We start from the raw sequence: 72,089 nt of genomic DNA on the forward strand, positions 1-72,089 counted from the left end.
AAAATCAAAACAAATCCTGCTTTACAGCTAAAATGTGAGGGTTTATCCGGTTTTTAAAACAACATGTTGTTTGCTGGTCGGCATTTTACTGCCCTGCTTCGTCAAGTGCAAAAGTCGAGCTCTTTTAGGATACTCGTGAACTGTTTGTTAAGTTGCAGCTGCAAACACAACAAAGCCTGTTGATGGTGCATTATCAACAGTTCGTAAAATCCTACACTTTGGGTTTATGTTTAATATTTCGCTGTCTCCTTATTGTGTTAAAATTTAATTTTGTCTTTTAAAAATTATACTAGAATATCGGTTTATTTTGCAGGAAAATATAAAGAAAATTTACAATTTCATATGATTTTAATGTGATTACTTATCTTGAAATGGTTGAATTTACGAAAGATCGTGAATGCAGCATAGCTGACGAGCCACAGATCCGGAGAAAAGCGGAATGAACCAGTTTGTCAAGCAGCTACCGGAAACTTGTACACGACGTGCGACGTATGAATTAAGCTTCCAAAATAAAGCAAATTCATTCATTAAAATATACTGTACACTGAACAGCTCGCCAGTCAATCGCAGAGGCAACATAAAGAGACCATCATTCATGCTAACACTCACTTATGGGGAGAATTTAAACTTTTCAGTTAATGTAACACATGCATGTCTTTGAATGGTGCTTATTTGTTCAGTTTTGTTTTTTTGTTTGTTAACTATTTGGGCATTGTTATCTTTTTTTTTTAATTTGTTTGCTTGTTTCTTAGACTATCTGCTATAACCATGCAACTGATCCACATCAGTCAAAAGCTGTCTTTCTTAATAGCATTGCCTGTATCCTGGTGTGTTTTACTTTTATTTTTGGTTTTCTGTTTCCTTACAGGTATAGCAGCTGGTTGGCCGGTTTTCTCTATTTAGATTGAACATCTTACACTGTTGATTTCTATCTGCTGTATCATTGTCCTTTTCTCTCTCTCTCCCTCTCTCTCTTACAGTTTCTTATTCTTTCACATTTACTTTTTTCCCCCAACCCTTTTGGGAAGCATCCTGTCCTGTTGGTCATGAGAAAACGATGGCAGACATCCAAGTCCGCCCAATATCCAGAACCTCCCCATTGTCCAGGCTGCATCCGGGGTTTATTGAAATATTTGGGTCACATAATCACAGATGACATGACTGATGACGCTGATATGAATAGACAGCGTAGTATTTTATACATGCAGGCCAATTTGCTGACCAGATAACATTCCTAGTGTTCAATCAAGGTTAAATGGGGTCTTTTTAGGGCCTTTTGTACTCATTTTCACACTGCACCTTTATGAAGTAATTTTAAAAAGGCGACTATCCATAAACTTTAGGTTGCATATAATGATTGTCTGCATATTCTTCTGGGGAAACCAATATGGCATGGTGCTCGTGAACTTTTCTTTAGTGCACAGCTCATCACATTTCATGCTCTGTTGAGATGATGTTTAAATTGATATGTTGTCTTGATGGATTTTGTAATGGGATTATACGGATGTTCACCCAGCCTGCATTCAGTACCGTGAGATACAGAGGTGGATAAAGTAGAAGTCCTGTCCGGTGGTTCTTTACAACCAGTCACTAAACCGGGTGAATTTAATCAGCTTAGCTCCACTGGTAGATGAGGCTGTTAGTGAAAACTCCTATACTAAATGCATCAGTAGGTCCAAAAACATGGCAGGACTTCTACTTTATTTTTTCTTCTACTTTTACTTTGTACACCTCTGGCGAGATATCAGTGGAACGTGGAAACACTGGTACAAATGCCTTTAAAAAAAATAAAAAAATGTTTGTATGTATGTACTTTTTTTTAAATGGACCTAGTGTCTGAATAAAGATGTGTAATTTTGGATCATTATATGTTTATTAGCATACCTTTAAGTTCCTAAGTCTTGACAAATAACACATTGGTTGAAAATTATTTTATTTTTAAAGAACTTACCGGAAGTGGCGCGATTGTTTTTGAAGGCATGTGTTGTACTTGATATGCGAGCAGGATGACGCTAAATCTGCAGTGTACAGGGCGGTGGATGTTAGTTGGAGTGTTTGCACCGCGTTTTGGCACTTTAAACATTTTGACAAAACTTAATCATTAAGATTTTTTCTTCAAATTATTGATGTGATTTATATCTTTAGTGATAATTTGTTGTTTCGGCGAAGGCAAATCTTAATATAGTTCGATGAACTAAGCAACAATGGCTGTTTTTGAACCGGCAGCTCAGTTTTGTTTTCGTTCAGACAGATGCTCCTCGACGGGATAAGCAAACCGGGTTCGCTTTGAATTCACTTCCCCGGGAGTCCCAAGAACCAGCATAGGACTGCCATATTGAAAAAGAAAATAACAGGTCTGTTGTTTGTTCTTTTCTCTTTCAGTTTTAAATGTTTCCATTTCCTATTTAGGTATTTATTTCCAAACAAAGTAGGCTCGGAAATGGCTCTCCGGTGGGTAATAAAAGTATCTGTAACTCAGTTTCTTCTCATGTTATTTTGGTCCAGCTTCACTGTAGAAGCCACGTGGCTTATATTACCACAGATTTGTCTGCCTCTTCAGGGCTTAAACCATGCTATTAGTGAACATTTGAGGACCATTTTAACACCGATGCTGACTTCCAACTTGTCTCTACCGCCAGGCTTTTTCTATGCTCGTGTCAACAATGGAGACCACTCAAGTGACTTTGGCTGTCAGGGGAGAAACATCTCCAGGTAAGTCTCCAGAAACTCAGAATCCTCAACATATAAAAACATCATTGTATTTAGTTGATTAGTATTTGTCCTGTAATACCTGATAAATAAACTGGTTTTTGCAAGTGATCAGGTTAGTAATAGTTCCCATGCTCCTCAGTACTAGCCAATCTAACTTTTTATTTTCATATATTGTTAAAGCTTCCAGTAAAGTGCTACTTTGACTATTTTTAGGTGAAGTTATTGCAGTTGTGGGAAGCTGTGAATCCCTCGGATGCTGGAAATATCAAAAAGCTGTGACTTTACATCCTCCCAGCGATGATGAGTATGTACAATTTTATACATGTATATGAAGTTTCAATTAATTATATCAAGATTCTTGTTAAATAATGAATCACCGCCTCTTGAATAAAATGTCCAGAATAATCTGTTTGTGCTTTGTTAATAACAGACACACCTGGACCACAACCATCTCCGTACCTAGAGGCGTTCCTACCAAGTATCGCTATTTCAAAGGCTTCTTTTTGGAGTCAAAGGTGAGTCTTTTCTGCAAAGTTGTTCAGGGACTAATTTGAGTTCCATTGTCAAAGATATGCTAATGATGCTGTAACATAGTTATTTATTGTCAACAATGAAATGTTGAATTTGTTTGAATAATGCTTTGAATATGCCTTTGATTGACCTTTTAAGCGCTGCTACATGTTTTGTGAGTTCATGAACTAATTTGTGTCCTTTTGCAGCTCAACAGAATGGGAACGAACTATCGGATTTTTGTTTTGTTTTTGTTTATTTTTCAGAGCTCTAAGTCACCACAAACTCTGTAGCAAATCCATAAGTTTAGAAGATCAAAATTAATCAGATCTTTTAGTCAAAGCTGCAGCTGGCATCATCCTCTAGGCCTGTGCATTGCTCTGTTGGTGACGTCCTGTTCACACTTGGTAATCATGAGCATACTGGACAGTCACAGGTGGAAAGCTCCAAATGCAGCGGTGAATTCACCCAAGACTGATGAGCTAGTTTGACAGGCACTGGAGGCCTGAAATGTGTGAGAGATGTAGCTGTGGCATGTGAGAAGAAATATCCACAGCAGATTTTCCCCCCAGCTTCCTGGTAAATTGCCTCGAACATCAGCAGGCTGGACAGACCTCCAGTCTGAAATCCATGAAAGCAGCTGTTGAGATTAGAATATTTGGACTACATTTGGTCCTCTTTGCTTTTGTTTTGGTTTTCTCCGTCTGGTGTCTGGCAAGAAGTTTCTCTTATCCAGATGCACAAGATGTATCATTAACAGGAAACGTCTCGTTCATGTTTGTGTTACTTTCTGCAGCACAGCAGCTGTGAGCCGTGTTTGGGTTGCTCTGGAGGTCCTGCCGGCCTCCGTCTAAATTTTTATGACCTGAATACTTAAAGCTGCCTCTCACATATTTGTGTTTAAATGTAAAGCTGGAAGTTTGCTTGGAGCATTCGAGTCTTTTTGCTCAATAATGAATTAATGTAGCTTTTGTCACCAGACATTCCTTATCCACAATGAAAGGCTGTCATTTATAGATTGATTTGATTTGATTTTGTTCTGTTTTCTCTATAAATATCCAGCTATTGGTGTAGCTTAGACAGACATGAAACATATTTAAGCACTGGATTCTTACAATACGTGTTGCATGCAGGGGACATTTGATTGAAACACACTCTGATTTCCCAACCTGAGTGTGTCAGACTCTCATATGTGGTGTACTGTACGTGTTTATTTGCGTCCAGTCACTTGAGATGCATGCATTGGTGACCTTGCATGTTTAGAGCTGTCTTGTGATCATGGCAGATGCTGGGTGGGAACAGAAACAGCTTGAGGTCAGTCCTGTGGAATATCCCTTCCCAAACAAACTGTCCACCTGGTGTCCTTTAATCTACCGGGTCTGGACTGAGCCTCTGCTAAGCTTTCCACATGTTATACATTTAAGGTAACAAACCTAGCTGGGGTCAGTGCTGCTGGGTACGGTTTGACTAAATTCTATCTTAATGCCATTTTAGAATAAATATAGCAAAAAACACTCTGCTTTCTTCAAGCAGCAATTTTGCTAAAGGTATAAAATCACTATGACACACGTTGAAAGATCACTTTAATATCCCACTAAAGAAATGTTACCAGCGTTTTTTTTTTTGTTGTTGTTTTTTTTTTTTTTTTTTTTTCCTTCACTAACAAATCTACTTTTCAGATCCAGCTCACGGTGGCTGACTGGCCTAACTGGGGGCTTGGTGACTATACCAACTCTTAATTCCTTTCTCACCCTCTGGTCCAGAGATGCCTCTGAGGACCAAGCTGAACAGTAGTTCTGCATATCTGATTTGATAAACCTAACATTGTACCCAACATTGGAATTGCAGAGTGCAGGTGGTCCCTGTCAAGTGATAGTCAATATGTGGGAGACCCATCATCACCCGCGCGCGATGAGCCCCACAGGTATAAACCAACAAAAAAAAACGGTGCACAGTTTGGTTGGGTTTGGTAAAGTGTGTCATACGCCAACCTCCCATTCCCTGTTCTATCAGTAGACTGCGTTCTAGTTTAACCAGTTTGAGGAAGGCTTTACTGTTTTTGAGCAGCTAATGTTTTTAAAAGACTGCAGTGTTTCCTCATCAAACACCATAATTTACCGGTAATCTTCTAAGCTTCTTGCCTTTTCTGCTATTGTGTGTTTATATAGTTTTGGGAAGAAAGGGAAAAGCGCTTGCTGAGCTTACCTGTAGCCACAGAGAAAACACTGCAGCGAAATATCTGTTATGACCTTTTAGCATCGATCATTCTAATTAATACAATGTTTTGTTGGCTAATACAAGCCAAATAGGCGGCTTAGTTGCAGCCATGTCCACACCCCACCTAAAGTCCTTTCTTACCACAGCCTGTCACCTTATCTTTGTTTTGTTTTTTGCTAACTGTTGTTAATGCTACTGTCATAAGATCCTGCTAAAGTAACCACTCTGTTATGCTGATATTAAATACTTCTATTTATTGAATAATTGTTGAAGCTGTAGTAGTCTGGTTTTTTTTTGTTTTTTTTTTTAAAGTCGAGGCAAGTCGGTGCAAACCAGTGCAGGCTTCAATTGGCAGAACATTTTAAGCATTTAAAGATAAATTCATGGTTTCATTTGACCGATGGGAGTGCTCTGGTTTGATCTGACTTGAGCTTCTGTGTTGTTGAGATCTTATTTTCCCACTTCTAATGCCACTTTCTTTTACTGCAGCTGCACGACAGGATATTAACGACGGAGAGTTTGGAATTCACAGTAAGTTGGAGTGAAACAAAAAGAATATCGACATCCTATATAGACACTGATTCAGACACTTGCTCGGCTTTGTACTGCTCAGTTTATGGGGTCATTCATTGTAGCTGAACAAAGAAAAGTCTCCTCCCTGCTTTTGTAGCTCCGGCTAACTCTCTACTCAGCATTCACGATGGACAAAAGTCAATCCTCTGCCTAATCTAATGCTGTTTTGTTTTTCTCTAGATGGGGTGAATTGTGTTGACTCAGGGTGGCTGACATGCCAGACGGAAATTCGCCTGCGTTTGCACTATTCTAAGATGCCTCCGGTGTCCATCACCAAGAAGAAATTTAAGAAGTCTCGCTTCAGGTGTGAATTACGCAGCGTTTAAGTGTAACATCAGAGAAAGTCCAGTGTGAAAGCAAAGTGAGATGAATGCAGGGTCGCATCTACCCTACAGACCTCTTCCATAAGAGGAACAGTAGTGAAATGAGCAGCTGAGAGACACGCCGAACTGGACTGAATTTTAACAATGCATCGGCGTGAGAATGAAAAATGACTTCTTGTTTTTCCTACATATACAGGATTAAGCTCACATTAGAGGGCATTGAGGAGGAGGATGAGGAGGAGGAGGAAAAGGAGCTCAGTCCTTCATCCTGGCACAAGATAACCACCACCCTGGAGATCAGTATGATCAGTGCTAACGGCTATAAGTCGCGCCACTCGCAGCCAGAGTGCGGTTACGCTCTGGATCAGTCCCAGTGGACAGAGTACAGCATCCACACCATGGACCCTGATAACCTGGAGCTCACATTTGAGTTCTTTGAGGTGAGGCTGCATTTAGTAAACACAGCAGATGTTGATGGTTTTTATCTCAATATGTTTAATTAGGGCTGTAGTAATTCTGCCTTTGGTTACAGGAGGATCTGAGTGAGCGTGTGGTCCAGGGGGACATGCATCCAGGACATGTGGGAACAGCCTGTCTCCTCTCTTCCATGTTTTTAGAGAGCGGCAAGGACTTGGGTGTAGTTACACTTCCCATAATGGGCCGAAACTCCAGGCAGACCATCGGGAAAGTAAGAGGTAACTTTTTTTCTGGTATATTTACATTTCTTGAATGATTTTTGTCCTTTTCCAAAACGGTTAATAAAAAGAGATTTTGCATGTGGAAAACATATAAGATACTACCTGCACTTCCCAGTGAGCGAACAGAGTTCTCGTTCGCATCCCTGTCTTCCATTTTTATCTTTTGTTTTCTGTGTTTCAGTGGATTACTTGGTGATCCGACCGATCCAGGAGTTCCAGTGTGACATGAGCTCATCGTACACAAAGCACTGGAAGAAAAGGAGCACTCTGGATGTGGGTCATAGAGGAGCAGGGAGCACACATGCTGCCAAGTGAGTTAGAGACAATCTGTACCTGCTGAATGAAAGGAAACAGAAGTCTATATAGATTAAAGAGGATTACTTTATTCTTGTTGTGAATTATAAACATTATCATGTAATTTATTTTAGATGATTATGACTCTGCTCCTATCAGTTTGTTTTGCAACCTATGTGTAATATCACATAACTTCTTATCTGGATAAACAACAATTCTATTTTGGTACATGTGGTTTAAATGATACAACAGGCAGGCAAAAGATGTAATTATGAGCTGTTTGCTGTGATTAATTAAATGATTTTAAGCTCATGTTCTATTTGTTTCTCCATACAAGCATCAGCAGCTGTAAGAAAACGTTCGTGCAAACGACGTTGCCATTAAACGAGGTCAATTGGGTTTTTTGTTTTTTTTTTCAATTTGGTATTTTGCAGACACCACAGAGTTCGTGAAAACACAATAGCTTCATTCAAAAGTGCTGCAAAGCATGTAAGTCGCTAAGGTGATCAATGTTTGCATGAATGCTACCATTTAAATCGCAGCCGTTTCAATGGGTTCATGTTTGTGTTCATTCAGGGTGCAGCTTTTGTAGAGTTTGACGTTCACCTCTCCAAGGATGCTGTGCCCATTGTGTACCATGATCTGACTTGCTGCATATCCACCAAGAAGGTAAATTAAAGGCCTGTTGTCTTTCACCTCTTTCACATGCTGCAGCTTTTGTTGGACTAATAAGTTTGTCTCTGACTCGACAGAAAAATGACACGAATCTGGAGCTTATTGAGGTGCCAGTGAAAGACCTGACTTTTGACCAGCTGCAGCTTTTGAAGGTAAACCTTCTAGTTAAACTTGTCTGTCTAGTTTATGTTGGTCTGCAAGTTCCAGCCTGACTGTGATGAATCTTACAGCCAATTAGCTGGCTTAAAAAAGTTCAATAACTGCTTTAGTTTTTTTTACAGCAGAGAAGTTACGCAAGTTGAAATGAACTCTTGAGTTTTTTTTATCGCAAAAACAATTGCTCAGCTTGTTTAAAGGGAAAACAATATATCTGGGGAGATATGTGTGGAGAGCTGTTGCTAAAAATACATGCAAACATATAATACACATACAATTCTGTAAAATAAAGGACTCAAAGTAATATTAAAGTACCACATTTATTTTTTTTCATCCTTCGTTATTTCACAGTAACATTATTATAACGACTGAAATTGAAACCAGCAGCCAATCCCTACTGTAGCGAGGGCAAGACTGAACTTGTTGGTCACATTAACAACTGAACAAGTAGCTTGTTAATGTAACATATTACTGAAGTACATAATTTGTCTCCTGTTTTGTTGCATAGCTGGCCCATGTCACTGCCATGAAAGGAAGTGATCACAAAGGTACGCACCATTCCTCACTCACTACATTTATTTCCTGATTAGCTTGTTGAAGACAGGAAAGAAGAAATTCAAATGGAGAAATCTTTCTGTTTACAGAGCTGTGCATGTAAAAATGTTAACAACAAGAAGAGTTCTGCTCTGTTTGAAAAGATTCCTTTGTATAAAATAGAGCTTGTGAAGTCTTTAGATAAACCAGCAGGCACAGATTTCTATAGTTGCAACATCTGAAAAAAAGACATTTTCAACGAAGTTTAGTTTTTGTGTCAGCTGGTTTTAAAATGACTGAGGATATTTATACATGTGCAGCTTTCAGAGAGCTGCAGCCATGTTGGACAGAGAGAGAAGGGATGCATGAAAAGCATGTTATCTCTGGGATGTTCTGGCAAAACCTTTCCATGGAAATTAGCCATGGTTTGTCCAACATGCAAGGCTGGTTGGTTTTATAAAATAGTATGTTTAAAATTGCTAATTGATAATAAGGCAAAGTTGTAAATAAAACCAACTCAGCTGGATGCTAATAGGTACAATAAAGTAAGAAGGGATCCACTGTGAGTTGTCTTTATAGCACATATTATGTTATATAAGCAGAAAAAAAGTACTTTTTTGATCATATATCTCATTTGTTAAATGAAATACTACTATATTTTTGGTAAAAACTGGAAATCTGCGCAATTCTACTTATCAGGCTTATATTTCATGAGCTGATATAATCTCAGCTGTGTTACACAAATTACTTGATGTTCTCTGTTCTGGGTTATTGACTAAAACCCTGGCATGAGTTCAATTTGGATCAAAGATTTTTTTGTCATCTTGCCTCACAGCCATGTGGAACTGAATGTATTGTATCACTAAATCTGCAGATAATTTAAATTATACGCTTGAATAATCCCTCCGCTTTGTTGTGCAGATCTTCTGGAGGACGAGGATGAAATTGATGAACATCAGCCATTCCCCTCACTGTCACAGGTAAACGACTTAATGATGATAACCTGTAGTTACACGTCTACTTGTCATGTCACAGTAAAATAACACGCTTTCGCTGCATCTCTAAAGATTTTCCAGGCTGTTCCTGAACATGTTGGCTTCAACATTGAGCTCAAATGGATCAGCCAGATGAAAGTAAGTGTCCTTAAAGCAGAATTAAAATGATCACTGCCAACATGGGCTAATGGTTTTGGTACTTAATTACAGGATGGGTCATGGGATGGAAACTTATCCTCCTACTTCAACATGAACAAGTTCTTGGACATTATCCTGTCCTGTGTCCTGCAGAAAGGTGGAAAACGACGCATCATCTTCTCCTGTTTTGACCCAGATATTTGCACAATGTAAGAGAAGCTAATTTCAGAATGAGATTCATTCAACAGAAACTCTTTGAATGTTTTAGTAGGATAAAGTAGCAAAGTTTATAATTTTTTGGTTGCTTTTCCTGAAAGGGTTCTGATCGACAAAGGAAAATACAAAATCCATGTAAAGTTTGAAAAGCTTCTGTCAATTTCACTTTGCAGCATCACAGACTGTGGGACAGCCTGATGACTTCTTCGTATCTTATCAGAAATTACGAGTCAACAGATGCTGTCTCCACAGATTGTTAAAAATGGTTGCTCCCCAGCAGCTGAAGAAATGTGTTTGTATGTGTCCATCAGGGTGCGTCATAAGCAGAACAAGTACCCCATCCTCTTCCTGACTCAGGGTATCTCAGACAAGTATCCCGAGCTGATGGACATTCGCTGCCAGACCACTCAAATCGCCATCAGCTTTGCTCAGAGTGAAAATATTCTGGTGAGTGATTTATTGTAGACTGTATGCTATAATTGTAATCACAGGAAAAAAAAATTAGCTCAATCTCACAAAGTTCCACTCCTCACTTTGAGCTCTTGACCTAAAATTTGGGGAAAAAAATGTGAAAGGATTACATGTGGCTATGCTCCTAGCGTCCTTTAAGTTGTTGGATTTGTCTGTTGCTTTCCCAGGGAATCAGTGCCCACACTGAAGAACTCTTGAAGCACCTTAACTACATTGGGGAAGCTAAGTCTAAAGGCCTGGTGGTCTTCAGCTGGGGGGATGACAACAATGACCATGAAACCAGAAGGAAGCTGAGAGAGCAGGGAATCAACGGCCTCATCTATGACAGGTAGGCTTAATTCCTTTAGCTACCACATCTATCCACTTACTGCAAACTGCAAGCACAATGTGCTGTGTATTGTGTGTGAAAGGTCAATGGAGGAGAAGTAGGGACTTCACATTTCTTGTCTCATTGTACTTTGTACCCACAACTGTCATGATTATCACACTATCAGTAAGCTCAGATATACTGTAAATGATCTGAGCTTGCTGCTTTCATTTTAAATGATCTTTGCACTTGTTGATTTTCACTGTATATAAATGGCTTTACCAGCCCAACAGGAGTCTCATGTATGTTACTTAGCCATTGCCGCTGACACTTATGTGGTGTAGCTTGGACTTCTTAGCTTATGTTCTCTTCATTTTGTCTCTATACTGCTTTTAATGTTACTTGAAAATGATCACATATCAGGCAAATATTATATTAAACCCTTTCAGTTTTGCACATGTAAGTCATTGACAGAGATCTGCTGACTGTCTAGGATTTTACTATGTTATGACTCCAGTTTGTGACTCACTTGTTTACACAGAACACTATGCTGGTCTGCTTCCAGAGCACAACTCTTGAGATGATCTCAAAATGCTTTTTGAGGCAAAATTCTTGCTTACCCTGCAAATATCTGGATAAATTGCTTCCGTTTATTTTATTGCGCAATCTGATATGTACTGGGAAATGTGCAGTTTCCATCCCTTGTGGTCATTACAGCAGCTGTCAATGGCGTTATACTTCAACATGGACAGACTGCTGTTTTACCAAACTTGTTTCGTTCACCAATACCGATACCAGTATCTGTATCGGCTCAATACCAAGCGTGTGTACTTGTACTTGGTATTAATAAAAGTGTACTGATACCACAACCGATACCACACTAGTCAAGCTTGCGCAGATGTGTTTGATGACATGCTTCGGACGTGTTTTAAAAGAAATAAATGCCTTGAATGTTAAAATGTAAAACATTTTTCATTACACTAAAACAGTGATCCTCACTGTTAATTCAACAAGAGCCGCACTCAATATACTGAGACAAGAGGAGAGCCGCCATCCCCCCCCCCAAAAAAATATTCCCAAACTAAGTATCCTTCTACATTGCCAAATCACTAACATTCAGTTTTTTAGCAAGAAATCGTTTTATCCTAAATATTGCACGGAGTAATGGCATTCTTATGCAACAGTATATGGTAAAAAATACAATAATGCCTCCGGAATGTGGGTGTTTCCTTTTCAATATATATATATATATACGGAGCTACCGACGGAGCAGCTCTTTGGCAGAGTTTGGTGCAGCTGAAATTAGCCACAACTGGCAACTCTGACAGGGTCAGTCAGGGCCGTTACGACATCAAAGTTTCTGCAAGCAGCCTGCAGCTCTTGTTTGTGGAGAGATCTGCACCGTTGAGGATCATTATGACTTGTTTAGATAGCATTTTCAGAAAGCCAGTGGCTGCTTCACGAGCTTTAAGTCAAGAGTCAGTGAGCTTCACAACTAGAAACACTACACTAAAAGCTGGATCTTTGTTTCAAAATCGCACATGTATAGTTGTATTTGGGTAAAATGTGCCAAATCAAAATAAAACTTGTTGAAATTGTTAAATCTGTAGTGTTGTTATATTTGTATTGGTGAGGTAACTTCAGAAAGGATGAGTAATTTATTACAACCTAATGTAATCTTACACAGCTATAACAGCAATAATAACCATAGTCACAATAATGTTCACATAAACAGATTTGGTATATGCAAATATCGGTATTGGCAGATAGTCAAATTTCAGATATCGGTATCGGATCGGAACTCCCAAAAAGTGGATCAGTGCTTCCCTAGTTCCAGTACAGAAAGCACACCTTCTTTTTTTCAACATATCTGAGAAAAATATTTGCTTGTTCTTGTTTTCCTCGGAAAGGACCCTGCTTTCTAAATAACATTCTGTGCTTCCTGTAGAAGAGTCCTGGCTTGGGCTTCATCACCATTTTACCTGATCCTAAAATCTGCTGTCTCCAGGTTGTTGTTATAACTGTGCCTCTTTCTTCCAGAATTTGTGAAAGCTTGGTGCCATATTTTGACTCAAGTTCTCCAGATTCGTGTAATGTCCCTTTGGTTCCTGTAGTGTGTTGATCTACTCACTGTACACCCCTCAGCTTGTTTTTGCGCCCCCCCCTCCTTCAGATACTACCTGAATGAATCTTACTCATCAAATGCTGCAGGAACACAATAATGTTCCTTGACGATGATACACGAGTTGGTTGACTTCTCTTTTATCTTACACCTGTTATATTGGCTGTGGATTTAAGCTATATTTTTTTCAGTAAGATTTTATTTTAAATACTGGTTTGGTCAACTGCCTTGTTTATCATTTTGAGGCTAATTTGTTTAGCTGACAAATGGGGCACTTGCGGTTTTATTTTCAATAATGCCTGTGCATTGTTTATATATTTTAAAAACTCTTTTTATGCTTGATTTTGTACTTAAATTTGATGCAGTAGCAACAACAGTGAATGGCTTGTTAAATGCATGAAACTCAAGTGGCACATTAGCTTTAGTTTAAATTTCTTTTAATTGTTGGCTTTAACTGAATTAGCTTAAAAAAAAAGATGTATGCATTTGTCAAAGCACAAAACCACATTGACAACAATGCATACTGACCTTGATTTAAAGGTTACCTGCACTTAGGCCTCATATGAATGAATATTCACCTCAGCTAATGTATTTTTCATCTTGAAAATACATGATTAGCATCTATCAAGCCTGTGGATGTACTTGTTGTGTTGACAGTTGAACTTGTTTTTATTTACTTATGTTATATGAAGGGTGATCGCACTGGTCTATCTTTGACCCAATTCCCTTACTTGGTTTAAACCCTTTAAGCTCAGCAAAGTCTGAATCTGTTTTTTGTGTTTTTGATTCCCAAAACTGGAGGCAGATTTCTTCGAGACACTGACAGAGTGGACTCTGTCACAGTGGGTTTCTAATACTATCCCAGACATCTGATTTAAGTGCTTTTTTTTTTTTTTTTTTTTTTTCCTTTTTTCTTTTCTTGTTTTTTAAACACAACTTAATCTGCTTGGCTGAAGACATTGAAAGCAAACTATCCAAAAGTACTGTAAGTTATAAGTGAGTCCTTAGTGCCAAGAGAACTTGCTAACCGACTAATAATCTTATCTTGTGGCTTTTCCAAACTTGTAGAAAGCTGGCAGAAACAGCTCCTTCCTGCAGTCCCAGTGACAACCAGTGCAATCATTCCCAAAGCTGCAAAACAAATGCAGTGGATATTGTTTTAAGCAACATGGGTGCATGAACAAAAGAACAAATGTGTTGATTTTATGTGTTTTACTGCTTTGCTTTATATTTTGAGGCAAACTTGATTTTTTTGAAAATGTATATTTGTTCATTATGTCTGGAAATGTGTATAAAAGTTGGATGAAGTTTTAACAACTAAATCTGCATCAGAACCAGAATGCATTCAGAAATGATATGTTACATAAACTATTGCTTCTAACCTGATTATTTACTGAAGTGGATTAGCTTCTGGAGATTTTGTAAGAATGAGGAATCTGGTTTGATGTAAAATATCTCACGAGTTTGAACTAACAGCTGTCACTGATGCTAACCTCAAGGATGTTTCTTTCCTCTCTTCAGTATCTGCGACGCTCAAGGAGAGCAGCCAAACATCTTCCAGGTAGAGGAGAAACACTCCCTGCAAGAGGTTATTACAGAAGAGACCCTTAAAAGCTCCACATGCACCTGCTATTCCATTCCCTGCTCCATGGCACCCTGCATTGCCTCCAAGGCTTGCAGTGGTAGCGCAGAGTCCGATTCTGGGCTCAGCTCTTCATGAACACACCTCAGCATCCATCTTTCAGGACAGCTTAGTGTATTTGCACAGAGGGTGAACAAGGTGAACACAAATTTGCTCTCAAAAAAAAGAAAAATGAAAATAATTTTTCTTTGTTTCTCACAAGTTTTCATATTTATGCTTTTTGTTTGAAAGCCCAAAAACATTAAAGGAGTCCCTAAGCTGATAACATCATTTAGTTTAAATTTCTCTGAAAGACGTATCTGAACAATCTCACAAGTCCTGGTCACAATAGATGATTGGTAAATCGGAAAGTTATACTCATATATATATATATATATATATATATATATATATATATATATATATATATATATATATATATATATATATATATTTGGTATGATACAAGATTATGCTAGTTTTTTTTTTTTGTTTGTTTTTTTGCTGTTCTTGCATGTAGCCATTACTTTAAGTTACTTTATTCTCATATAATGATGAATATTTGATACAGTTTCTAACCAGTCCATCAATTACAAGGTTTGTTACACATACAAGGAGATGTGCAGCTGGATTATAGAGCGACTTGCCATAAAAATCAGCTTCAGGTGGACCAACTTAGTGCTCTTATAAAACCAGTGAATGATTAGTATACTCTAAAATGAAAAGCTTTAGGTAAAAGCAATTTTCCACCTTTTTAATGCCTTTAAACTTTTGTTTATTGACTTAGTTATTAATGGCTATTATTATACATGGCACAGTGTAAACTGTATGTACTGTATCCTTCAGCTTTGCATCTACTTGATTTGATGGAAAAGCAGAGAATGTTTTTGTTCTTTATTTTGCAATGGTGCACCTAGAAACCACAGCCTTAACGGGTAAAAATTATAGGTCTTTTTTTGAGCCTTTTCTGTGAAAATCAACATCTGACTTCTCATCTGTTAGAATGGACTACCTGTAACTTCATTGATGTAAATGCTGTTTAACTTCACATGTCCAAAGGGACATAAGTTAATCTGTAATATATTGTTTTGTACAGTATCCATCTCATTGCACAGTTTCTGAACTCATGATTGTTGCATGCAAGCTTTGTGCATTTGTGTGGTGGAACATTAAGGAAGAAAGAATGTGTAATAACTTCCACATGTAATGTAAATAAAATAAAAACTTATATTTGACTATTTTGTCTTTAGTTCTTTTTTTCTTTTTTAAATAAATTTTTCTTGCAGCTGCTTCTGTTTGGATGAATAATTCATGATAATTCTAAAGCAGAGCAGATCAATCTCTGCATGTCCTTGAATCACAATGATTTGCAATTAATTTTCAAGAACCCCAAGATGGATCAAAATTGAAAAATAAACAATTTGAGAACCAATTCAAAAAATAGATAGTGGCTAAACTTAACCTACAATTTTTTATTCACTTCTATACACACAAAGATTATTTATTTTCATTTTGTAATGGCTGAATCTAAAATAATGTCATTAGTATTGTTATACATACAAGCTCATGTTTTTAACTCCTAATTACAGTTTCCAATGGTCTGTAAACATGTTATTTGCATTTGGACAGTCGACAGCATCAGAAGCTAATGTAAAATTCAAAAGAATTACATTGAAATTAAATGACCTAGTCTGTTAAGAAGTGTAGTGTTATAAATAACTTTTGCTTATACAGACTTAACAATACTGGGAGCACCACAATACATATAGAATATTGATTAAAGTGACATTAAAGGTTGTGTAAGAACATGACAACATCGTCACAGACATAATGTAATGACAATATCACAATGGTGGTCTCTCTGGCTTCAGGACATTTATTTTTATTTGCCAACATGTTTAGAGCTCACTCGAACCCTGTGTATATGACTTTTGAAGCAAAATAAATTGATGTATTTTTAGTGCTTTATAACAAATGATTCATGGTTGTAAGAATTCTGGTTTCCAAGTCCCCAAGTCTGTTTAGAACACTGTACTTCATGGAGGAGACCACTCTAATGGTGTGTAGTGTGCAGCTTTGACATTATACATCATCTGGCATTGCAGTTTAGTATCTAAGCAATGACTGCAACACAGGCTCAGTCAATAACAGTTATGATGAAATCAGGTTGCTTATCAGCCGATGTCTGGGCAGTATCACTGAACTTTGAAACAGGTTTGTTGTTATTGATCAGTCTTTTCATTTACAGTATCAACAGTAAGCTTTACCTTTGGCAAGGTTAAGATTTGGATTTAAAGAAAAGGATTTTCAGCACATTGGTTTTTACATACGGTTAAAACTGATACCACACATAAACAATGTCAGAACAAGTGGTGTATTATTATATACAGGGTACAATACAGCTTGTAGAATCAGATATTTGTCATTTTCTACTTATTGTAAATGGACTAAGCCATCTGTAATCTAAACAACAACAACAACAATAATAATAATAATAACATACCCTACTTTAAGCACGTGATTTTTAAAAAAAATCTATACTGCTATTATACTGTATGAATTAAAATAGAACTTTTTTTCTTCATTAACACCTCAAGTTAAAAGCGGTGTGTGGTAAATTGGCTATGGCAGTCAAAATTATTTTTGATAGGTAACTTTTTGCACTTTGGTTTAATATGTCTGAATACATTAATAAATAAACGTTTAATATTTTCTCGACTAAAATTATATTTTAGCGCCATCTGCTGCATTTAAAAACAAACTGCACTTCATTTTGCCGCGTCTTTGGAATCACTAGAATCACACACTAGAATTTTTCTATGAAAAAGATTTTTTTTTTTTTTTTTAAATTATGATATAACACTAAGTTGAATAGTTGACACTGAAAGAAAATCCAAAATATCAAAACTATTTTTACAAATATCTACCTGCTTTTACGTAACACAAGCAATTACAAAAAGCTTAATTTTTTGCTGGGAATTGTAGTTTATGTTGCCAGCTCCGTTAGCTTTAGTTCCGAAGTAACGCACTCAAACTCCCATGATGCCACTGTGTCCCTAAGCCACAAACTGGTTCACGCCTACGCTAAATCGACTGTAATCCTTACTGTACACAACAACTGAATCCTCTGCGGGTATTTTCTCTCTTACAATAAGTTTGTCATAAACAAACAACAAAAAATGGACAATTCTGGGAAAGAAAAGGAAGCGATTCAGCTAATGGCCGACGCTGACAAAAAAATCAAGTCCTCAGGCTCTCTTTTGGGAGGGATGTTTGGAGGGTAAGACGGCACTGCACCAAAGAACAGCTAGCAAGCGTCAAGTGTCAGCAGCAAAGTTGGCACACAGCCTATTTCTTCACACAACACTCACTTAGCAAGGTTAGCCCTGCCTTTATAAAAGAAAAACTTAACATTGTTGGACTTTATTCAAACAATAAAACAGAGAAAACTGACACGTGTGCAAATTCTTTAAACTTATCTGTTACCTGTTTTTCCATCACAGTGTGCAAAGCAGCAGATGACTTTCTGCTGGACCTTATGTTGGCCTTGAGGCTACGACAGTACACTGTTTATACAGCGTTGAAAGGTTAAAATATTTTACTTGGCTTTACAAGGAGCCTTCTTAATTATTCTTTCCAGTTTGCGCATTATGTCAACTTGCAAATTCAGCACAAGTCAAGCTGCACACTGTGTTGTCTGTGCTGTTAACTGCATGAAATATGTTTAAAAAGACAAAACATAAACAATGGTTTATGTTGAAAGTATCCTGTTTAGAGTGAAAAAAAAATCTTACACACCTATGATCTAATCCTGCCATAATCCCCCAAACCAGTGACTAATTAATTGCTTCAGCAACAGCTCCTTTAATCCTCAAACATTTAGACAAAAAGATATTTAGAAAGAATAAATTGTTACTAAATCAGAGCCATGACTGCAGAAAATACAGTAAAGACAAACAATTTGACTGAAACAAAGACATGTTTTTCTCTAAAGCACCAAATTGGCAGGCTTTGCTGCATGTCAGTGGCTGGCCTTAAATGAGACAATGATTTAAACTGTTATTTAAATCTTCAAAGTAGTCATATGTTTGTATTTTTATCACGTGCAAAAAAAAAAAAAAAAGAAATTTACATCCATCCAAAACACACTGAAGCCAGCAGTAATAGTTGTGTGACTCAGTCTTTTACCTAAAGTTTGCCTCAGGTTACCTACAGATGTTACTATAATGCAGTTGTCATCATCATAATGCTGGCAGGCTTATTATTGCTTGTTCTGTGGTTGTCCAAGTAGCGATGTAAACCTCTGCCTTGACTGAATGGCCAGTATTTGTACAGCTACAGGGGATTCTCAGGGGTCCACTGCTTGTCAATGAGAGATGGAGGTGTGCAGTACTTAAAGAGAGAGGTTTACATCTCCCAATCTGGCAAATGCTGGATTGCGTCTCCTTGCAAATTGCAACAGCCTGTTGCATGATAAATTATGAAGCATTTGCTTAATATGTATGGCTATCTGATCAACTTATAGGAATATTTAATTTGTTGTTTTTATCCCAATTGTGTTAATTGTTTTCATTTTTTTACTGTTCTGTATTGTAGAGGACATCACAAGGTGGAGGAGGCGTGTGAAATGTACTGCAGAGCTGCCAACATGTTCAAGATGGCCAAGAACTGGAGTGGTGTGATAAACTTTCTTTTTTAAATAATGAAAAATGAATCCATAATCTTGTTAGAAAATCCAGAGTATTCAGCAGGTTTCTGTCTATTCCTTTTTTAGGTGCTGGAAATGCATTTTGCAAGGCTGCACGTCTCCATATGCAGCTGCAGAACAAACATGACTGTGCCACCAGCTTCATCGATGCAGGAAATGCCTACAAGAAGTCAGACCCTAATGGTAAGACTGTAGCCCCTAAGAAAGGTTGCAACTAAACTGAAATTACCTTTCATTTTAATTTTTTTTACCTTTTATTTTACAACTAACATGGTTATCATTTCTGGTCATAATGTCCAAATAAGTGAAATGTTACGACAGTACTAATGCCTCTCCCTAAAAGGCTTTATATGACTAAAACACACAACGTCCTTAGATTTGACTAATATTATTACCGTCACTCAGCAAGAATAAGTCCACGCCCAACATGTATCAAATGCGATAACACCAATACAGCAAATAATATTAGTAATGTTGTGTTTTTAGATAAAAGTGAGAAAACTTTCACTTTTTTTGTAATAAGCTGCCGTTGCTTTAATGTTTTTAGTTAGAGTAATTAATATGTATTCTGATGTCAGAAGTTTATAGTTGCACTGTTCTCTCTTTTGCTTCAGTTATACTTGTGAACACAGACATCGTCATGAGGAGGTTAGCTGGCAGAGATGTGATCCCTTTTTAGAATGGTTGGCATCTGCTTTGCTTAGTTTAGTCATATTTTATCTTTTATATATTTGATTGTACCACATACAGTTGTATGTGAAGGTACATAATGTAACATATCAGATATTCACACCTGTTCTCAAAGTATTTGTAAACAATCCAATTTGATAAGAATTTATATTGTATTATATACATTTTTTCATCTATTTGTTAAGGAAAATGACCCAATTTGGCAAACGTTGTGGCATATTTGTGACTGGAAAAAGTCAACAAGCTCTCATAATGTTTCTCATGGATTAAAGTGAGAATTTTCCAGTCCAAAATATTAACTTTATTCTTCTTTAACTATGTGTTTTTGGTGGTTTTGACCCACTTTTTATCCATATTAACCCTGACGGATCAAAATTGGCACTTACCAAAATGCTATCACCATGTTTCTTTTTAATGTGATGCTTGAATGTTTCACTTTTTCCAAACAAAAATCTGGAGGACAGAAGTTGCCCATCCCCAGTCTATGTAATTTAAATAAATTAAGGCGTTCACTCGCACTGAAATGCCATTTAATTGATTTAAAACTTCTTGGCCTCTTAATTCACTTTTACACCCATTTATCTCTGTTATGCAGATGTTTTATATTTGATTGAAGTCCTTAATTAAACAAGAATGATGAAGTTACCTTCTTGATTGATCTTGCTCTCTCTAATTAGGACGATTTGTGTGAAAATAAAGTTTAAAAGTTGTGTTTAATCAGAAATGTTTCAAACATTTAATGTTTAATGAGCAGTTCAGTAAAAAAATCCTCATTTGTAAAATAAATAAATGAAATAAAATGTTTTTTGCTACTCTTACTGGCTCCCACCCTGCGTAAATAATATTATACAAAGAAAGCTGTAAGCATGATGTCTAACTGTTCCCTCCTCTCCTCTTTGTGCTGCTAAAAGAGGCAATCAAGTGTTTAAATGCTGCCATCGATATATACACAGACATGGTAAGATGCACATAGAATGTGTTCATTGGTGTTCTGACATACAGCTGTAAATCCGGTCATTTGTTTATATTTAGCAGATTGTTTGTGACTTGTACTTCATATCACATGATCCAAGTGACTTAAAATCTTCCCACATCTTCATAGAGCACAGTAGATTTTGTCAGTGCTAATTACCCTCATTGAATTGCTTCTGTCCATGAGAGGGGATTCATTTTTTTATGCAGCAACTTCATAGACCTGACCTTGCCTCGCTACACTGAGCATGGAACGCAACACTTTCATTGACTTATGAGGCGTCTGTGAATGGATCCAGTCAGTAACGATTTATTCCCTCCTCTTCCTCCAGGGAAGATTTACTATCGCTGCCAAACACCACATCAGTATCGCAGAGATCTATGAGTCTGATCTGGTTGATATTGAAAAGGTATTACTATCAGAGACTGCATAGTCATATAACCTTTCTTAATGCAGTAATTGAAATTATTTTATTCCTTTTTTTTTTCCTCTGGAAAGGCTATTGCTCATTATGAACAAGCTGCAGACTACTACAAGGGAGAAGAGTCAAACAGGTATATTTCCTTTTTGTTATCTTCAGACACAGCTCTGTTTATTAGTGAAAAACCAAACCAAAAGTTTGTTTTTCTGTTTCTTTTTTTAACTGAGAAAACACATTAAAGCTGCGGTAGATCGACACCAAGATGTTTAAAACAATTACAGCTTTCTTTCTGCACATCTCTTTCTGCACAAAGCAGCACCCACCTAATGAGCAAAACTAAACACATGTGCTACGTTGTTAGAGATGTAACTACAGTACTTTAATGACAAGTAGCAGAAGGCTAAACAGTTTAGCATCGCTGCTCATCACCTGCTCAAAGATACATGCACAATCCATCAGCTAACTATCCAGTTATTGCTTCTACCTGAATCTCAACTTTTCATGAATGAAACAGGATTTACATGAAGTATATTAAAGTACATCTGTATTCGTAGAGCAGCTCTGACGTTACACTTTCCCTCAAAGGGCCTTTGTTCCTCCAAACATTCCCATCCTGTACTTGATGAATTCCACATTATTCTTCTACAGACATGGCAACAATAAAACAAATTATTAAAAAAAACAGCCAATTTCAACTTTAAAACTTAAAACTACAATGTGTGGCTTTGTATTTTATGTTATAACATATATATGATGTTTCACACTGTAGAGGATGGTAATTTGTAGTTTGCTCCGAGAAATTGTTGCTGCTAGAGAACATTGTTTTTGTTCAAAGTAAACATTTACAGAAGCGTGACCCTGTGAATGAAATTCCTAAGTCAGTTTTTAAAGACGTTTTTAACATTCTTGTTTTGCATATTTGTTTTATCTAAATGTTGGTGTAGATTCTCCATCATCCAGTTCATGATAATCTTAAGAGCTTTAATCTGGACTTGTTTTTGTCTCTTGAAAACCTTTTACCGTTTATTCTAGTTTTCTTTGTGTTTTCTGTCCAGCTTCATTTCCAGTTCTTTAGTTCACCTGGTTTCTTTCGTTTTAATTCCACCTGTGTCTTGTTGTGTTTTCTGTGTATTTATACCATTTGGTATCAGTTTGCCCATGCCAGTTTATTATTCTGCTAGTTTTTTTTTTCCTATATTAAATCTAGTCTAGTCAAGTGAAGTTGAGTTGTAATTAAACACCTTGGTCTCTGCATCCTGCCTGTTTTGTGAGCCTGATACCATCACCTTGTGACAGAATGAACTGACAAGGGGAAACTGAGACCAAGTGGTACAAATACACAGAAATCACAACAAGAATGGAATGGACAAACTAAATAAAATCAGGTGAACTAACAAACAGAAATATAGGAAAACACAAGAAAAACTACGAAATAAAATAGGAAACCACAGCTAAAGACTACACAAAAACTCCTAACCATGAAAAACACTTGGATTAGCTAATACTAATGATGATTATGTTGTATTAAATTACAAATGCTGTTTCTACATGTTGTTTTTATTGTTTGTATTTTGTATGATTTTTACATTCATTAATGTTTTCTGAACATTTTTCTTTCAGTTCTGCCAACAAGTGTTTGCTGAAAGTTGGAGCTTACTGCGCTCAGCTGGAACAGTACCAGAAGGCAATTGAGATCTACGAACAGGTGTGAATCTGGCGTTTTTCTTGTATCTGTGAGTTCACTTTTCACAATTTACATATTATTATTTCTGACACGTTAAAATGTTTTTTAGGTTGGAACTAACACAATGGACAACCCACTGCTGAAGTACAGCGCCAAAGAGTATTTCTTCAAAGCCTCCCTCTGTCACTTCATTGTTGACGAGCTCAACGCTAAGGTGATTTTCCGCCTCTCTGTGTCACCCACTAAGGATTTGGGATCATGGAGATGTGGTAAAAGTTTTAACAAACTGTCTCCACAGATCGCTGTCGAAAAGTATGAAGAGATGTTCCCAGCTTTTTCAGACTCCAGAGAATGCAAGTTGTTGAAGGTAGCTCAGAGCTGAAAACAGAGAAATCTGACATTTCTCTTCCCTTGATCTGTGTAGTTCAGAGAATAACTTGCATGTTTTTCTTTCTTTTTTTAACAGAAACTTCTTGAAGCTCATGAGGAACAGAACAGTGAGGCATTCACAGAGGCAGTAAGTTGTGCATTCACAATGAAAGCTCTCAGGTTTTAAAACCGGGTTTTTGGAGGAGTTTGATTGTTGAATCACTTGTTTTAAAAGAAAGTTTAAGTCTGAATCTCAGGTGGCCAGATAGGCCATTATCGTAACATGGAGATTTAAAGGCAGAGTATGTAAGATTTCAAAGTGATGCTTTCCACCACCAGGTGGCAAACACCAGGTCGTGAACAAAACCACAAAACGGCTACCTCCACAAACGACCACAGGTTGGCAGTAATGAGCAAAACTCACCCCTAACCCTCCTCCTTGCCAGCTCCAATAAGGGCAGGAATCGCTTGTGAGCTGTAGCTCAAAGCCACTCTGCAATAAATGGGCTTATACTCCCCCTACTGGTGGAAAAAAAGTACTTTTTTTTTTTTTTACTGGTCAGAAAACATTCAAGAAGGGTCTTTGTCATTAATTAAACTTGTAATTTAATAACGCATCAAATATGGACTGACTGGAACCTACATGTTTAAAAAACTATCTAATTATGATTGTAGTTATTTGTTTAGTTAATTTATTTTGAAAATATTGAAAATCTTACATACTCTACTTTTAAAGGTGTATGTTGCCTGTTTGCATCACAATAAAAAATGTCTTTTATTTATCATATGCAGGTTGTAGTTAGCCTTAGTGTTTGTCGGCTTTATCTGTTGTTGGGTGGCAATAAAGTTGACTTTGTTTCGCCTCTTGCAGGTGAAGGAGTTTGATTCAATCTCACGTCTGGATCAGTGGCACACAACCCTCCTGCTGCGCATCAAAAAGACCATCCAGGGTGACGAAGGAGATCTGAAATGAGAGAAACCCCGGGGTAGGAACGCAGCATGGAGGGACAGTTGAATCATGCATGCTTTCACACACACACAAACCAGTTCACTCTTTTTACGCTCACGTCACTGTGCATAGCATCTGGAGAGGAGCGTCTGCTGAAGATCTCACCACTCACTGCTGTCCTGTAAGAGCACTGTCACATGTTTTCATTACAAGCATACCTGAATCCAGGCAGAATGTACATCCTCTTGCCCTCACCTCTGTCTAGAGGATTGCTGCATTCCTTTTCTTCTGCTGAAATCTATCCTTTTGAGAGTTCAGCAATGTTGTTTTGAATTAGACACTAGTATTGAAAAGAGGCACCGCATGTTTTGTACAATTGTCTCCTAGTCAGATGCAGCTCTTTTTTTAAAAAAAAAATCTAGCTCTTTTACATTTAAACAAGTCATTTAAATGTTTGAGTTTGTTATTTAGAACAGTGATGTGTGTGGCTCTCAAGAATACTCTGACATTTTTATTTGCTTTTGTTGGGATTGAAAAGGATCAAATGAATGTTCTGAAAATGTAATTATCAGAGCCACTAAAAGTGATTCTGCTACCTTTCGATCTCCACATGGGGCGACTCTTCTTAAAAAGGACCATGTAATGCACAAGCGTAGACTGTTAAATACTTGCATTTCAACACAATCACATTATGATTTTATTGTTTTTATCTTTAATTTTATTATTACTCTAGAATGTGTCATTGTAGTCATCTGCAAGCTGCGATTAATAGAGCGCTGATACACAGCTCCTTACCCTTATTCCCAGGGAAGTAGTCTTGGCTAATGTGCATTATTAGTCATTCATTTTGTGTTGTGAGGGCATCATTGAGGGTTTATTGCTGCATTGCGCCTTTTAAATGGCCAGTTGCTAAGCATGTCATTGTGTATAGTTCAGTGTTGTGTATATTCATTAGTGTTAGCTAGACCAAAGTTTTTACAAAGGGGTCGATTGCTTTGTGTACCCAGCTTCTTCCAGGTGAAATGAAATTAAGCTGTGGATATGATCTGTATGCTTATTCAAATGAGCATTAATAAAGGCGTTATATCCAATACTGTTGTGCATTTCAACCCATCTGTAAAACACTCGAGTTTAAATGATTTATATCGTTGATCTGAATGACTAAAATTTATAAATAAAAAGCACATGTCAATAAAGACATATGAACTAAAAACTGGTGTTTTACAGCAGAGCAGTTGCACAAGAAAGTTCCTGTTTCAAGTCCCAGCCAGGGGTTAAGTTGATGTTTTTTTTCAGCTTCCTCTTGTGTGCTAAAAACATTGTTAGGTGAAAAGGTGTCTTTATATTTGTCTCTATGTTGGTCTTGTGATGGACTGGCTACCGGTCCAGGGTCTGACCCGCCTCTGACCTGATGCCAGATGGGATAAACTTTAACTTCCCCACAACAATGAACAGGACAAAGCAGTTATGAATGGAAACTGCAATCTGCTTGAAACTTTACGTTTTAATTTCTCTATATTCAGTGTAGTGCTTGATATTCATTACTTTTAAGCTAGATACTTTTACAGATATTAAAGGTAGTATTTTTATGAGTTGCACCTAATGTACAGGCACATGATACCAAATCAGTGAGTTTTATTGGACTCTAAACTGCTTCTCCTTATTGGACTGAAGTCAAATGTATTTAATTGCTTTTTTTTTTTTTTTTATCTCTACAGTACATTCATCTTAGTGCTACATTTGGTAGGGTTGTACATCTGTAGCTCAGTGACACTAATCAGATACTTTAAACACTTTTGTTTTTAATAGGGCTGTGACAATATGCTTTTGTCCTGATTCAGTTAGATTCAGATTTTTTGTGTGCCAGTTCCATTTAAATTGCGATTCTCACAATTCAATATTGCTGATTTTTGTAGATTAAAAACAAAAAGACAGTATAAAACATTTTGTTCGTCATTTTCTTGATTTCAATGAGGAAAAAACAACAGTAGCCAGATCACCATTCTGCTGCTCTAATGCCCAAGAAGACAAGTCAAAAGATCAATAAAAACAATCAAAATGAAAAAAATTTATAATGGATTTTTTTTTTTTAATAAAAAATCAAATTTTTAACAAAGATCTATTTTAAAATTGTGAAGCAAAAATTCAATTTTCAATTAGATTTCCCCACCCCTAGTTTTTACCCCCATTTATTGGTGTGTAGGGGTTATAAATTAAATTGTGGATGCTACGCTTCTTACATTATACTATCCTGGAGGGATCTAGATGGTTCTTTTTAAACATAAAACATTTTTTTCTCAAATAAATCTTGCCTCAAATGGCACTGCTACATTTTAAATAATGAACTTCACAAATTCCAAACAAAAAAAGGACACATTTTAAATGTATCACCATCAGATTAAAGTCCAGATGGTGGTAACAGGTACGACTGGTCACGCGGACACAAACACACAACCGCCTGAATTTTAATCATATTAAAAATCATGCATGGTATATTTCTCTCTGTATACACAACATAATTTCTGTGGTATTTCTGTGGTGTTTATTTACAGCTAAGGTACAACACTATTGTATCTCGAGAATAAATACCCCCAACTCTGAACACATCCACTTTAATAAAATACTGGCCTTCAAAATGTGAGTCACGAAAAACCAGATTGTTACAAAAACCAAATATAAAGTAAAAAGAAATGAAGTCACAACATCTGGTAAGGATGCTCTGATCAAGTGACCACCGGTGGTGGCCAGTACATGTTCACAATGTTCATTTGGTTTATGTTTTCAGGCAAAATAACAAAAACAAATTATGAGTTACACATCAGATCAGCAAAATGTGAGCAACTTGCCTGATATCAGCATGAAAGTTGCATTGTAGATTGTCACTATTATGCAAGCAGCACATATCCAAACTACACAAAATAATCTCACATCTTTAACATAATGCAAGCATGTGTGTGTATGAGTGATTTCAATATAAGATTATTTAAACTAAAAGTAATCTGTTGCATGTTTCAAAGTGCAATTACAAGCTACTCATTGAGGCCACATACTTCTGAAACCTATGACAAATGGTAACACCAAACAAATATCCAAGCCGTTTTTTTTTTATTGTAAGTACAAGCCATTTTTTGAAATACACTTAACATGAGTCTGTTACTTATGGCTATGTTATGCAAAATCTGAAAAGACGAATTTATTAACAAAAAGTTGTATGATTTATACAAAGCCACAATACCCATAGCATTACCGTTAGGAAAAACATAATTCTTAGTATAACCTATTTGAATTAGGTGTGGCGGTAACACTGCTTTCAGTCAAATGATTATTTATTTTCCTTTATGCCACATGAAATATTAGATTCTATGCTTGAGACATTTGCGCTGCCTGACAGTATGTATACGGTTATCAATTTACAATACTTTTTAAATAATAAATCTACTGAGCACACCTTAACAACGGTAATTGATAAGTGAAAGATGACTGATGCGAAGCAGTTAAGCAGCAGTTGGTGATCAAAACCTTTGATCAGAGCATCATTTCACAATCAAACTAGTTAGCTGTCTTTTATCCTGCTTCTTGATCAAAAGCCTTTGAGGTTTCTTCTGTGGAGTCATCTGCTGTGCTTGGCTGTCCTTCAATCTGGACAACTTGTTGTTCGTTTTCACAAGCCTTGTCACCAACTATCACACCAGGCTGTAAAGTATCTGTCTCGGAGATGAGCTTATTCTCAGAAGCTGGAGCTAAAATAGTCTGTGAAGCGGCTGCTTCCAGCACAGATGATGTGGAGACAGTTGGGATGCCTGAGACTGATGCTAACAAGACATCAGTAACAGGAAGTGAGAGCGTGGGTACAGACAGAGAGGTGGCAGGGGCTTCGGAGGACAAAGAAACGGGGTGAGTCACAGACACTGGTATAGAAAAAGGGACTGGGATGGCTGAACCATCTAAGGAAATGACATTTGTTCCTGTGCCATTAGTGGTTACTATGGGCTGGATCTGAGTCCCTGGTGGAACCTCAGTGTGGATGACAGTGATACCACCAAGACCACCGTGGCTGACAAGAGCAATGGCTCCATGGCTGGTCCAGTCTGAGGGGAGCGTGACTGGCTCAGTTGAAACCACAATGGACTCTGCTTGGCTTTTACTAGGATCAATAAGAGAACCAGTAGCAGCACAGGAAATACTGGGAGGAGCTGCAACAGTATGAGAGTTTTTGTTTTGACTTTTGCTCTTTTTCTCTCCTGGCGCTGCTTTCTCTGTCTTTTCCTTAGTGGGAGATCTGGGCTTCTTTTCCTCCACATTTCCTTCGAGCACCACCAGGTAGTTCTTCCACGGAGCTTCCGAGTCATGAATCTGAAGTTTTAACAAACTGATGTTATTTTCACCGCAGTACCATGGCTTGATTTAAAACCACAATCTGAATGATAAGAAACATGCACTAGTAGTCACTGTGACAAAGACTTAATCAAACCTACAATTCTCAGACATAGTCCAGCTTCAAGTCAACTTTCAGAGGACAATTTCAATCAACACCGTCATACTTAAAACACACGTACAAAAACCTACAGTATTACAGTAAGAGAAACTCTGCTCACCATAGTGTGCCTGCGAAGTGTGGACTTGTCTGTAAAGGTACGTTTACAGAGGCCGCACATATATGGCTTCTCTCCTGTGTGAATCCGCCGGTGTCTTTGGAGCGCGTTGAGCTGAGTGAACTGCTTATCACAATCTTTACAGCTGTATGGACGCTCACCTAAAGAGAATATGTATTAAGAAAAGTAAATTATTTAAAAAAAAAAAACACAATAGCCTCCACCAAAGTTGATCCAAATAACCCTTTCAATCACCTGTATGTATTTTTAGATGCTGGTTGAGGGAGTTCCTCTGAGCGAAGCCTCTACCACACTCCTCACACTTGTATGGCCTAAACCCGGTGTGGATGTTCGAGTGGTGTCTGAGGTATTCTTTCGATGCAAAGCTTTTCCCACAAGCCTCACACATGAAAGGTTTCTCACCTAATACAAGTTAAACAAAAACCAACAACAAAAAAAAACCCAATAATAATCTTATAGTCAGATATGTGCTGATCAATATTTTATATTTAATGATGAATAACTGTTTTACCTGTGTGAGATCTCTTATGATAAGCTAACATGTGCTTCTGAGTGAACCGGGCATCACATTCATCACATGCAAATGGCTTCTCTCCCGTGTGAGTCCTAAACGTACGTAAACACAGATTTTAAATGCATCCAGTGATTTTCAGCACTTTTTCTGCATCTTTAGACTGAAACATTAGTAAAACTCTTTATATGATGTTAAATCCATGTGATTAGAAGTACTTATTTTAATGTGTGGCAAAGATTAATCTTATTCTGCAAACTGTCTACCTGTGATGCATCTTGAGGGCAGAATTCTGGGTAAATCTGGCCCCGCAGTCGGTGCACTCATAAGGCTTTGTGCCTGTGTGAATCCTCTCATGCAGCAACAGGGCAGCTTTGGAGCTGAGTACCTTCCCACAATCGGTGCACACATGTTGCAGATTTCGTTCGTGTACCTGGGAAGCAGCAGACATGGAAGATTACATGTGGATAATCCACATCATAAGATGCGCAAAACTTCATTCCTCTTTACCTGTCTTTGATGGCGGACGACGTCCTTCTTTCGTTTAAAGGTTTTCGCGCAAGAGTCACAGGCAAAAAGCCTCTCGTTACTGTGAACATGCTTCTCGTGGATCTTCAGGTTGCTGCGGTTTGCAAACGTCTGCATGCAGGTCTCACATCGATACACAACGTCTGCTTTAACCCCATGGTATGTACTTGTAAAGAAAGCAGCAACAGGTTGCAGACATAAATGAAAAGATGCACAATTCAAGTGTTTTTTTCTTCATATATACTTTATGAAAAGTATGAGGAGTCTTCTAAATGGCTGGATAAATTACCATGTTCAGGCCTGTACACACCTACTCTGAATATTTTGTCTGAATAATTCACATGGTAATATTTTTTATTGAGTCAATGTCAAATCAATGTGAACGTTCACGTCAGTGATTAAATTCCGTCCAGCAAATTTGTGAGTTTTATTTTTTAACTGACCTTGTTTCTTCTTAATACCATCCGACATATATAATCAACTAATCAGAGAAGGCTTGTTGACTGATGGATCACCAGTTGCGAGCTGTGCAGGTGTCACTTTTGCTGCTATTTCATTCAAATTTTGTATCACCATGGTCGAGCGTCTATTTCTTTCCTGCTACTGAAGTGAAGGAGACAACTGCTAAAGCAGATCCTCGAACTATCCTACGATTGTCCTAAAGTCCATCCTCAAGCAGCTGTGGTTAAGCTTCAGCTCCTGGAATAAACACCCCAAGTTCTCCTTTCTTTTCTAGAACAGGGTGCCTCTTTCCCATTTCTTTTGCAGCATCAGCACACTGTTGTGATGTGAAATCCACCTCGCGAGATTAAGAATTTTCATCATTTATTCACAATTTTGTGTTGCCCTTAGGGCACATTCACATCAGCCTTTATGGTTCAAATCCTAGTCGGTTTTCTTAGAAAGTCCACTTGGTTTGGGGAGCTGTGAATGTGCCAAACGAATTCTGACTCGGACTAGTGTGCATACATAGAAACGATTCACCTAAAAATTATTCGCAATATTGTCGCATCGGTCTCAGAGCGTAAAGGCCTTTAGCCTAATAAATGTGGTGATTCAACTGCTTAACTCCCCACATCTTATCCTTGACGTAAATTTAACACAGATCATTAATGTTTTACCCTGTATGCAACTGAATAAAAAAATGTGCAAATGGGTTACACAAGTAATAATAATTTAAAAAATAATAATAAAAAAAAAAGATTAAGAGGGCTGTTGTCTCAATGCTGAAAATGAGTCTCCCATTGCTCTTGAACCAAGTCTCATGGTATTCGGCTCAATCCAAGTTAACAAGGCTCCGTAGGAAACTATTGTGACAATCAATAACACCCAGGAGAGCTATTTTGTTACCTGATGTGTTTCAAGTAGCTTTTCTCATAGTGAAACGTCCGCTGGCACTTGTTACAGTGGAACTGAGCCTTGGATGTTCTTTTTAATTTCCCGTTGGACTGTCCTTCCTCAGCCTCTCCTTCTTTCTCCTCTTCCATTAAAAACAAGGGGTCTTGAGAGTCATTACTTTGCAGATCGTCCTCGCATTCCCAATCATCCACATCAGAAGAGGACTTCCCCTGTGAAGTCTCATCTCCTTCATCTTTTTCATTCCGTTTTTCAGCCTGGTCTTCAGTGCTGTTCCCACTCTTCTCTGTACCAACATTACTAACCTGACTTTCACTGTGAAGAGCCTCTTTTGGAGAATACCACCGCCTCTGAAGCACTTTATGACCACCCAGCCTCAGTTTTAACTTTTTTCCTTGGCTTTTTTCATTCTTCTGTCTTCTTTTTGTCTTAAATCTTTTTTTAATGTTCTCCGTTTCAGAGACCTTTGGAGAAAGTTGTCTCTTTAGAAATAAGCTTTGCCTCTTCTTTCTGGTCTTTTCTCCTTTTTTTACACCATGTAAATTCTCTCGGGCTTTACCCTTTGATGTAGACGCTTTCCTTTGGGGTCTTTGTAGAACTCCAGCACTCAAGGCCTCACCACAAACCTCTGAAAGACCCTCACATTCCAAAAATTTTGCCATTGCTTGAACATCACTAATCCTGTTTGTAGAAACTTCAACTTTCCCAGTGTAGATAAATTCCAAAAACTTTGAGAAATCATTGGACTGAATATTTGACAACGATAATTTATCCTGGGTTGCATCCTGACACAGAAGAATCTTCTTGAAGTATCCACTGGATGCAGCGAGGATCACCTGGTGGGCTTGAAATTCTTGCTCATCTCCCTCATAGTCCACCTGCACCGTAACATCACAAAGTTGCGCTTGCAACCTCAGATCATGCAGAGAAGCCAAAATGTTTCCATGGTGTGAATTCGATGTGAGCTGGACCGCTTTGATCCCCATCATTCAGTTGTGGTGCTGAGATAAGCATGAGAGAAAGGTATCACACAGAGAAGGTATATTAGTTGGGATTCTTAAACTGTAAGTAGGGAAATGTGCTTTTGGTTAATTATTTTTCCCCTCTAACAATTTCAATAGATTTTTTACTATATACTATTATAAAACCTTATTAGCCTTTATAACAAGATATAACTTGTAAGGACCTGTTGTGGAAATTTTATGTTCTGACTTAGATATTCATATATTTCATATATGGGCAGGTCTGAAGAGGTCACGATGAACTCAAGCTTGGTCTGCTTATCCTCCTTACAGGCATAGGTAATGTATAGAGACTGAGATATCTGCATTCAGACATCTTGGATCTGATTAGCTAGGACACTCTCTTCCTTTGAAGAGTTTTACAGCTAGGAGGTCAGATACCAGGGAGCCATAGGGAGATTGTAAGTCAGTGGTCAGGTTGACCTCATCTGTGGGATAAAAGATCATCCTTGGTTTATAATAACAGAGATTGGGACAGACAATTGACGTACTGTAGGTGAGGCCTTAAAAGGCATTTGAGTCTAGGACTCTTTAGAGCATTCCAGACTTATGGGTGGACCTTATGGGTTGGACCTCTGGACTGTCTCTCCAAATTGCAATTTGTATTATTCTGTTCTTTCTTATTTTCTGTTGAATAAACTTTGTAATCTTTTTCACTTCAGAACCAGACTCCTCGTCATTGACAGACTTTTTTTCCACAACAGACCACACTTACTGTAACCGTGTAGGTAATAAAACTGTGAATGTTTTTGAGCAAGACATTGTAACAAGTTATGGGACAATCAGATGCTGTGAGCTGATATAATTTCTTATATTCATTTAAATTAATCTTCAAAGTGTTGCCACAGTATAAACCACAGTCTATGGTATAAACACAGGGGTTCTACATTTACATGCATGTTATTTGTTTGTAACACTTAAGGCTGGGATACTAAAATCCTAATCAAGAAACGGGATGGTAATTATGATTTTTAAATTATATAAGAACATAAAATGTTTTTTTTTTTTAAAGCTCTCATTACTTGGAAATCTACCCAATTAAATATGAGGTCATAACTATGGTAAAGTATAAATGTAGCAGCAATATTTCTGTCAGAAACCTATAGTCAATGAGGGACAATGTAGCTAATATTTACCTTGACCTGAACGATTTACAAGCTTGTTAAAATATATAATCTTCTACTCCCAAAACAATGTTAATTTAAGTACACTCAAATACTCAGTATCCCACTTGTAATATTGTTCAGTTTTGTGTCATTCACTGCATTCACAGTCGGGCAATGCTAACAGTATTAGCACAACAAGCGGCAAAGCTAGGTTAGCTCAAGCTAACCTTCAATAAAAATAAATAAATGATAATAATGTGTGTGCAGGTAGCACTGTAAACTCGAGCTGCTGCTCACCCCACAATTTGCATGAGTAAAAACATGTGGCAGTTAACTACACAACATGAAGCAAGTTTTCTTACCGTAAGCTCGGTAAAATGGCAGCCCTTCACAAATGGCCCGTAAAGTGTTTCCTGTGGAAGCCTCTCACGTTCACGTACATCTACGTTTTCACACAAGCTACATCCGGTGCCGTTATGGCTGATTTCAGATCAGTTTGTCGACTAAACTGATGTTTACAGTTTGAATTTCCGACTCCCCAAACTGATTTGGGATCAATTTAACAAGTCATTGACAAAAAGCCCTACCGAAAACTAGCGCATGCGAAATACTTTTATTTAATTATTAATCTGTTTGACTCCACAGCTGGCATTTGTTTGACTTTGACTTATCGTGGAATTAATTCAAGGTTAAAAGAAATGGCACCGCAGTTATTTATTTAGTTCGAAAGCTAACTGTTTTTATTTGAGTTATGAAACATTAAATGCTAATGCTAATTGTATATAGTACGTTTTAAAGGCAACGCATTATAGTTACTGATATTTAAAATAATAATAATAATAATAATGTAAAGTATGAGTGTATGATGTTATGTTTGTAGAATTTATTAATTTATTATCAATGCAATACTAACGTCAGACCACAGGATGGCGCAATCGTGAAGAGGGACAACGTCATGTTAGATTGGGAGCTTCTTTGGGGTTATTTAAAAAAGCAGCTAGATCATATCAATTGAAGAAAAAATTGTTTTCTGTTTAGAATTCCTGACGTTTATAGTTGTCAGATCTTCATATTTCCATGTTTATAGTAAACTCGCTCAATAAAAACAGATATTACCCACAACATAATTGTATGATTGTACTGCAATTGTCTGGGAGTACATATCCAAACCCCAAAACAAACCAAAAGCACGGAAGAATTTCAGCTAATTCGTCTACATTCAGACCAACATAAATCATGTACAGGGTTGCGAAATGCCATCATTCCATAGGTGTATGGAGAGCTACTTGGGGATTCACTGGGGTGCTGTTTTGCAGCTGCCAATGTTTTTTTTTTTTTTTTCTCTCTCTCTCTCGCTCTTTTCTCTCTTCCTGAGGAAATCTATATACCTTACATTTGTCTTAATGAATTCTGCAAGCTCGCAATCTGCTCTTTTCCGGTGACTCATATTGCTCTCAGGACCAACTCTGTGCAGTCTTCAGCTCTGACCTGGAACACTCTGTTCACCTGGCTTTTATTAGAATGCTCCTCTGCCACAAACAATATCTTTTAGATGACACTTGTAATACTAACTGGTCCCTAGTGATCCTCATGTGTTGCACAACAACTGCAGATTTATGCGTGTGCTCCTGGGAATTAAGAGTATTTGCATAGATATTAATATGGAGTAGTGTTGTCATGGTTATCAGCCAGGAGTTTAAAGAAAGTAATGAACTACTCTGTGCAATTCAACTCGAAAACATGTCTGCAGATCAATGGAATTGCACACATTGTCTATTTCCTGAAGGAAAGAGTAGTCTTCCAGCCATATTTCTTTATGGAAACTGCTTTGATGAATCATAAAAGAGTAACTTCATATTAAGCAGTCTTGATGGTTATGATGAGCTAGGTCAAATTTTACTTCTTCTTCTGGAGTGTAACAAAACAAAGTATTAAATATAATGTAGTCCACAATACTGTCAAAAGTAAGAATTGAAACTGTCTCACTTTAGGATTTGTGGTTTGTGACATTGTGACAGAATGCAGTGCCAGAAAGAACACAGAGGCAAGAAACAGGGTCGTGTCATCAAAATTTGACATGTGTAATCAAGGGAATACACATATTGCTTGAACAAAAGAACAAAAGATCAAATAATCATTTTAGAGGGATTTTCTTTTGTACTTTTAGCAGTGATACTTGTGGCTTTTCATCTGGCTCCAGGGCATTTCATGTTACTCAAAAGTGCACATAAGTCAGGGTTTCAGATGTTGCTAGTGCATTCTAGGCTCAATAGCAAGCTGTATGGCCAGGTCTTACAACAACAACAAAAATTTCCACAGAAACATCATCAAGTTGTCAGTGACAAAGATTAAGTTGAAATGCTTGCTGAAAGGTGACGGGCTCAGCAAAGAAAACATTCGGCCTACTTTAGGTCGTGTTTGCACTGCTATGGTAGACTCCTCCACACAACCGAAAATATCAGTACTGACATTCCTCAGCGCACAAACAACATGACAAAATGTGCACTGTGTGAGAGAAAAAAAAACAAAATTCAAAGCCAAGGAAGATTTTAATTTAAGGCTGGAGATGACACGCTGTTAAAAAAAAGAAGAAGGAAAAAAACCCTGGTAAGATTCTGTAGCTTGATGCTGATGGTTGTGTCTGGGTTCAGTTTGAGTGTTGGATTGTACAAACACTTTTATTTGGATGCAGTGAGAGTAAGTCATTCAGTCAGTATCCTTACAGGACCTCTCAGCAGCTCATGAACAGGACTGACTCATAATCTTAGCAGATGAACCCAACCAATGGTGGTAAACACTAGAACATTACATGGAAGTTTGCACAGTGGTGGTCCGAGAATAACCGCAGCATTCTCTTTGTGCTTGCCCAAATCACCACACAGCACATGCCAGACCATCACACACCAGTCCAACTAAGTCTTCTGTGGTGTTTTTCCCTTCTGCTCCACTCAGTGAACTCTGTCAGCTAAAAACATATTTAATGCTTTTAGGCTGGTGCATCAAAAGTCATGATTACTTTTTTGTCAATAGCAGGTTCATTTTTTTCCCTCAAAAAGGAATTCATTGTTTTTGTGTAATATTGGAAATAAAGTAGCTTTTAATGCTTTACAAAATGAGCATGAATCTCCACCCTTATGTATATAAGGAATAAATTAAGACTCAGATTTTAGTACATGTTTGTGCAGTCCTGTCAAGGCCAAGGTTGCTTTGCCAGAATACACACAGCATACCAGGCTTGTCTCTGGTAGTCTATCCTGACACTCCAACTTGACACCCTCACTCCTTCCCCTTCTCTTTTCCTTTTAAACTGGCTGGATGCCACACCACATTTAGCTGGTCCAGAGTATTGCTGGAACCCCTAAAACCTCAATGTAACATAGGAAACCAATGATTCACAAAAATTACAGAAGGCTCCTCATGCTAGCACCATGGCTCAAGGGAGAGCATAGAGACAGTGCGCAATTAAGCTCCACAGAGACTGGGGAGGAAAACAATTCACCACTTCCCTTTTATTTTTCAATGCACTAAGTTCACTTTGAAAAACATTCACCCTGCTTTTTTACAATGCAGTGCCAACTATCTAAACAATAAGCTACTTACTTTCTAAACACAATGGTCATGGCAAAATTTTGGATCAGGATCATCAGGACATATTGGACCAAGCAGCCAAAACCGATGAATGGGAAGCCTTACATAGATATAAGTCTGTGGTCACCAGCACCAGCCATTGAAATCTACCATTCAGCAGGTTTTAGTGTTTCCTTAGTTAAAACCTACCTCATTGAAATTAAAAGGATCTTCAACAACTTCAATCAATTTCTGCAGCCCATTAATGAGCCATTAATTTCAGTCAGGTATGGTGTAACAAGGAAACATTTAAACCTGCAGAATTGTAGATCTCAAAGTTGATGACCACTGCTCCAAGATATGTTCAAATATTTTGAGAGTATGCATCTTATAAACTAGGAGCTTATTTAGTGAAACAGTGTTAAAGTGCTGTTGGAGGGAACTGTAATATGGCAGCCCACTGCCATCTTTAGTAAATCTATTAAAGTTGGGAAAAATGGAGGGAAAAAAGAGATAGGTAAAATGTAGAGCTCAATTTCCCAATAGAGATTAATAGACTAATATCATTATGAAAAACTATGAAAAGTAAGTTAACACTAACAAGCATGCTAGCTTGTGCTAACAAGTTTAATAACAAGTTACTTTCTCCTCTTTTTGTTAAATAACTTCTGTCAAGATGTTTATGTGGATGGTGAGGTTTTTTTTGTTTATTTATTAGGAGACTTATTCAAGAAAGTATAAATAAATTTGCATGAAAGTGTTACTACTTTGGGCTGTAGTCCCATTCTGCAGTGAAAAACATGTAATTATCTGGATCCAAATCTGGATCCAGGATGTTCTTTTTCAGCCTTGGCAGAGCAGTCTAACACTGCTCTTCACATAAAATGTCCTAAAATCTCTGTCACATATTTTCTATTTTTTGGCATTTCTACTCTTTATTAGATAAAATCTTTTACACACATGGATATTTGGGGTCTGTCAATATTAAAGTGGTACAAGTAAATGCAGACTGGTGGTTTTGAGTTGCCAGATAGAAACCCTCACTGAAATTTGCAATAGTAGCAAGTTTTTCACCCTTACAACATTAGTGAAATAAATTTGGTACAAGGACTGATATTTCATCATCATATCACTTTATCAAATGAAATTGTCCATCTGATGTTGAGTGAAAAGTGAACACAAAATTTCAGGGCAAACTAACTCAACATGTTTAGTTATTGTTATATGGGACTTTTAGTCCACTTTTATTAATAAAATCCCCTTTATAACTGAAGACACTACAAGTTTAAGTTTTATTAATTAAAAAGTGCAGAGGACAGATTGCAGCCAGCATGACTCCCAGTTAGAGAAGCAGGAAGGAAAACCCACATTGAACTTTAAAAACGCACAGCTGTGATCAGACTCGGCTGCCAAACATATTTAACCACCTACTGTTAAAAAGCAAAACTCATTATTACTTATTAATTAACTGGTTACAGTAGCTAATGAAATAACAATAGCCTGGTAGGGAAAGTTTTGTGGCCTCATATCATGTTTTGGAGGTTCCAGCCGACAGCAGTAACATAGTGTACTTTAAAATGAATTCAACTGAATATGATCATGCCAGTGTTAGCATTTAGCCCTAAACCTCTCTGCACCACTGGCATGGCCGCCCACTGTTGCAGTTTCATTTTTAAACATCTCAGTGCAAAATGCGGCGCATAGCAAACAATTTCACCTACATGAGATAAATATAGACAAAAAATGACCTATGAATGGTATCTGTCCTCAACCCTATGAATAGGCTCCATTTCAGTTTTTGTTCTCGTGCCTGCCTGGTTTGGAAAATACTTTCCTTTCATTGATGAAAAGATATACAGCATTCAGGGATGAAATTACTTTCCAAATGGCCTCTGACTCACCATCTCTATTCCCAGTGCTCTCTCGCTCTCACCCTCCCTCATTCACCACCCTCTCCCCTCCCTCCACCTTCACTTGTCCTTGTGACTGTTCTATCTATTGTAACTGTATACAGCACTTAGCACTTCAGACGGCAGACAAACCAGCTCAAGGACAACTGCCCACTCTCACGATGCTCGTAAATAGACTATTTGTCCAAGCTTACCAAGCACCTTACCCACTGAGCTCGTGTGGGTTGAACATTGTGTAGCTTGTACTGAAATAGAACTTCACTGCTGCTGTGTGCGGGTGGATTCAGGCCTCCAGCCTGCAGTGAGAGAAACCAGTTTGCACAGGAAAGGTGATTGTGTTGTGTCGCTGAAAATGAGCTGCAATGACTCACAGAGTCTATGCCTTTATAATGTGAGATTTCATCATCCCTTTGCACTCTGCAGCACACTAAAACAGGTGTCACCTCTGCAGACTTTCTCAGAATGCAACTCTCCCCGACCGAGTGGGACATGACCGTCAGCACATTCCTTGAGAGCTGGATCCCCAGAAGCAACAATTCCTCCTTCCTCTCTTCCCTCCCTTCCTTCCTGCCGCCCTCATGTCCTCTCCTTCGCTTCCGTAGATTGCATCACTTGTCTGCCTCTTGGTCTCTTCTGCTCAGACCCTTTAATCACATGTGGTACACACACATATACACGCACAAGGAAATTTGTGCAAACCGCAGTCACACACACGCACCCACTGTGGGCAGAAAGCACCCTCGTCAGTCCTCGTACGGGTTTTGTGGAATTTTATGGTTGGTTTGAGCAGAGGATTCTGGAGGTTTTCCAGCTACCCTCCAAAGACTTCTCTTTCTCTGCATCTCTTTGTTTCTTCACTTCTGCTTTCCTCTCTTTTTCTTTTCCTCCCCTCTTTCCTGCCCCCTCCTTGTTTTACCCACTCGCCCTCAAGGTCAGAAATATCCTGTGGTTTAGGTTTGATCCCCTTGGATATGCCTTCGCTAACTCCCACTCTTTGCCTCTCCCTTCCTTTTTGCCTCTCTTGTGCTCGCTCAAGTGCACATACGCACACGCATACATACATACTGTAAGCATGCGACATTACTCTAAGCATTCCCATACAGGAAACACATGGTGGGATCAGCATAGGCGGTTCTGTGTGCTTTGCAATTGACTGCACACACACAGAGACACACAAGCCCTCTCATCAGGGGTCAACAAGCTATCCGGTATGTAACGTTCAGGAAGGAAAAAGTTGTCATAGTTCTCAGAATTAGAAGCTGTCATGACTGAACACAATATCAATCTTGTATCCGTTGGTTCTGTGACAAGAAAAATGAGTGATCGTCAACTTCTCCCGTGAAGTAAGAGTCAATGGACTATACTGGTCCCAGCCAGGTTAAGGCTGTTCCTGTGGGTTCACCTTTTCCCTGAGTTGTGCAACATGGCAGGGGCCCAGCACTTGTGTAATAATAGAGGCCTTGGCTGACTGAAAGAATGCTAGTTCAACCTGTCACCATTTCTCATACAGTGGTTAATGGAAGCGAACAAAGTCTTTTCTAATTAAAAACCTTGATCCTCAGTTTCTCTTTTGCGTGCATCAATCATAGTCTCATGGTTAAGGTTTTTGCACTGAATAACAGCTTTATTGTCCATAAATTAAGAATGTTTTTCTTTTTGAGTTGTGAACGTTTTTTTCGACTGAATGATTCAGGCAAGCTGGGATTTGAAGCTGTAAAGCTGAGTTTTACCTGATTTTACCCAATACATTACTACACTTTTATCTTGTCTTGAAGATATCAACTTATTTTAATAATATACTTTGTATTTGAATGACCTTAATCAAAGTCAAATAAAATTACAACAAACATTTATGATTGTCTCGTAATAAAAGTTTTCCTCCTTCTCTCTCTTCTTATTTTTTGCATATGTACTTATGGACACAAACACTTTTAGACTGAAGCATATAGGATTAGATAATATCAGCTTTGATGGATAAAGTCAATTTTATTTAGGTATAAAAACTTACTTTACTATGTTTTTACTTTTACTAATTGAAAACTTGAGTAAGATGAGAAACCAAGGTAACCATCATTCTGCTTGCTTAAATGTTGGACAAGACACGAATTAAAAAAAAAAAAAAAAAAAAAAAGAAAGAAACCAAGGTAATTAAAATTTCCACATTTATTTTCTTCTAAATTGTAATTTCCCACAGGAAGTAATAGTGTATATCTTTTTTTGTTTTACTGGTTGAATGGTCTTACTCATTCTGTAACAAACAGAACTATACATGAAACAAAACAAAACTTTAGATACACACAGTGGGTTTTTTTTTTGTGTTTGAATGTGCTGAATTTTGTGTGTTTGATGCCACAATCATCTCAAAGAAAAAACCTTTAAAAAAAACACACACACACAAACAACTCTTGCATTTTCAGGTTGCCTAGATATGAAAATATCTAATCTAGTGAGCCATCTAAATCTGGAGTGGATTTCGCTATAACACTTCCAGCTCTCAGCATTGATTTCCAGCTTCTCCATTTTTATCTTCAACCAAATTAAATTTCAAATAATGTTGCTTTTGCTGTACCTTGGATGGGAAAAGTTAAAACTCTATATTTGGCTTTGCTGTCAATAGCAGACTCTTATCAGAATAAATAGTTTTTATTCAGTTGGGGAAAAAAAGTGGCTAATGATGCTCTATAAGTATTTTGTTTAACCTCTTTTTTTCTGCCTCTTTATTAAAACGGCATACCCAAAACAAATGAGGTATTTGTCCATAACTACAAGAGTTGTCCTGGTCTAATACAGTGTTTCTCAATGCAGTTCTCAGGACACCTCACTCTGCATATTTCAGACATGTTCGTCCTCCAAAGCACCTGAGTCAGATTATCGAGCTTCCTCATCAAGTTCTTTGCAGCCTTTTAACGAGTACTTTATTTCATTCAGGTGTGTTCAGGTAGGGTTACCAATAATACATGTAGGCCAAGGTTCATCAGAACCGGAATTGAGAAAGACTGGTGTAATTGAAAGCCATAGGAGGTCAGATTACTACTAAAGAATCAAGGTACGTGTTACTGTCAGCACATGTAGAAAATGCAAATGGTTTTCTCCTTCTAGGAGTAAACCCCATCACTGTCAGTGAAAACCAGAGAATAGCAGCTTAATTCATCATGGAGGAATTCAGGAATTTCTAAAGTATTTCCTGATGAGGAACTGATGAGGAAAGAGGTGAACCTCAGCACTTTTACAGATGTTTAAAGGGATTTCAGGAATCTGTCAGCTGATAGTGATCAACCCTGCTATCAGTGGTCAGAATCATCAAATGTGAGGGATAGCCCCAAATTTCACCTTGGTTTAAATCTTTTATTCCATCTCTGTTGTATTTTTTAAGTATGCCACAGATATTTCGATGCCTGAGAAACTGTCAAGGTGTAAAAAAAAAAAAAAGTTTTTCTTTTACTGGAGTGTTGGGTTTCTCTCACATGCTACTGTTACACAGAGCCACTTAGACTGAAAGACAACCATTTTCTAGCGTCATTCATTTAACGTTTACTTACAGAAGAAGAATTGTATAGCATTAAAACCAAGACAACAGACAGTTTTTTTTATCAGCTTTGACCAAAGAATAACAATTTTTTTTACCTAAAAAGAAAGTTATAATCTGCTAAATGTTAATTAGACAGGGAAAGAATGGCAGTACAGGGTGGCCATTCTACAAAACAAAAAGGAACTTTACAGCCAAATATGGGTTTCTCTATGAGCGCTTTCCACATACAAGCGCTCCACAGCATGTTAAATTCCCTGCTGATAAATCTAAGCTAGCTAGAGCTGAATCAATTCCCCGCACTTGTAGAGGCAGGAGCTTTGAAAAGGATTCCTGCCTCAGATTGATGCTTTCATGAGGAAGAAGAGAGACTCTCCCAGTAAAATAAACCACAAATACTCAGGAAAAGCTGTACCCTGCTGCTCGGTTTCAGCTTGTTGACACAACTGCTCGAGACAGATTGTTTTTCAAATGTGTAACCAGTTGTCAAATATACAGTGTCAAATTAACTTCAAGGTTGCCTCCCAGAGGTCTGTGCTATCCACGTTGGATTTGTCCATTTTCTTTGGGTTGTCTCCCAGAAATAAAGGAGACCACAGATATGAAAATACCTATATGAACTGAAGCCCAAGTGCAGAGCCAGCTGGCTCGGCCGTGCACATGTAGACAGTCTGTAATATGGCAAAACTGTTTTTAAAATTAATCATTTTTTGGTTCCCTCTTTTTTTTACACGTGATGTCTTTTTTAAATTCTTTCAGCCTTGAGTCAAAAATGTCTTCATTACAAAATATACAAACTGGTGGGAACATGAAGGTATATACTGCAAATGAATAGCAAAGCCTATAAAGTAAGATTTTGTGTGCTAAGTCTCTGTGGACCACCACCAAATCTTGATAATCCCAAGAAACACAGCTGTGTTTTAGGAGCCACCATTTTCTTTCAGTGTGAATCCTGCTCCCTCAGCATCCTCTTGAAAATGTCCAAAAATGGAGAGAAGAGAGGAAAAAGAGCATGGGGGTAGGGATGGGATTTGACAGGCTGTTCCAGCAATGAGACCCATGACTGACACATTTACTGTGGAACAAGACAAGTATGTGAATGTGTGAGAGCAACAGAAACACACTAGAAGGACAAGATAGAAGTTATGCCACTCTCTCTCTCTCTCTCTCTCTCACACACACATGTACTGAAAGTGAAAAGTTTACAGATAGTATCTCTTTTTGTCAGCTGAGCAAGGTCACGGACCCAAAGCTCCACTTCACTAATTTCAATTCCACCCAGGCTGAGAAGGAATTTTGAAGGGACACCGGCATCAGCAGGACTGAAGCCTTTTTATACCCTTACAGTAAGCCTCTCTTGCAGACACTGATTTGTCACTTTTTCCATAATGAGGCCTCATTTGATCTTCTGCCATCAAAATGGCCTTCTGTCTGCAACAACTGTCACAGTTTATCCATATTATGAAGATAACAGGGCCATCTTCTGTGGTTCGGCGGTGTCAGATGAGCTGAGTGTGGAGGAGATTGTCAGAGGAGAGAGAATGATTCATTGTGTTGCTCCGTAATTGAATGATCCAGAGTTCATCATGGGCATGTTGGTGAGATCATCCCCCAACATTGGACCTGCAGGTTTTGGAAGTGAACTCAGGACAGAAGCATTGCACACAAACACTGTGCTGCTAGTTTTTTTCCCGCCTTAGCTTCACAATAAATTGTACATTTCTCTGCAGATGTTTTTTAAGGCTGACCCTTTTCTGTTAACGGACTGACTAGCAGGTTGTAACGAGTTTCTTTTTATTTTTGTAAAGGTAAACTGAAACTTACCTGTAAGAGGTGATTAATCACAATCAACTTCTTCCTGTATCATCTTCCTCTGTTTTTATTAAGTTTGTGGTTCACTTAGGGGCATATAGACAAGTCTTGCTTTAATTTTATTAAAACATGCATTTAAAATGCATGCAGCTCCCAGAGGCAAGCTCTAAAAACTTTAATGTTGAAAATCTAAAAAAAATGTGGCATAAAAACATCATTTGGGTGCAACAAGTTTCCAAACTCATCTAGTGTAACCCTGCTGTTTATAAGCTTATATACATCTGATAATTCTGTCCTGAGGACCACCAAATGTACAAGTTCCATAAGAGAAAATGAACGTCATATTAAGAGTTCCACACAAGAGGAAAAATCTTTGTCAAGTTTACTGTTTAATAAACCACTAATATTTTCATCAGGAGAACGCAAAGAGAATGGATGGAGCAGCTAAGTCCTACGTATCTTCTTTATGACTTTATGACAACTTCATGAGACCAATATATGTTCCATTATGAATGCCCAGTTTACTGAAACACATACTTAATCAAAAACTAAAAAATTACTTCAGAAAAATGGGAAAACTTGTTTGACCTAAAATAGGTTTTTTTTGGTTGTTTTTTTTTTTTTTTTTTTTTAAAGAGTCCTCATTTCCTGGTTGCCTTTAGGCAACATTTCTTGGATAGTGCTAGAGTCCCAACTCCCCAAAAGTTTAGATTTTGTGTAAGATGTCATACAGAATGCAACACAAACAACATATCAGATGTTGAAACTGAGACTTTTACCACATCATGGAAAATATGAGCTCATTTTGTCATGATGTGGATTTTGTGTTTTGTCTTTAGTTCTTTTTTCCTGTCTTATTTTGTGGTTGTTTTTTTTTTTTTTTTTTTGTTTGTTTTTTTGTCTAGCCTTGTTTCTGTTCATTAGTTCATTTAGCTTATCAATTACACATGTGTCTCATTGTTTTCCCTGTATTTATACCACATGGTTTCTGTTCTCACCTGCTGGTTCATTGTTTGCTTGTCAGTTCCTTGTGCTCCACTGTTAATATCGTTTTAATTAAAAGAAGAACTTCTCAGCACTTCCTCGACCTTCCTACCTTTCAATTCTGCATTTGGCTCCACTCAATGATTCATGACTTATTTTCAGTTGGAAATGGCAGTAACATATCTGAAAAACACAACTAATAAAGTTAATTTACAACAGGTCAGTAACATGAGGTATAAAAAGAGTGTTTCGTAGAGGCAGGGACTCTCAGATGTAAAGATGGACAGATTTCACCAGTATGCAATAAACTTTTCCTCAAAATTGGCAATTTTAGTAAAATGTTTCTCAACAAAAATGAAAAAACTTTAAAGATACCATCATCTAAAGTGCATCATATCATCAAAGGATGAAAGGAAAGGAATCACAAAGACGAGTTCAAAGATCAAAAGTCAAAACTGGATGCTGGTGTCTTCAGCTCCTCAGGCAACACTGCACTGAAAATGTAAGATTCTCTTCTGGAAAACGTTGCATGGGCTCTGAGGCACTTCAAGAAAGCACTACAGGTTACATATTTTTCTAATATAATTGCTTATTTGCAGGTATGTGGTCATTTTAGCAAAGGACAGCTTCTTTGGGTGCCTATTTTGAGCAAAACTGGGAAAAACAAACAAACTTAAAAAACCAATAGTGGCAATAGCATTATATGCAATGATAAGAGTGGTTATGGTGTTGTGGTATCTAGTTCAAATGTTTTACTGAAATAACTACCATACCACCTGATAAAAAAAAAAACACTGTTAGCATCCTTTGTTGCCCATGCATCCTGAACAAGAGTCCATTTAAAACACATTCTCAAGTCCCATGGCCATTTTCCAAGTATCACACTAACAAAAGATCAAGCAGTGAATATTTATTGAAAGGGAATGCAATGAGAGCTGAATATCTCTCCTTACACACTTTGCCACTCATTGCCAAACACACTTTAAAAATAATTTCAAACTTGTGTCAGCCATTCATATTTAACTTGAATGGCAGACCACGCAACATCTCATGTGCAGTGCGAGCTGAGTCATAACATAAAGGTGTTTATTTGCTGACCATTGTACATACTGACTCTCACCTTTTGGTCAAAAGCTGTGGACAATGATTTAAAAGGATGTCTTCATTCAACCGCAAAGATATGGTATGGAGGACATTAATTTGCAGCGTAGAGTTGCTGCTCCTCCACATTGAAAGGAGGCCAGATGAGTTGGTTCACGGATATGTCTAGGATGCCACCTGGACAGTTTCCAGCTGAGGCATTCCTGGTATGTCGATTGAAAACAGGCATTGGGGCAGGTCCAAGACACGCTGGAGAGATTATATGTTTCAGCAGAGGAGCCAGAAAGAAAGCAGCTCTACTGCCACTCCAACTAGATGTCTGAACTCATGGAACAAACTTAAACCTTTCATTTCAACAAGGCTGAAAGGTGATTTGTGAGAATTATGATATATGAATAAATGAAAAGCCTCAATTTCCTTTAATATGAGTTGCATGAGTTTAACTTAGATCTTAAATAAACAAACACAACAACCATCAGATTTTAATGCAGGACTGTCTCACCAAGTCAACATGAATACATCTGTACATTTTCTTTTTTTTCCTCTTTTTACAAATATCTTTCAGAATTACACAAGACATGTAGAAAATCTCAAAATATAGGTTATCATCTGTTAAATCAATATATATACCATATAAATACCATGAGTTTATGGTTCAGGGAAAAGAAAATGTTTCATGCAACTGTAATGCAAGAATTAATAATATAATAGGACAATAAATAAGACTAATTCATGCACACCAGCACAGAATTTGCATTTGATGATCTGTATCACGTATTTCTGATGTAAACAACCTTTAATAAGTAGCAGTAAACATCAATCAAATTTTGATTATTGCGCTCCCTAGGGTGAGTCTGTTTCTCTAAGGTAAACTGTCAATCATTTTAAATAACTAATAATAGGATGCAATTAGAGTTTGTGCTTTACATTTTAGTAAGGAGAGCTTGATTAGTTATTTAACAGCTATTTAGGAGTGCTCCATATGAATAACAATCAGCGATGCATCTAAATAATGTTTAGCAAAGCAGTAGCATAGATAATATGGGAGGGATGTTTGAGAGAGATGGAGGGTGCACAGATCAGTGCATGCTGTCCAAAGTTTCTGACAGCACAGATACTCTGGTGCTTTCGGAGCTTAATAGATTAACTGCCAACACTGAGCTGATAGCTGCCTTGAAGCTGTAGAGATTTTATGAATCATATAAGATTTGCATTCATGTCCACCCTGTGCTTCTCTTTAGTTCGTGTTGGATTATACCTGGAGACTGGTGAAGTCAGATGCCAGTTTTTTTAAACCCTTCATTAGTTGGTTACACTTATATCTTAATATTGTGCACATGTGTGAGTGAGTGGCAGAGGTAATGTGCAGGTTGTGGGGGTGCGGTCACCTTGACTTTGCCACTGCAGTGCAAATCAGTAAGTTAGAGAAGGCAATCTTTTCCACATTTGTCTAGCGAGCCTCACATCAGAGCACAAAGAAGCAATTTACCCTCTCAGCACTGCACAAAGTAAATACACAAGCTGCAGTCATAACCTGGCATCCTCCCTCCCTCCATCCCTCTCCCCTTTCTGCCTTTCAGTGTGTGCACGACTGATAAAAAAAAACAAAAAACAAAAAAAAAACCATGAGGATGAGAGAAAGATTGCTAGGTACACAGGTAAATGGACAAAATGATCCAGTTTGCCTCATTAGAGCAAAACGTTATGTTCCTGGGCACGCTAGAAGAGCTTGGTTGTCATGGATACCAGGCAGCATTGTCACAGTCTGTTTCTGTGTCTGCCTCTTCATGCTTGCTCTTCATCGGGGGACGCTCAGATCACTGATACTCTACACCACAAGGCTATGACTCATACCCATCATCTTTTGCATCTGGAACAAAAAGGGGTGGAGGGAAAAAAAAAAACCCAAAACCTTGGCACGTGCACACTCACGTTTACATATAGACTAGAAATACAAAGAGAAACCTTATTACATGTGCACATGTTTACATGCAAACTCTAAATTTACATTCCACAAAAACGTGTATTCTTTTAATCAGATAGATTAAACCTAACATCATGACTGTTTTAGGTTTTGCCTTTACGGCTTTTTCGGGTCATGACAGATGTGCACCACACTGTAGAGTCCTCATGTTTGACTGCTTATTTCTCTATCTGTCAGCCTCTGTGATCTGGACTGTCCCCCTTCATTCCATATCAGGTAGATTATGTGCTTTAATCTCGCTTTAGCCTTACTGATCAGCTGATCTGCTCACTATGTTTCCTGCTTATCTAGGCCACCAGATGTCAAAATCTGGGGCCGTATGGAAAGCCAAAACAGTATCCTCAACACCAGGGCTGGGCCAGGCGATGACTGAAGTGGAGGAGTGTTCCAAACTTTGCAAGGAGAACAGCCCCATGATCTGCAACGGGGTATCGCAGAGAGAAAGATGCATGAATTTTATAGTCGCAGAAGGTGATTTTAATTTTAGCTTTAGGCACACAATATCACATACACACACAAGCACACCCTGAGGTGCAAGGTAGAACAAAGAGAGGAGTGACCTACTGTTGCATCGTTCTCCCGCCACTGCCTACAGCCGTTTCATCAAAGTCTCTCTTCTGGCAGCTCTTCATGTGCTGGTCTGACACACACACACACACACACACACTCTAAAACGCTCACACACATACACTTGTCTCATGGTCATTTATCTATCCTGCCAGCTTGATCTGGCTGCTTATCTCTTCAATCTTTTCCTAACTCAGATGGACACACACGCACACTCTACCTCCTCTCTCTCTCCTTCTTCTCTTCTCCTTTTTTGGACAGACATTAACTACATTTGGCTTATTGCATCCTGCACATGGATATAAGGATGGAGGATAAGAACGCGTTTAAAACATTTGATGTGAATCTTGTTTTTATGGAGATGGTCTTTATTCCTCTCTGCACCAGCCTTCCTCAGTCACACTGCTTCTGCAGATATGAATCATGCACTTTCAACATGAATGGTTCTCAGCAGCATATTTCTACTAATAAGCATTGCATGGTATTATAACTTTACACTCTGGCTGTCCCACAATTAAACCCTGTTTTTTTGCTTATAATAAAAAACTAGTGCCACCGCATTGGAGATTGTTTTGCCTTTGTAATGTTTTAATGTGATGTTCTGTTGGGGTGTATAAATGTTATGCGATTGTTAATGTGGTTATTTATCAGATCCAGTATCATGACAGTTCAAGAGAGTGTGTCCAACCTAAGTGAGAACCTTTCATGGAGGTCTGAAGTTTCATTGCTGTTCTGGGATTGCAGCTGAAGATGCTATCTACTTGCTTCAGGAGGTCTGCTCTCATCTGGATTATACCAGGCAGCACTGCAACGATCCCTTTCTTTGATTTTTTTTTTTCCCACACCTTTAAGAGCATTTAGTCTGCACTGCAATGTGAGAAGCTCCAGAAAATACAAGTGGATCCCTCCACAATCGCCTGAATTATTGACTACCTGACAGGCTTACCACAGTTTGTGAGACTGAAAGGTTGTTTGTCTGAGAAGGTGGTCAGCAGCACAGGAGCACCACAGGAGACTGTACTCTTGCTGTTTCTCTATACACCTCACATTCTCAATAGTTTTACCTTTAATCTTCAACAAAGAACTAATGAAATAGTGCCCATTTCGACATAGCTCAATAGAGTTATATATTGACTCTTTCTTTAAAAAAATAGAGACTGTGAACATAGTTTTTCTGTTTGTATTCTCACTGACTAAAAATTGAAACAGCAAAATATCCAGGTGGCAGCTTATGAAAGAAACAAAAATATGCATTGAAGAAATGATAAATTTCCATATGAATAATTTTCTCTGCATTGCATTTTTATTTTAAGGCTACTTTTAGAAATTTTTATGAGTATTTTTGTCTCTGTGGTTGCCGGTGGTGGTGGCTGGGAGAGTACCGACTCTAAGCTCAAAAACAAACTGTAAACTATGATCATCATCATTACCTTCTGTGGTGAGGACACAAAGGAAAGGGTGTCTCCTCCAGCAACGATGGGATCCAAATTACTTGCATCTGAAATATATCAACCTGGCTGTAGCCAATGATGGTCTTAAATGTAGCACCAATAGGCATAAATTAATTTCTTAGTTGTTGATGTGCCATTTTTGTGAAACTATATTTGTTTGGCTCTCCTGTTTGGTCAAATTTAGATGTGTTTGTGTTAAAAATATACACCTAAACCTAAGACTTGTGACATTTCAGTTGATCTTCCAACCAGAGTATCTTCGTAACAGTGGAAATGATATGCTTAAGTCATTAAACATGGAGCACCCAACTAAAATCTGCAATGACCTTCTTAAAGTGGAGAAGTGCTGCAGCGTTAGCATACATGTACAGCATTTTGCCATTTTGATCTGCCCCGTTCTCCAAACCATCTGTATCCATCTTCCAAAGCATTAAATGAATTAATGATGTGTGAAACTGGCTGTTAAAATCACTGATTGCAAAGTGTGGGGCTGATCCCATAACAGAACAGCATGTAACATGCAATAGGCAGCTATTTGCAGCCCACTGCAAATCAAACATCAGTTAACAAGAAAGTCAGGGAGGCTTTTATGAATCTCACCAGAGTCTTGGGCTCAGCGGTGCATAGCTGATGAGTTTCCTGCCTTACTGCTTCCAACCAGTCAGCCAGCCGCTCCCTTACAAACCAGCCTGTGTGTGACTCATCACATGGAGCATGTGATCATTTTCCCGATACACACAGATACACACATATACACACATATAAACAGTTAAATGTATCTGCCAGGGGCTTCCCTCCCCATCAGCGCATTGTGCATAAAGAAATCCCTTATCGAATGCAGTAAAAGCAAACCATGTATGTCCGTCTTTTTGTCTGTGCATGTTTCCTCTTGCATGCCTTTTGAAAATGTTTGCATTAATGGCAGAGCGAGCGGATGTGTGAATGGGAGAGTGTTGATTTTCCGACAGGCCACAGTTTGATGAGGAATGAGTCATCTGGATGGAAACCCCGAGGACAGCTGTCAGGTTGGTGATTCACCCTGCAAAAAATAGAAAAGAAAATGTCTGAAAGAAACACTCACAAGACAAAGGCAAAGTGTGGATGTGTAGGTGCATGTTATGGCCAATAACAATGCTTTCTGCATACCCATGAAACACGCAAGCAAATTTATATGTATGTGTATATGTCAAGGCATATGCAAGCGTATGCATTTGCATGTGTGAAAGCATGCACCGCATCCATGCATATATGTATGTATTATGGGTAGAAAGCTTGCTTTGAGCTGTTTTTGTTTATATCCTTGCAGAGTGCTGAGAGTCGGTGTATGCATATATCAGAGAAGTGCCACAGGGGATTTTTGCCTCCATTAATCCAATATGCAGGAGATCATTCCTCACTCCACACCCTAAAACTCTTATCAGCTCACTGAAACAATTTAAGTAGCTAAATGCAGCATGGTCATGATCATCCTCAGCTCATATGCAGATGTGATTTAAATTATCTCATTATTTTCTTGTCATATATCTGTACACCCTCAAAGCAGGTGAGTGCTACTGGAAACACATTAAGGACTGCATCAAATATATCAAGGCTAACTTGATATTCTAATGACTGCATCGGTTTTATTATTTCAAAGCTTTCAACATGTGATGCGGGGCTTTCAAGATTTTCTGACAGAACTGCATTATTTTGCTTTACTACTATCATAAATATATTCATGAGAAATGGTAACCACTTTCTTAAACAAAATCCATCCTCTTAGTATCATTTAAGGTGATTTAAGGGCTTCAGCGGAGCTATAGATGTGCTGTGTAAATCACAGCATTTAGAGGAGGGGTTCACAGGGGCTAAAATGAGTGATCATTGTCAAAAATGCAGCTGTGGTTGAAGCAGTCAGTCTATCTCCTTGCATTAAGATGATTTATCAGCTAGGCGGGATGCTTGGCTGATGATGAGGCAGTTATCTAGAAGAGACAACAGCACGATCATTAATCTTCCCCTGTGATGAGGATGCATGGGTGCGTGTGTGTGTGTGTGTGTGTGTGTGTGTGTGTGTGTGTGTGTGTGTGTGTGTGTGTGTGTGTGTAAAAAGGCTCACAGTGTGGCTTTTTCATAGGTGAAAGTTGCACATGTTTATTCTCAGCACCACAACTCAGGATCTATCAACAACAAAAAAAGGCACACTGTCTCTTTCATGTCTCTTTTGGTCTCTGACATGCAGTAGCACACACACATACTCTCGCACAACTACTGATTTGCTTTCCCAAGGGTCATCTAGAGCTGCATAAATTGGCTTTGGTTGGTTGAGGTCTCAATGTCGCAAATTAATCAGGCACTGCATCTCTTTGAAATTCTGAATCAGACTGGTGTCTTTCCAAACATTATGCTCTGCCTCTTTTATTTCCTGTCTTCTCCCCATCTCCTCAGTCCTGATCTTGTGCTCTTTCTTGTTTCTTCTCTTCCTGACTTTCTTCCCTTTCTTGTACTCCTGCCATTCATCAAGTCGGTGTCCTCACATGTTTCTTTGTCTTCCACTCACCCATCACTCACTTTTCTCCGTGTTTTTGCACAGCTGATAAATGAAACGGAAAGTTCTCCGGCAGTATCACTAAAAGCAGCTGCTGTGGCATTTCTTTACTCATTCATTCAGAAGGTCGTTAAATACAGCTCCACTTTTCAAATGTTATTCTCACTCCACTCTTAGCATGAAAGCATTACTTCAGCTGCGCTTATCGTTGCGGTGACTGAGCTTATTTTCTTGGCAGAAATGCATGGAACTCATGAAGCAACTTTCAATAAAGCAGAATGACACCGCTATGTCGCCAAAGTAGCTGAGGCTATTAATTTCCCAGCGAGCTACGCTGTCAGAGGAAACAAGCACTCATTTTGTTACTGCCATCGGCATGCATCCATGTGAAAAATGGAGACTCAAAAGCATACCAACAATCAATGCATGTAAATAAAAAGTGCATCTGTAAAGTGTTTGTGTGTGAATGACAATGAGCAATAATTACACACTGAGAAATTAGCATGTAAACATAACTAATGGAAGCTGTTATTGGCATTTATTAAAAGTAGCTAATGCTACATCATGCAATTTGCATACTGGATAAGGGCAAGACTTTCTTTGTCCTTTAAACTGAGAGCTCTTCTACAAATAATAGCTGTTTTCTATATTTGACAATTTTAGCAGTCACCTATTATTTTTTTTATTAGTAGAGATATTCTTTTTTTTCCCAGCTAATTAATGCCTAATCTCTCATCAAACCTCTCTGAAGCTATTAGTTACTCTATAAATTGTGGTGCACAAACATTGAAATACTAAATGCCCTGGAAATTTTACACAAATGAATTTAGTTAGTTAAAAAAAATTGCGGCAAAATAATTAATTCCAAAATTTCTACATGTTTGGTGGAAAATAATTTGTTGAAGACAATTATAAATATGGGATGGTCATTGTGACATGTTACTCACTCAGCATCATTTAACCTTTTACTTTGAACCTTTGCTTCTGTTGCTACCACATAGATCTACTTATTAGCCTGCATTGAATCCTTTTTACTCAAGTGATTGAGACTATACTTTGCCTTCTGAGCAACAAAGCACTAGACATTTAGCTATAGCTTTAAAATAAGAGGGGGTTATCTTGTTTATCTTGAGCACCTTTCTGTTTGTTTATGATGTTTTAAAGGTTAAGATGTAGCTAAATCTTCTGAGCTAAACAAGATGTCTGACAGGCTTTGGCTTTTCCAACTACAGAGGCTTTAAATAAAACATTAAAACTTGATGTCTTAAAGACTACGGTGCATACAATAAAACATTAGTGGAGAAAATAAAATATTATTGGGGATTCCCCATACTGGGGGCTATGCCTACTTGGTCTGTGTGGTCATTGCATTGGGAGTGGATCTTGTCTGGGTGGCCCTTGCGTTGCAGCCTTTGGGCTGTGGTGTGGACCAAGGCTTGCACTGAGTCCGATTTTTTTCTGTGGTGATGTCCTCTGTAGTCATGGGTGGGCTGCCTCCAGGTGTCAATTATTCTCCAGGATATCGTTTCCTCCCAGTGGCACCAAGCCAGATGTTCATTTATTTATTTTTATATATTATTTTTTATATATATATATATATATTTTCTTGTTGGTTTAGGAGGATATGCTTTTAGACTTGTGGTATTATTGTCTATATGTGTGTATGAATTATCAGATGTTTGTGTATATTTTGTTGTTAAATTTTTAGCTGTTGCTTCAGGGATGAAAGCTGCTATACAAATAAAGTTTGATTTGAATTATAGTTAAAGTTTTAGGGGTCCTGGAGAAGAGGGTCAGCTAGATAGTTTAGCCTTGGATTCAGGAGGAGAAATGTGGTTTCTGTCCTGGACATTGGTTTGTGAACCAGTTGTACATTCTTAACAATGTTCTTCTAGGGGTTGCAAGGGAGTTCGTACAACCATTTGTTTATGGTTTGTGGAATTAGAGAACACTTCTGAAAATGTCCCTTGGGAAATCCTGGGAGTATGGGGCACCAGACCCTCTATTTAGCACAACTCAGTCCCTGTTTGACTGCTCTGAGACCTTGGTCTTACACAGCAGTAAATTAGATCTGTTTCTGGTGAGGCTGGACTCTGCTGCTCTTTGTCAAATTTTCTATTCATGACCAAACTCTCTCAACATGTTTTGGACCAGAAGCCACAGTTCCTTGTACACCAGCAGCAAAATTCTAAAATAAATTTTTTGATGAACAGGAAGCAAGTGTAGGGATCTGAGAACCGGAGTGATATATTTTCCTTTGGGCCAATGATAAAGAAGTAAAACTGCTTTCAAGTATTCAACAACAGCTTGCTATGAAAGACTGTTTGAATAGGTAGTAAGAGTAAGTCCCAAACTGTTTATTTAGATAATTATTATGGAGAACTCCTTTCATCTCTAGCCTGAATGTTAAAAGTGTGCAGATCCTGCCCTTCAAAGGTCTAAAAGAACAAACTTGACTAAACTGACTTTAAAGCTTTATTTATACTTTGGATTATGATGTAAAAGTACAAAACATTTATTTTACAGTTAAGCAGGATTTAAAAAATCTCTTCACTTCAAATAAAATGATCATTATCTTCTCGATTAATCTGGAACGTATTTGCTTTTTGTATTTTAGCTTAAGTAAAAGGGCTACAAGTAAAAGTGGATTAAAAAAAGAAAAAAAAAAACAGGTCAGAAACCATTGTTCTGTATTTATGTCTTTGTTTCATATCCAAAGGTATTCAATTAGTTTCAGCACGAAGCAAACAACGAAGAAAAAAACAATTTTTCAAAAAGTGCTCTCTTTGATCTAGACCAAGTGAGTCCCCATCTTTTGTCTTGCCACTGGCTGCGTTGGCATGGAAACCCCAGCAGAGTGGGGAACACTGTGGTCGATCAGCAAATGGGTCACATGGAGAGGAAAACAAGCAAAGACCCACATTTGCACACACAGACACACGTATTTGTGTGGCAACCCCTTTAGCATCAAGTGCAGTGTTACAAAGTAAAGAAACCCCTGACCTATTTCACCACCGTCAAAAAGAATGAGCCTCTTTCTTTTGCACAACATGTCGATGTTGCAACACGATGTACAGTTAAAGTATAAACAGTGAGTCACTTATAGGTCTGTTTTTGTCAATTAAACCCTTTGGCCTTTGTAAAGGACGGTTGAATTTACTTGGAAGTTTTCTTTTACATGTAATGTTCAGTTACATTAATAGTCTACTTTCAGTGGATTGCTGTTTGGGATATAGAGACACCATTTGATTGCTTATACAAAGGAAAGCATTTAGAGGACCATCTGTAAAATCAATTCATTATAATTTGCATGACTGGCGCAACGTTTGGTAATGTTCAGCCAAGCCCTGTTTTGTCAGTTCAGTGGGAGTACTTGAATGTGATCTGAACTACAGGAAGTGGAAAGGACGAAAGATGTAGACTATATACCCATCCCAGACCAATTTCAACCATAAGACAGTGTATGCTTGGTTCTGCTTGCATTTATGATCCAAAAAGCAGTGAAGGATTTAGTGCTACAAGAGTTATGGAAGTTATTGGTCCGCTGCCACATCTTAGTGACCTTGTAAAAGTATCTGCAGGGCAACGTGATGAAATAAAAGATCATATTTATGGCAGCAAAATCTGTAAAAGGCAAAAAAAAAAAAAAAAGAAAGAAAAGTTTTGCAACAGAAAATAACTTTTTCTGTCTGGAAACCTTCAGCAATTAGAAGTAGATATTGATACAAGTGATGTAAAGAGATATAAAGAATGCACAGACGCATACTCATTCCACGGTGTCTGGCTGGCTGGGTCTCCTGCTTGGTTCAGAGCTGGCATTCAGTTACATCACCCTTCAGAGAACAGAAGCTCAGATTACAGGAAAGGCAAACACAGGCCTCTGGGGTCTATACAAGTGTGTGTGTGGATGAGTCTGTGTGCACTTGCTTTAGCTGTATGCTCTTCTTATATAACCAATCAGAATGTTTGACGCTTTTCTCTAGATGCATGCAATTTCTTTTGGGTTCAAATTTCATCAATCAGTGTGACACACAGTTTCGGGGCTGTTTATATAGTTGAAATTTGAGTCTCTGAGCAATATACTTTCACATGCACTCTGTTGAAATGTTCCGTTTTTTTACAAATAGTAATATGAATACTTGTGTATATTCTAATTGTAAGTATATGTGTAAAAAATTTTTAACAAAGTGCAGTGTTCTTAGAAGTCATTTAAATTCACACACTTTTCTTTTTGTTTATTGCAAATTTCTTTTGAAAAATCTTGAGTCAAAACCCACATATAGCCATTAGAACAGTGAATTTCACAACAGGCTGCATGGTTACTATGGAGACATTATCGCTAAGTGTCAATGTCAGGCAGGTTGATGAAGCTGAAGTCAGGACAAAGTGCTCGACAGTTCACCAAGCATCTACTCTCTTGTCTCTGCCAATGAGCGTGTGAGGTAAATCGGTGCTGTGTAATTAACAGGAAGGAATGGGCTTGCAGATGTTCCGGAGTCAATTGAACATCGATAAGTCCAGCTGACGCCAGAGACCGTGTCCTTCCCTGTGTCTCATTTCATCACTCAAACTCTCTCGCCCTTTCTGCCTCTCTTTTTCTGTGTCTTCTCCTGCTCTTTGTCTAAAAGTCAAACTCTGTTCCTTTATCTCTCTCCCTGTCTTTTTAGACGGTGGAGTGGAGTAGAATTTTACAGTCTGTTTGAAGCTGCTTTTCAAGCATGTAGATGAATGAGTGTAGCGTGTCTCTGTATGCTGCTGCTGATGCTGCCATTTCCCTCTCAGCATCTCAGGAGCTTGCAAGAGGAGAAGGGGCTTGCTGTCATATGTTTGCTGCTCACTGCTCTCTGTCACTCACTACTCTCCTGTTCTCATCACAAAGATTTGAGCCAGTCCTTGTGATTACTTGTGTTGCTGCATATCTGAAGACTGCCTCTCAAGCACTGTTCACATACCATAAGCAGACATGCACTGCTGCACGTTTAGGCACATGCACTGAGTAATGTATTTACTTCAGTCCCTGCAAACAACAAGATCCAGATTGTGAAAATCCTGTGAAGTAGGATTTGTGTAATCACAAAAATACACATTTACCTTTCCACAAATTTCATTGTTAAACCATTTTGAATCAAAGTTTGCCTTTGAAAGTTATTAGACGCTATGGCATATACTCTAAATATATACTCTCAGAGCTTTTTGACCTTTTTTAGCTGCATTTTCTTGCCAAACTTCAGCAGCAATGGCTTCCAGTTGGTCCAAATCCAATTTGTAAAATTATCACATCATTAAAACTCATGACAGGTGATGTGAATAATGCTGATCTCGTATTAAAGGCCCCTTTGTAGCAAGTCAGCAGTCCCCTTTTGAAGCTGAAAGGAGGAAATGTGGCCGGTGTTTTGCTACATTAAGATGACTGAGAGACAGGAATCTTCTGGTCTTTCCTTTGATGTCCACTTTAGAGCTCCTTATTTGACCACATAGTCTTGAAATGAAGCAGCATATCTGCAGATTATCTGCATGAGATAGATATTTTAGGACTTGTTCTGCACAATATTTCTTTCAACAGTACTTTTCTGCACTTCTAGGCTGTGGAGTTAAGGGTTGAATCAATGTAAATGGTTATGATGGGGTGTAACAATGCATTTGGATTATAAAAAACAAGATAATAATATGTGGCTTAAGAGTTACACCTTTGATTGATGGGTCACCATTAGAGATTGGGGTTAGCTGGGTTAATGAAATCACTCTCCTACAACTACTACTCAAGCAACCTACAGTTTCAGTGAACACAGAAGAAGTTGAGACTTTCTTGAAGTCCATGCCTCAGAGCTATTCTGACAAAATGAGAACCAGGCAGAAGATTTTAATGCTGCGGCTGATGATGTATATTAGATATAATAAAAACGATTCAATGCTCTGCATAAAAACCCGAAACTTATAAGACTGCCTGTCATCATCAGCAGCCTTTGCTACAATTTATACATGAATAATTTTTCTACATTGGAGCTGAATCTTAAGCAGAACTGGATGTTAAAATGAGGTGCAAAATTATTCTTAGGATTCTTTTTTTCTGTGATCACAAATGCCGTTCACCTTCACTGTTCTGGAATGAGAGTGGCGTCGTCAACCTACCCAGGTCAAAATGAAAGTCTGGGCTCACAATTTCCTGCTAATATTGCTGACTTGAAATCACCCAAACTAGGCCAACATCCCACATGCCTTCAGAGACTTGGAGAAAAAAAATACACACAGTGTAGTTTTTTTTTCCAGCTAGTAATCATAGTGTATTAGAATCTTTTAAAAATTTGTCTAAAACAGCAAGTTTTGCTTTTAATTAGTTCAAGAAAACACTGCAGTTTTGCCTGAAGGCTTTATTTGCAGCAAATCAGGTTGGGCTGGTTAATCTGTGGTGTGGAATGATTGCATTCTGTTCATGAGTGATTGTGCTTTAGGTCACAAGCTTGTTAGTCTGAATACTAATTCAGAGAATGGTGGGACAGCCGCTAACCATCAGTAAGGGGAAGATCATATTCAGCCTTGTCTACATAACACAATCCCTCTTTTCTTTCTTTTTTTTGTCTCAAATCTCTTCTGCTCACTTTGTATAATGCAATTCAGCAAGGTGACTATAATGTGGCCTGCGAGCAAAACCTGTTGGCCATATGCAAAACAGTCACTCAACGTAACGGAAGATAAAGCTGATAAGTTGGCAGTGATGAAGAAGTGCTTCTTAATGTTTGAGGCTGCTGATTTCAGCTCTTCCGTAAATCAAAAGCAGAGCATCTGCATGCCTGCCATTGCAGATGCTGTCCTTAATTCTTTCCTCTTGATGACCATCTGCAGTTCGTTGTGTAATTCATTGTGGATTAGGCTTTGTTTAATAGTTTAACAGTGGCAGACGCTTCAGCAACACAATTTACAAAGTCGAATCTGAGATGTTAGAAAAGCAAAGAGAGGCAGGGGGAGAAAATAAACTTTTGGAGTTTGGTGATGTTGCATGTGACCTGAAGTGTGTTGATCATCTTTTACAGATGGTTTCTATTTAGTCTGAATATTAATACCCATTAAGGTATTAGTGATGCTGCTGGCTGGATTAAAACTAAATATGAAATAAATTTGAGCTCACCTTTTCTTTAAAACAATTTTAAAGAAGTTTTTTTTTTTAATTTATTTTTGAAAGGGAGTCAATTTTATATACACATTTTCTTTTTTCTTTTTATTCTTTATTCACTTTTTTTTCTAAACAAAAACCTTTTTTAGTGCAAAGAAACTTTTTAAGAACGATTTGTGTGTCTGCATTGCAGGTATGTTGTGCAACACGTACAGAACAGTAATGCAAGTTAAAGAACTTTTAGGATTTATTTTTTTTCAGATCTAATCATGAAAGGAACTAAAAGTAACTTACAGGAAGAAACAATTCAGAAACCACAAAGCTACATTTTTCTATAAATGCGATCTCCGCAGCAACTGAGTCCTGAGTCTATTCATTTCACACAAGAGACTGTAAGTCTATACCATTGCAAACAATTAGCGCAGCTTGTAGTGTGTCATTCTGATTGTGTCTTTAGTAAAATGTTTGAAGCATGATAGGCCTTAACTTTAGCCTTAAGAAATAGGACAAAACAGATAGAGCTTTGTCAAGCATATGTAATGTAGGAAATTTTTTTTAAGGTCCAAACTCATATCTAATATTTATGATACATATAGAGACAGAGAGAAGCCACTGCCCCAGATAACATATAATCACTGGTTTTAGATCGTAACTGGGCCAAAACCAGACAGCATTATGTATGCAGGGGACAGCATTTCTTCTTTTTATATAATAAATAAAAAAGGGGAGATAATGAGTTTTCATTTGGTGTTGTGTATCTGCATTTTTTTTTGCTTTGTTAGGATCTGCATGGATTCTCATGGTTCTGTTATGCTCAAATGTTCTCACAAGTTAATTTCTGACATTTTGTCTCTGCTGCTTAAGGACAGGTTCGAACAAAAAGCTTTATTAAGTTTGCATAAACTAATGGCCAAAAACCAGTCTTCGTGAAGTCATTCAACACAAAGCTGTTATCCAGAAAGCTCAACAACTAGTTTAAAGATGTTAAAAGCCATGTGAAGCAGCAGGACAAAGAAGAAGCATCACAATGAAAACCCTCTTTTACTAAGTCACATGATCCACTTTTTCCAGTTTTACCTAATGAACATGATTAGATGTAGTATTAACAGTGTAATTTCTAGGTTTTTTGGAGCATAATGCACTAATAGATCATGCTCATGTTGCACAGGCTTGTCTCATACACATCACTGTTGGTGCACGAAGAATTCTAGCAAAAAGGAAAAGCTCAGATTTCCTCTACATCAGGCACAAATTGTTTGATGTACATCTAATAGCTAAATGTCTCACTGGATCCTTTCTCAAAGTCAAATGATGTAAATATATTGTAGAAATTGTGTAAAATCCCTCCTTTTACTGAGGCACAAAGTCCACCTGTTATTACTCATTCAGCACTGTGCGCTGTAATGATAGAAATCAGAGCATGCACTCGTGTATGAACTAAGATAAGAACTTCTAGTCTGACAGGTTTGCACGAGCAAAAGGAACACAAAGAAGGGAACAAAAAGGCAGAGAGCCAGTAAGTGATGTAATACATTAACTGTTGGAAGATTACATTTTCTTTGAATGGATGAACAATTGGTTCGATACTGTCACTTGCTGGCAATTGGCCATCTTTTACTGCAGTGCAGTATATCACGACTGCAACATTGTAAAGGAATCAAACATTTAGTTGTCATTCTCTGTGATAAATATTGGAAGGCGGAGAAGCGAGTGCAAACCCTGTAAATTTAAAACTGTGTCGCCGCAGTGCTTCAGAAGACATTGAAGGGGTAAATTATTCACTGTGGCATCCTGATTAAAAAGTGATTAATCAGTCCATCCGGGCTACGCCGAATAAAAACACAATTTTCAAACGCTGCAGAGAAGTATTATGGTTGGTGAGAATACATGAAGACAGTCTCATTGTAGGGAGAAACAATATGTAACCCCCTCCCTCTTCTTTGTCTCTGCATTTCATTTTCTTGCTCCCTGAAATATGCAAGGAGGCAGATCTTCTCCTGCTATGCTGTAGTTACAAAAAAAAAAAAAAAAATGTTGAAGCAGATCAAAAACTGGTAGTTTCATATTCACAACAAACAATGTTTGTATTGAGGTATTTCCTCGCCAAATATTTGCAAGTTTCCCCATTTTTCAACGCTGTTCCTCAAAACTGACTTTAAAATGATTCATTTGTTTAAAATTAATTTTCAGTAACACAACAGCCCTTGAGTGACAAACTTTTAAGTCAAGTTAGGGAAAGGAGAGGTCAAACATGAGCAGGCTTTTTATATCCCCCCGGTGATGATGTGTAAGCAAGGCTGTGACTGTGCACTCATTTAACCTCTAATTTCACTTGTACATGAGGTCTGATGTCTGCAGCTCAAACTCATTCTTTCAGTCTCTGACACCCACAGCTATCTATTTATTAAACTAGGTCTGCTGAGTCAGTCATACACTCACCTACATATATGCACACACACACACACAAACACAGACACACAAAGGGCCTCGGGTTCTGCCCACTGCTTGAGACGTGCGCCTACATGATTGTGTTAGGTGTCTGTGTGCTTGCATGTGCAAACGTCCAAGCCTTACACTCTTCCTTTGCATCTCAATGAGCTCTCATTTTGTCATGATGAAAGTACACATCGTTCCCATGGGATGATTTGCAGCTGCCAAGTATGACCCCTAAAGCACTATGTTGCTAATACATCAGGGGTGATGGTAATGCTCCCCCTTGGGGAGGAGCTGGGTGTTCAAACATTTTGAGCATGACTGCTTGTATAAAAGCGTCCGCTAATTTAAAGTTCAGAATTCAAAGTGTGTCCTGTGTTTTTGCATCGCTTCTTATCTTGACATGACCAATGCAAAACAGCATTATGGACTCATGACAGGAAGCGCGTTGGTTATGATGATAATTGTCCAATGAAAAACAGGAAACGGTGTAGATGTCGTTAGTCGTTTAGTGGACAAAAACAGCTGCCATGATGCTACCACTCAGAAATACTTGGAAATTTAAATTTTTAATCATAGAAAAGTGTTTTATTATAACATTAGAGGGCATTACAAGACCAAAGTAACAGAAGTTGTGTTAGTAAGAGGTCAGTACCAACAGTTTTTGTGTCATTTTTATGCTGAAGTCCGATTTCAACAAAGCAGCTGCTGGGATGTAGCCTGATCTTTGATGATTGGTGGAGACAACTCAGTAGCATGCAAAGACATTTTCTATGTCCAATAAAGTGTAAAAAATATGTTTTTTTGTCCAGTAAAATGTCAAAAACAGCCTTAAATTGAAATAGTTAAATTTCATTGAACTACTGAGAAAGCGTAAGAAAGAAGCTGAGCTGCTAAAGTGAGGAAATGTCTACCATTTTATTCTTTTCAGGCTGACAGCCTAAAAATTTGCATGAAACCTCATCTGAATATGTGTTCTGGTTTTGTTTTGTTGTGGCAGCTATTTGTAACATATAGCACAAGCTTATGCAATTTTTCTGAATTCACCTTGGTTTTGTCTTCTCGGTCTGAGGAAAGTCATCATGTAACATCTCTGTAACTTTTTGGAGCACAGCTTGGTGTCTGAGTGCCCGGGGTGAAGTCAGCCTTCATCATCAACAATCAAGGTGAGGTCCCTCTCCCCAGGCAAGGCTAAGCCACCAGCTTAATGTTTCTTGCTCACCGCCTTGCCTTGCATCATGCTCTGATGATAGCCACAACAAGAGACCTAACGTTGTTAAAACAGCAAGCTCCAGGGCTCTTGGCTGAGGCAAAAAAGTGCAAATTTTTGCATCAGAACTTTTTAAAGAAGACTGGGTGTGTCCAAAATGTTCATAAGTTTCAGACAAAAAAATGTAAATGAGTTCATGGCATGTTAAAGTTTAGTGATTTACTCTGGCTATTACTGTTGTTTTTCCTAATGCCCACAATTCACTGTTTTGCTAGCTAGAAAAAGAAGCAGCCATGCCATAGATGTCTGCTGTGAGTTTTCATCCAGCTCTGATGAATGTGTGTGTTCTGCAACTCCCCCATCAGGAGACGTGCTTCTCTGTGGCCCTGTCCATTAATGCATTATAAATGAGCCCTCTTGCATCTTTCGAGAGACATGTGAGGCATGTGAGACACCACAGAGCGGTGTTTCCTGTCTTCCAGTAAGGATTGCCACGTGACCTGGCCAGCAGGAAACCATGTGACACAGCAGTCCAGACCACCAGACCAAAAGCTACAAACAGACTTCAAAGTTAAAAAGGGGCAACGGTGAGGTACGGGCATGAAACTCGAAGCTGCAACCATGTATTTAAAAATTTTCTTTGGTTTATTTCCATGGAGGTGAGAGACAATCGGTTTACAATCTAGCAACAGTTCAGCGAGACTAACAGTCATGAAGCATTCATCAGAAGTTATTTCCAGCCCAGCATTTCATCTTTTAATCAGCAAAGATGCAGCCTGTTTGAAATGTTCATATGAAGTGCATGTTTGACTTACAAAGAAGTCACTTGATTGGTAGATGTGCCTCGGTTGTGTCTGATGAATGCCCCTTCTTTGGCTCTCAGACCCCATATCAAAGGCTTGATTTTGGATACTTTCTCCAGGTATTAAGCAGAGGAAAATCCAATCCTTTTCATCTACAGCAAAGTTACAGTGATGCCACGTTTGAAGTCTGAGCCAAGAACTCTCAGCTAAAGCACTGCTGCTCTTTGAAGTTGCTTGTTGTGCAGGCACAGTTGAGAATTCGTCTAGTGTTCTGATAGTTGCAGTGTGTCACATGATAGGTCTAAGCATGAAAGCTGAAGATACGTCTGGATGGGAAGAAAGATTCTTCTTATAAACCACTAGTGTTGGCTGGGCTCCGCCATATGCTTTTGGATACATCATCCCACCTTGTGCTCTCTGTAGCCTGCAGCCATCTCCTGCAGTGAAAACGGCACATACAGCACCAAGCAAAGGCCATTTACTAGACTTGAAATGATAGAAGCCATGCTGCGATCCACTTTCATTGGTAAAGCCCAAGTGCATGCACAGTGGTTATATGAACAGCAGCAGACATGCTTTACACGGAAGCACAGTACACCTGCGCACACACATGCAAAGTTGCTATGGGAGAGCAGGAGCCACAATGGAAACTCTGAGTCATGAGCTGCCTGTTGCCTTTCTGAACCTAAATTATTGTGGCATTGAGTCACAACAGGGCTTCCTGTGTGTTCATTTGTATGTCTAAATGTGTGAGCATGGACAAGAAGAAGCTTTTTCTTCTTTGTGTGCATCCTTCACGTGTACTGTTTCATCCTATTGGCGGATTTTTCTTTATTTTTATACAGTGTGCCACAAATATGTACATGCACATGCATTATATATGATGTATGTATTATACATGATATATACGAGTGTGGTCCCTGTGTGTGAACATATTAGATCAACCACAAGAGGAAACCCTTGGTACGAGAGCAGTGGAAATTGTACACACTGTATCCCAAACTGAGAAGAGAAGAGAAGAGAAGAGAAGAGAAGAGAAGAGAAGAGAAGAGAAGAGAAGAGAAGAGAAGAGAAGAGAAGAGAAGAGGAGCAGATTTCTGCTTTAACACGTGTCTGGTGGGCAGCTTTTTTTTTTTCTTTTTTTTTTTCTAACAGATCAAGGGTGTAGGCAGTGAAAAATGCTGCAAATAGCAACACTGAGGGGTATTTTTTCTATTTCTCTTTTATTACCCATTTCACACACTGTTCCTTAGCCCACCTTTTATGCTTCGAAACATGCTCACCTGCATCCTACGCTCAGTCTCTGTGAAATTATCTTGAGAGTGCAGTTCACTCTCAGATCTACAATGCATCCTGATAGTAAACATAATAGGGTTGACATGTCAACATGACTGGTTAGCAATCACACATTTCCCAGAGAGATAATGAGGGCTTTTAACATTCCTGTTGCACCAACAAGATTGTGCAAATGTATACGGACACAGGGTTAAGGGTATGTGCAGAGGTCATAATGACCTGTAACAACACTGACATGTGTTTGTGGTCGATGATAAGCATGGCGTCTACATGAAAAATGACTGCGTTGCATATTGTGTTTCATCTTCAAAGTCATGATCCATTTCAGCTATAAAACAATCACACAAAGCTTGACAGAAAACTAGCAGCCATGGTTACATGTTTGCCACAGAATTTAAAGATAGCCTTTATAGACCAGTCACCACCCAGACATGTTGCCGTTTGCGGAGATGAGAAACGAGCTTTTGGGTTCTGCAGGGAGAATGGAAGTTTTGGACTAAAAACAGTGTTACAGAGTTCACTTTGTGGCCAGTCATTTAAAGCAACCATAGAAGATTATGTGGACACCAAACATCCGTTTGAGACCACAGTGAAAAATTTTATGTGCCTTACAATTGCTGGTTGCTGATCAGAAGTCTGAGCTGGGACCCAAATTAATATGAAAAATCTGTAGGAGTGATTATAAGACAGGAAGGTGGGAGGATATGAAACCAAAACCAGCCCAAATGGAATCAGATGCATGCTCAGTTAACCACTATCAGCCTACAACAGTTTGTTGACCTTTGACAATTAGAAGTTTATGGAAATTCATGCACTTAAACACACACGAACGCAGTCTCTGCATGCTCTTGTAGGTAAACACTTTTTAAAATTTGTGTTTTTCCTACAGGCATCATCTAGCAGACAGAGCAGGTAGACGTTTTGACTTTCCTCCATTCAGGCAAGCAGACCAGGAAGAATGAAGCGGCATGCTTCCTAAGATGACTCACCCCCATTGATGAGCTTAACAGCCATCAATTCCACTCAAGGGAACTGGGCCCAGCTTTCTCCCCCACCCGCTGCATTTCTGCCTGGGGTAGGTTTCCTCTACTCTCCCACTCTCCCAGCAGAAGGCCTGGAGCTTAAATTAGAGCTCTGGCAGCAGGCCATGTGAGAGAGGAGCAGTGAGCAGGCACCAGCCATTCATTCCCCTGGAAGCCTTCATTGTAACAGAGGAAGACAGGGCTCAGAGTGGGCCTGTTAAGTTTTTTTTTTGTTTTTTTTTTTCAGCATGAGAGCCAAGTTGCTTTTTATCTATGGAAAAATTGCATTAGAGTTACAGAAAAATGTTGCAACTAAGCACAAATTCTCCATTAGCTGATAGCCTGTCAAATAAAATCTTTTGCTGTTTCAGTGATTTCAAAGATAAAATCGTTGTAATACATGAAATACACTCAACAGTAGCAGTTGCACGGAGGTGTGCAAATATGAGACACTTATAGCCCCTTTTAACTTTTTTTTTTTTTTTTTTTTAATTAAAACAAAAACTACAACAGACAACAAGAACTTACTTTGACTTAAGGTACACGTTAAGGGAAGGGATACATCTAAAAGTTGCAGGATAGTAGATTGAGGGGACCGGACTTGGGCACCCCTGCATTACAGCGCTGAAGCTTTTAATGGCTAACAGTAAGTAAGGCTAAGACTTAGTAAGACTAAGGGTTCTTATTACAGTTCAAGCACACATCAGTGGTCAGGGGCAACTAGGTTTTGACCAAGGAGCTTTCACATGAAGGTAAAGGGAATCAAATCACCAGTCTTCCTGCTGGGAGACATTTTAACTGCAGGAACTCCACATTTCCCACTGATATGCGGCATTCAGGGTAACTTGGCATTTCTCCTTTCTGATTGGGTTGGAATTTATTCCATTGCACCTAAAAGGTGTTTGGGTCTGTGTGTTTGTTTACACTCTATAAAAATCCAAAGGGCGCTGAGAGGTTTACACTCATTTGAATTTGTTGATTTCACTTTTAATGCCAGGCAAAAAAAAAAAAAAAAAAAAAAAAAAAAAAATCCTCTGGAGTCATTAAGCTGATCAGGTTGCCAAGATATTAGCAGCCAATTATCATCGCACACTTATTTTATAACTACTCTGATTAATTCGGAAAATGTTTCTTAGTAATTACTTCATCATTTATAAGTATATTTTATTAAAAATATGGGCTTGTGTAATTAGCTATTGATTTACATCTCCTATCTTAGCATTAATTTTTCTTTTTATACTCTTATTTCTTTAATATTTTATTACCCTGGTAAGGTTTCCAAGAAATCCTGAATTAAACGTGTCTTTAGCCACTTCTATATGTTCTGTCAGCTGAAATTGATACAAAGCCAGCAACTTCTTACATCGACATCTGCCATCCTTTGTCATATAATATTTGATATGTTCTTTCAACCCAGCATTTTTGTTTTTGCACCTCTAAAATGATGTTATCACCATCTTGGGCAATTGCTTTTCAGTTCGCTGTGTCATTTCTTTGGCAGTTATTACAGCTGAAGTCAGAGGGGTCACCACAACATATTGCACAGGTTGTTGAAAGCCATCTGCTAGTTTTCATATAATGTAGTAGCCCGCTGGCACTCGTGGCACATTTCATAGCAATAATACACCATTTCCAAACTGCATCCCCAAAGTAATTTACACAGCAACATCTGCGACAGGCAGACAATACGAGCTGAAGCTGTGCCAAATCTGATACCTGCATGGGCAGACCTCCTTTTGCAGTATTATACTAATTATCAAAATAGTTTTTTCAAGCCTGTGAGCTTTTCATGGTAAAAAGCAAAATACTTCTAAATGTACCAACATTTGGTTGCTTTCATCATCTTTAGGAAAAACATGATCATTTTAATTGTCATCTGTTGCATCAGTGTCATTGTTAGGAGTTCCTGCCATTACTCTGATACTTATTCATGTTCTTTGTCACTGTAAATGGTCAGAGATGGATAATGGATAGTGCTTTTGTGATTACATGAAAGATAAATGGCTTTGAATTCAGGCTTCCTTTGAGAATAAATGACAATTTTCAAGCATGACTTATCACATTTGATTAAGCTAAAAAAAAAAAAAAATGGACGGAGAAGATGTCAGTTGTGAGGTCAGGATGTTGCTACCATATCTGTTTAGTCTGCTGGAGAGCACTGTGAATGAAACAGGTTTCTCTTCTCTCCTGGACAAATCAGAAAACAAGCACTTGACACATCTGTAGCTCGCCAAGCTTCTGTGACATTCTCTTTATATTCCAACAAAAAAGAACAAATAGATAATTCTGTTACAGCAGTGCTCATTTGCAGGTCACCTCACAGTAGGAAATGGATATAATTTTCCAAGGCTGCAATAATTACATCATGCTTGTGTTATTTGCATTTGTGTGTGAGCGTGTATTTGTGTGTTGCATGCGAGCACGTGTGCATGAAAAGATAAGACAGGAAGCATAATTAGATTTGCGAGAAAATGAAATCAAATGAAAATGGAAGTGCATCTGCGTGAATCTGTGGTTGAATAGCTCGGCAGGGAAACCTTTACATCATCCTTTCTGAGCTGCATTTGCAACATGAAGATTGTTATTATTTTGTTGACAAAGCAGATGGATGACTCTCGGATGGATATGATGGGTGATGACATTCACACACAAAAAGATCTGGTGGGAAAGCAAACAGCCAAAGCTGTTACTTTTGCTTTTATTTGGCTAGACACACACTCACACACACACACACACGCACACACCTGAGAGGTCAGCATGAAAACATAGTCCTAGTCAGCAGAATGGGACGGCTAAATGTGCTGCTCTGAGAAAGTAGCTGATGAGCTGTTCTCATCCTCCAACTTATCGCCTCAATCTATGTTCCACTTGCAGAGGTTTGCTACTGAAGGTGCTGTCCTGCTCTGAGAGAAAAACTGACACAGATACAATCACTGTGATAATATCGCAGAGGTTTGATACACACAATGCTCCATGCATCTACAACCCTACCTTTTTATGATGTACTGCATCACAGGCTAATCTAAAATCTGATTTCAAATGAGTTACTTTGCCGGTCTGGTAAACACCAGGAAAGGTTACAGTGAGGTTTATCAAAGCCTCCATCAGTGGCCTTTTCACAGCCCCTTTGAGCACCACGACGTGGCCACCTCTCTCATTAATCATTTCTATGTGAGACATGATCAGGGTGAGAAAAAGAAAAAGTGAGTGTGAGAATTTTTTTTTGCAGTGGTTTGGCTAAAAAAGTCAATTCCCAACTAATTGAGACATAAATGCACATATATTCATATATGTCCTGCGCTAATTGTCAAAAGCACAGCTTGTTTGACATGCCAACCTCTGTCAGCTTGAGAAAATCGTGGTTAATGCTGCTGTTTTTGCTCACTGTGACTGTATGGTAGCTCCATTGGTTCTCTTTTCCCCCTTATCAGCCCCACTTGCTTGCCTCTGTCAGTCTTCAGGCTACTTCACCTAAAAGGAGAGCCTTTAGTGATGATAGTCAGTTATTATCTCTACAGCTGCATTTCCCCAACATAAGTATACATGTCATAGTCAAAGCATTGTGGCAAACGGCCCACGCTAGAAAGCTTAAAACTGCTGCAGATGGCAGGCAATCCCTTTGCAGAAATCATCATTTACCAGTTCATATTTCTTAAACTAAATGATGCATGGTCTCATTTGATATAGTCTGCTTTCAGTCTAACTTGGCCTAGATTCTCATTTTACAGCAACTTCCCCCTCCAGATTTCACAGCACCATAGGAGGCTTCTGTCTGTTTTGATTTTTCTTAAAGGCAATGTCTGGAGTACACAGGGAGGGAACATTGTTTGTTTGAATTGATTGTCATGCCGCAGTTATCCCTGCTGCCTTGAACAAGAAGCTGTCTGACACCCACAATATAATGAGTGAATGCACAGAAGTGGGATTTCAAAGTGTGCGTATTTGCACCTTGGAGTATACAAACACGGAGACTGGGCTTGTCATGTGAGATCCAGAAGTGCTACAGACAGGTAGGGAGCTGAGTTAAGGTGATGTAGCGCAGCAGTAAGCGATGTCCTCGCTGGCACTTCGTCAGTGTCAGCCTCACTGCTGCACCCCCACCGCAAAAGTCTGCTGCAGCTTCCACGTGCTGCGTGGGACTCCACCTGTCTGATTGTTCTGCACAATAATAGCATGGAAATAATTGCACCGTGGTTGTTATCCCTTGAAAGTTGAAAAGAGCAGAAGCAGCTGCTTCACCCAAAAGGATTTCATTTGTATGGATTTCATTTCTAATATTGCACGGCCTCAAAGCCGTTTCAGGGGTTGTTCCACCCCATCAGGGAAAAAACACTGAAGAAACGCTGTTGCACCTAAAATGAATACAGCATAATGAAGCTGTAATTCACGTTAGAGGATGAAAGTGGCAGTAATCGGACTATAATAATTCTATGATAGAGTTATGTGACTACATGGTGATACATGGTATCGCAAAAGAGAAGTGAATCATGACTCCCTGCCATAATTTTCCTTTCTAAGCAGGCATGAAATGTACCTTTTGGCACAAAGTGTTTTTTCCCAGGAGATTAGAGTATGAGGTCCCTTAAGTTTATTTCACTGTGTGTGTGTGTGTGTGTGTGTGTGTGTGTGTGTGTGTGTGTGTGTGTGTGTGTGTGTGTGTGTGTGTGTGTGTGTGTGTAAGTGTGAGTGAGTGTTTGTGTTTATGTTTGCAGTCCTGTGCAAAGCTCCCTGGAGGATGGAGACGGGTTGCTATGGCAGCAGCTTGAATTTTGTGTGAATCGCAATCATATATATGTGTGTGTTTGTGTGTATGCTTTTCTCAAGCAGAGGCCAGACAAGGACAGTGTGCTCTCGACATTTTTATAGCTCATCATACAGACTCTGAATCATTGAGAAAGACCAGCTTTCAAGTGACCTTCCACAGTGTGAGCATCACTTTAGTGGCACCAAACTTTAGACACAAAGCTGCGTGCATAGTAACAGATATGCATGTCATTCATTCAGCTACAGTGCATTTCCATTCGTGCCTTCTGCCTGAAAGGGTTGCATGGAAAATAAACTTTGGGTCACATTTTGTCCACTGAAAAGTTAAAGCTGAAATTTGTAAGCCATGTTAAATGATTAACATTTTATAAATGGATGTTTTAACTGGCCTGCAATTGTGCCACAAGCATATTCTTGGTGTCCCTTAAAGTTCCAACAATAAAAAGATAATAAACACATTAATCAGCAGCTGAAAAACTGATAAAAGAAGTCTGACATGTTCAACTTTTCAAAGAAAAACCAACTCTGATAT

At 38.3% G+C, this 72,089-nt stretch overlaps 3 protein-coding genes across 5 annotated transcripts; 2 read left to right on the forward strand and 1 right to left on the reverse strand.

Annotated features, from left to right (window-relative positions):
- The first annotated feature begins 2,040 nt into the window (after nt 1–2,040).
- gpcpd1 (glycerophosphocholine phosphodiesterase 1) lies at nt 2,041–14,934 on the forward strand. 2 transcript variants are annotated; one of them, XM_079255636.1, is made up of 21 exons: nt 2,041–2,354; nt 2,640–2,712; nt 2,926–3,016; nt 3,143–3,227; nt 5,071–5,146; nt 5,929–5,970; nt 6,193–6,316; nt 6,532–6,775; nt 6,868–7,030; nt 7,215–7,344; nt 7,762–7,816; nt 7,904–7,996; nt 8,080–8,154; nt 8,667–8,706; nt 9,614–9,672; nt 9,760–9,825; nt 9,898–10,034; nt 10,353–10,488; nt 10,680–10,840; nt 12,860–12,909; nt 14,463–14,658. In XM_079255636.1, exons 2-21 carry the CDS (start codon nt 2,649–2,651, stop codon nt 14,504–14,506), a joined length of 1,935 nt encoding a protein of 644 aa, XP_079111762.1. In that variant the 5' UTR covers nt 2,041–2,354; nt 2,640–2,648; the 3' UTR covers nt 14,507–14,658. The 2 variants fall into 2 exon arrangements, with proteins under 2 accessions (XP_079111762.1, XP_079111761.1); XM_079255635.1 differs by lacking the exon at nt 12,860–12,909 and having other exon boundaries at nt 14,463–14,934.
- Nucleotides 14,935–17,741: 2,807 nt separating this feature from the next.
- On the forward strand, nt 17,742–24,380 carry napbb (N-ethylmaleimide-sensitive factor attachment protein, beta b; the record flags this gene model as incomplete). Of its 2 annotated transcripts, XM_079255894.1 has the most annotated exons (11): nt 17,742–17,842; nt 19,159–19,238; nt 19,337–19,453; nt 20,872–20,918; nt 21,265–21,342; nt 21,432–21,487; nt 22,975–23,059; nt 23,148–23,252; nt 23,337–23,405; nt 23,505–23,555; nt 24,279–24,380. In XM_079255894.1, the coding sequence occupies 11 exons, from the start codon at nt 17,742–17,744 to the stop codon at nt 24,378–24,380; spliced, it is 891 nt and encodes a 296-aa protein (XP_079112020.1). The 2 variants fall into 2 exon arrangements, with proteins under 2 accessions (XP_079112020.1, XP_079112021.1); XM_079255895.1 differs by lacking the exons at nt 17,742–17,842; nt 19,159–19,238; nt 20,872–20,918 and having other exon boundaries at nt 19,346–19,453.
- A 2,529-nt stretch (nt 24,381–26,909) lies between these two features.
- Nucleotides 26,910–33,892, reverse strand: gzf1 (GDNF-inducible zinc finger protein 1). Its single transcript, XM_079255769.1, has 8 exons — nt 33,855–33,892; nt 31,359–32,365; nt 29,991–30,174; nt 29,747–29,913; nt 29,481–29,575; nt 29,204–29,371; nt 28,952–29,109; nt 26,910–28,709 (listed from the first exon to the last, which is right to left on the reverse strand). The coding sequence occupies exons 2-8, from the start codon at nt 32,351–32,353 to the stop codon at nt 27,921–27,923; spliced, it is 2,556 nt and encodes an 851-aa protein (XP_079111895.1). The 5' UTR covers nt 32,354–32,365; nt 33,855–33,892; the 3' UTR covers nt 26,910–27,920.
- Between the last annotated feature and the right edge of the window lie 38,197 nt (nt 33,893–72,089).

This window comes from Telmatherina bonti (assembly GCF_933228915.1).
Source record: "Telmatherina bonti genome assembly, chromosome: 16".
NCBI lineage: Eukaryota > Metazoa > Chordata > Actinopteri > Atheriniformes > Telmatherinidae > Telmatherina > Telmatherina bonti.

What these genes read in the sequence shown, in the direction of transcription:
- gpcpd1 (XM_079255635.1), top strand. Translation starts at nt 2,649, where the DNA reads ATGCTCGTGTCAACAATGGAGACCACTCAAGTGACTTTGGCTGTCAGG. An exon ending in TCACATTTGAGTTCTTTGAG is followed by an intron (nt 6,776 to 6,867) that starts GTGAGGCTGCAT and finishes CTTTGGTTACAG; the next exon opens with GAGGATCTGAGTGAGCGTGT. An exon ending in GGGAGCACACATGCTGCCAA is followed by an intron (nt 7,345 to 7,761) that starts GTGAGTTAGAGA and finishes GGTATTTTGCAG; the next exon opens with ACACCACAGAGTTCGTGAAA.
- gzf1 (XM_079255769.1), bottom strand. Translation starts at nt 32,353, where the DNA reads ATGATGGGGATCAAAGCGGTCCAGCTCACATCGAATTCACACCATGGA. An exon ending in TCGTCCGCCATCAAAGACAG is followed by an intron (nt 29,914 to 29,990) that starts GTAAAGAGGAAT and finishes GCTGCTTCCCAG; the next exon opens with GTACACGAACGAAATCTGCA. An exon ending in TCATAAGAGATCTCACACAG is followed by an intron (nt 29,372 to 29,480) that starts GTAAAACAGTTA and finishes AACTTGTATTAG; the next exon opens with GTGAGAAACCTTTCATGTGT.